Below are 72,089 nucleotides of genomic sequence, written 5' to 3' on the forward strand. Positions count from 1 at the left end.
GGCAGGTGATCAAAGTGCTGGAGAGCAGTAGAGACCACAGAGGGGGAGCAGCGAGAAAGGGCCTCGCAGAACTCCCGTCGAAGAGAGGAGGAAAACTCCTTCAGGGTAAGCATACCTCGAAGAAACTTCGCAGTGGAGCAGAACAACGGAGACACAAGAGATTCTGCAGAAGCTGGAATCCGGAGTAACACACACAAAATGCCGGAGGAATTTAGCTGCAGTTTTGGGAATGTTAATCTCTTCATTAACAAATTAAATCACACATAGTCTTCAATATTTGATCTTTTGTAGGGTCCCACTGAATGCCATTAGTTACTGGGTTTGCTCCAGACCCTTTGAAATGATCTGTAAGAGTACAAATCCTGTTCTGTTTCTCCAAACTAAATGTTGGTCTAACCATTAACACCCTTCTCTTTTCCCTGAAACCATCAATTTCTTGGTTTAAATGGTGTGGGAAGAGTGAAGAAACCCTCTAAATATGCTGTACCAAACTAAAGGATTAAATAGATCAATTTACGGAGCAAATAAAATTCCTAAATTAGAAAATCAACTGAGCGCAAATATTCCTTGAATCACAATGAATAAAGCTTTCCACTGTGGATTACTATCATTAGATTGCCTTGCTGGACACGACGAATCATTTTCTCTAAGAAACATTATTTCAACACATTGTCTGATACACGGAATTGCTTCAACAGTTGGTGTTATCAAAGCATTATGTTCTCGAACTCCCAACTTCAACATCTGGATTGTAATACTGGAATTCTTAAGAACACCTCCTGCGATCTTGCTTGAAAAATATTTTTATTGGTAAAAGAATAATGATAAACTGCAGCTGTCCAAGAAAGGGACATCTATATAGAATTTGTTCTCTTACTACGCTTAATTGCAATTGTTAGTCTCTCACATATGTACCGTTGTGAAGAAGAGAGTCTTTTCCCGATATAACACGTTGGATCAAATAAATACTATTCCCTCTTGAGTTCTGAGTGATTCGGCAGGGCGAGTTAATATTTTAGGCCAAAATGCACTCTAAACGTTGAAGTTATGACTTTCTAAATTAAGTATTGAAAATAAAATTTAACGGGTCACTTCATCAACAACCATGTTTTATGGATGTGCACCATTAAATATTTAGGATAAGAGTACAGCTTTAAGAATTGTAGCTGTAGTTGTCGAAAGGAACTGGTTGTGTCGCTGTCTACCAATAAGAGGCTCAAGTTCACAGAAGGATCCATTGCCCAGCCCACATCCCAGAATAAAATCACCGGAGTCGCAGAGAAAGGCAATCAGTGCGTGCGTTCAGATTATAGAGTCAAGCGAAGGAGGATCAATCTCCTGTCGGTTTAGCTTCGGTATTTCTAGATATATGCTTTCATATTTTGTGGTAAGAACAGTTTTACAGATTAATCGAGAAGAGGCCTAGTTTTGGAAATTAATTGAATGCGGAACAATGGCGTACCCACCGAGGTTATGCTTCACTGTAATTTCTTCCATCTTTCTCGTGTGTGGACCGGAACTAATTTCTGGTCAAATTCGATATTCTATTCCCGAGGAAATGGAGCAAGGCGCATTTGTTGGGAATATCGCTCAAGATTTGGGATTGAATGTACGAAAATTGTCAGCTCGCACATTTCGACTGAGTTCTGATGACGGAGGACGGTATATGGCGGTTAACGTGGATAATGGTCTGCTGTCTATTCGTGAAAGAATCGACAGGGAACGTATTTGTGGACAAGAAGGTATGTGTACTATACCTTTGGAAATAATACTGGAAAATCCTTTTGAGGTGCATCGCGGGGAAGTGGAGATTCTTGATGTAAATGACAACACGCCCACTTTCCGGGACAGTAGCATTGTCTTGCAGATATCCGAAGCGATTCCACCTGGTGTACGCTTTCGTCTCGAGAGCGCGGAAGATCCCGACATTGGAATAAATACTGTGGCCGCCTACGCTCTCAGTATGAGTGAGTACTTTAGTCTGAAAACACGGAGAACCGAGGAGGGCATTATAATTGCCGAGTTGTTGTTAGAGAAATCTTTGGATCGGGAGCTGCAGTCATCCTTTCAGCTGGTGCTAACGGCGACTGATGGTGGGATCCCTCAGAGATCCGGCACAGCTCAGATTCTTATAACTGTATTGGACTTCAATGATAATCCACCTGCATTCGAGCATGATGTTTACAGGGGCAGCATAAATGAAAACGCACCGAAAGGCACCTTAGTGATGAACGTTAAAGCAAATGATTTAGACGAAGGGCTGAATGCTGAGCTGACATATTCTTTCAGTGATCTTACTTCACAAAGAATCCGTGGTGTGCTCAGTTTGGTCCCGGATAGTGGAGAGATTCTAGTTGAAGGGCCGCTGGATTTTGAAGAAGCAAACAGCTACGCACTGGATGTCCAAGCTGTTGATCACGGTTCACCTGCAATTACAGGACACTGTAAAGTGCTGATCAAGGTCATTGATGTGAACGACAACGCACCCGAGATAAAAGTGACGTCAGTCGCGAACAAAATCCCAGAAAATGCTCCACCGGGAACTTACATAACTTTAATCAATGTCATCGATCGTGACTCTGGAGAGAACGGTCAAGTGCGCTGCGAGGTACCAAAGAACGTCCCTTTTCGGCTACAAACATCATCTAAACATATCAGATTAATTACCAGTGGAACTTTGGACCGTGAAGTGGTCTCGGAGTATAACATAACTATTTCAGCCTGGGATTTGGGGTCCCCTTCACTATCAACAAAGAAAACCATCCAGATTGCAATTACTGATGTAAACGATAACGCCCCTCGGTTTGCTGAACCCTTCTACAACATATATGTAACTGAAAATAACGCTCCTGGCGCTTCTGTTTTCACAGTAACCGCGTCCGATCCTGATCTGGACCAGAATTCCTATGTTTCTTACTCCTTTGTGGACAATCATATTCAAAACATGCCTGTGTACGCTTACTTCAGCATTAACTCAATGAACGGGACCATTTACGCGCTGCGCTCTTTTGACTACGAGGAACTCAAAACCTTCCAGATCCATGTTCAAGCCTGTGACGCTGGAGTGCCCCCGCTGAGCAGCAGCGCTACAATAAAGGTGATCATCCTTGATCAAAATGACAACGCTCCGGTAATTGTTTCACCTTCAACACAGAGTGGATCAGCAGCAGTGGAAATTGTGCCCCAATCAGCTGGCCAAGGGTACTTAGTCACCAAGGTAATGGCAGCTGATGCAGATTCTGGTCAGAACGCACGGCTCTTTTATCAGATGGTGAAATCCACCAACCCCAGTTTGTTTACCATTGGACAACATTCTGGTGAAATCAGAACAGTGCGCAACATCGTGGAGTCGGATCTCACCACACAAACTTTGGTCATCTTGGTAAAGGACAATGGGCAGCCAAGCCTTTCCAGTACGGTTACAATTCTCGTTACAGTTTTGCAGAATAGCACAGAAAGAGTCACCGAAAGTAGTAGTTTAGTAGAAAATCCAGAATATTTCTCTGATCTAAATCTTTATTTAATCATCATTTTCAGTTGCACTTCTATTATCTTTCTCCTGATCATTGTTCTGTTGATTGGCATCAAGTGCAAACAGGGCAGAAATATTACACAAGAGTATGATTCCGCAAGTTACTGCTATAAACGTGGAGATTCGCACGACACGTTTAATCGAAGACCTGCAATGGAGGAAACGTTACGCTATCCTGGCACTGGCCGGGTGGTCCATGTGCCAGACATGCATCAATACTCGGTCTGTCTGTCTCCAGAATCAGCGAAAAGTGATTTTCTCTTCTTGAAGCCATGTGGTGCTCCCACCTCTCAGGCCCAGTGTTAAATTACAAGGATGTGTAATATCCAGCTTACTTACTTACTTATTTTTATATATACAGGAATGTGAAACGTTTCGAGTGATGAATTAAAGAAAACTTTCCCTTTGTGCAATTGTTTTGGCTCTTGGTTAAATAGGAGTACCTTTGTTGTAATCGTCAAAAATAAAATTTCCCGCAACTGGAATCTAGCCATCTGACCGTGGTGTCTGTTAACTCTGAGGAGAATCCCGCTGCTTGTCATCTATTGATACGCACAAATAGGTTGCTATTGGATCAATTACTTGAAGGATCTTGGCGCCTGGATGCAGTTATGTGCTTGAAATTAATATCTGAAAATTAATATCAAAAGAATTGTTGACACTTCAATGCATTATATATGAAGTGATGAGAATTCACAGAGCAAAGATAGAAAAAATAACAGATGCTGGATCTCAGATAACAGAATATACTGCAAACACTCAGCATGTCAGCCTGCACCTGTGGAAAAAAAACAGTTATGTTATTTTGAGATCCGGGACCGTTGATCAGAGCTGGTTAAAAGAGAAAGCAATTCAGTGTTTAAATGGCAGAGCAGGTGTGGGAGGGAGGGATGGATAGAAGAAAGGGAGTATCTCTGACATGGTCAGTCCAATTGAGTGAATGTGCGAGGAATGTTAACCGTTAGTTTGTGATAGAGTTTTGCTTTGCTTTTTGTTCTATTTAATGTGCAGCTAATAATAAGGATTTGGGATATTCCCAGCAGTCGGGAAGGGATCTGCCCTCAGTCTGCTCTCATCCCCTGTCCTCCTGGAAAGAACAAGAACCGAGTTCCCCTGCTTGACACCTGCCTCACCACCAGCTTTCTCATTCAATTCAATTTACGTCATTTGCAACATTTGGAAAGCATTTGGAAAGGGAAGTATTTAAAAGAAGTAGTTAACATGACTTTGTGCGTGGGAAATCATGTCTCAAAAATTGGATTGAGATTTTTGAAGAGGTGATGAAGAAGATTGATGATGGCAGGACGGCAGACGTTTTCTGCATGGACTTTAAGAAGGCCTTTTACAAGGTCCCGCATTTAAGCCAGGATGGAAGTTTAAATCAGTAGTCAGTTGGATACAAAATTTGATAGGTGGAAGGAGTCAGAGGGTGGTGGTGGAGGGTTGTTATTCAGATTGGAGTTCTATGACTAGTGGTGTACCACAGGGGTCAGTACTGTGTTCATTGTGATTTGTTATTTATATTAGCAGTTTGCATGAAAATGTGGTTAAGGCGGTTAGTTGGTTTGTGGAGAACATGAACAGTGGTCGTGTAGTGGAGAGTGAAGAAGATTATCTAAGATTACAACAGGATCTTGCTAAATGGTCAAGAAAATGCAGATGGAATTTAAGTTGGACAAGTGCAATGTGTTGTATTTTGGTCACTTAAAGCAGAGCAGAACTTGCACCGTAAATGCTAGGGCTGTGGACAACGTTGCAGAACAGTGACCGAGTGGTACCGGTACATAAATTTTCTGAAAGTGGCCACAGAAATAGACAGGATAGTGAAGAATAGAAGTTGATTTATTATTGTCACATGCAGCGCACTACATTGAACATTTTGTTTTGCATTGCCATCCATACAGATCATGCGATCACATCAGTACACCGAGAAAGTACCATTAATAGAATGTAGAAGGAAGTGTTACAGTTACAGGGAAAGTGCAGTGTTAGCAGAGAATAACGTACAAGGTAATAACGAGGTAGATTGTGAAGTCAAGTGCCAATTTATCGTGCAGTAGGTCCTTAACAGTGGGATAGAAGCTGGCCTTAAGTCTGGTGGTGCTTACGTTCATTAGTCAGGAGATTGAGTACAGGAGCTGGGATGTTATGTTATAGATGCACAGTTCCTTGGTGAGACCACACATAGAGTACTGTGTTCCGGTTGCACAGCTTTGATGGATGTCGTTAAGCTGAAGATGGTGCAGGAAAGATTCACAAGACTGTTACCAGGGCCGGAGCGCTTGTGTTATAACGACGTGTTGGATAGGCTGTGACTTCCTTCCCTGGAGCAGAGGAGGCAGAAGAATGACCGTATAGGCATTTATAAAATCATTAAGGGCAGAAATAAGTTGAATGGACAGTCTTTTTCCCAGAGTAAATTCAGGTGAAAGAGGAAAGTTTTAAAAGAGACCTGAGGGGTAACTTTTTCACACAGAGGGTGGTGGGTATGTGGAATGAGCTGACAGAGAAAACTGTCGAGGCATGTACAATTACAGGTTTACAAGACTTTTGGACAGGTACATGGATGGAAAAATTTGAGAGAGATATGGGCCAAATGCAGGCAAAAACGATCAGCTCTGAGAGACATCTTGGCCGGCATAGAAAGATAAGCCTTACCGCTGATTTTGGAGGTGATCACTCTATGAGTCTAATGCAATGTCTTCACAATGTAATGGGTTTATACTGGGGAACCCAAAAGAAGATTGGATGATTGCTTTACAGAGCACATGCGTTCCGTCGATAGGAATGAAAACAAGCTTCCGGTTTCTTACTAAGTTTATTTGCCAGTACCACTCTGACCTTTTATACCCTGGCCTCTCCTACTTTTACGAAGAGTCCAATCAAGGAAGAAGGAATGATGAACAGCATTCCATCTTCCAGCTGGACATGTTTCAGCAATCCGGACTTAATACTGAATTCTCTTAAATTGATTTAAATCTTTACTGTCTGCCCCTATCATAATTTTCGCGGAACTTTTCTCTTTATATTTGTATTGATGCTTGGAGTTCTACAGCAAAGAACCATGCCCTTCGGCCCATTGCTTTAATGCAGTCCGTCATGCTTATCTATACTAATCCCACTTGCCTGCATTAATTCCATATCCCTCTATGCCCGGCTCATTCAAGGACTTGTGTAGATGCCTCTTCCATGTTTATGATTTTCCTGCCTTCGCCTCCTCCTCTGCCACCTCATTCCAGATACCAGCTAACCTTTGTGTGACAAATTACCCATCAGATCCCGTTTAACTTTTCTCCATTCACCCCTATTTACTCTAGTTTTAGATACCCCTACCATGGGAAATAGACACTTGCTATCTTCCCTATCTGTGCCCCTCATTATTTTACATGAGGGGCACTCTTTATCATGTCACCTCTCAGTTTCGTTCGCTCCAGAAAAGCAGACCTAGTCAATCCTTCTGATAACTGAATATATGCAATCCAGGCAACATCCTCGTGAATAATTTCTGCGCGTTTTCTGGGTTAATCGCGTCTCTTCTGCTGTCTGACGACCAATTCTGCACGCAATATTCCAAGTGCGGTCGAACCAATCTTTTTTTTTCAACTGTGACATGACATCCCACTCTTATACTCAGTGCCTCGTTGATGAAAGTACGCATGCCATACGCCTTCCTCACCACCCCCGTCCACTTATGTTTCTACTACCTGGGAACTATGTTCGTGTACCCCCAAGGTCTCTCCGTTCAATAATACTTACCAGAACTCCAGAATTCACTGTGTATATAATAGCCTGCTGGGAATGTCCCGCCGCGTTGCTGTTGTGAATTCACCCCAGAGAAAAAGGACCATATACTGATCCTAAATGCCACTCCAACAGTACATATCCTTATTCGGTCTTATCCTCTGAGAGACATTCCTGTTGACTATCCTCCACTCCCCATCTTCCCTGCTGAACTGATCCGTTTTCTTTCTCTCCCAGTTCTGGTGAAGGGTACCAGACCTGAAGCGGTAATCGTTTGTCTTTCCAAAGAGACTGCTGAGGGTTTCTAGCAATTCAGCTTTTTAAAACAGATAAGAATTTACAGTTGGCTCAGTTGGATTATGACTCTCTATGCAGCCGGAATGATTTAGCTACAAAAAAGCTAAATGTAGTAGTAAAACGAATACCTGTTTTAGATAAAATCATAAAACGTTCTATTAAGGTGGTTTTATAGGGATCATTCCAATACACGACATTAAAACTTGTCGGTGAAATTATGCATTGCATAGATTACATGAAATGATATACATATCAAACAAGCTATTCAGTGCATTACATCCACGTCTTTGAAAATGTTTTGCATGATGCGGGTTCTATCACTCTTTGCCTATTATTGGACAACACTGCTGATAACTTGATGCCAAAATGTTTGGTTTAGCCTTAAATGCAAACCGTTTGTAAATAAGTGTTTATAACTGAAACTCTGTCAAGGCAATCGGCTGATACTCTGAAAATATTTCATAAAACATCAAAGGTATTTTTGGAAGCCTGCGTTATATTGCCAGGTAGAAAGTGAGAATTCTAACCCGCTTTCAACAGGGAATTTTAAACTGCTTTCCATTCGAATTTTTATGCATATTGAATGATCTATACCAAACCTCTGTTGGCTGACACACGAAAGAAAGTTCTGAGCCCAATGCTCGTTACAACTCACTGGCCAGAATCCACGAAAGGGTCTCTTTATCTGAGTTCTGGCATTTTTCGCCGTTTCTGACACATTCATCTGGATACCGCATTTAGATGAAGTGGGTGTTGCTTCCGCTTGAGAAGTGATGGTTCTAATAATGTGAGCAGGTGTCAATACGTTGTGGGCCTTCTTTGAACAAGATTATTTTAACAGTGAAATGTGCAAAACTAGGAGCTCAAAACGAAATTAACACACGACATGGACACTTATTGTCCAGAATACAGACAGAGTGCAGGAAATTGACATTTAACAGACTTGAATTTGTCACATGTCAAATTGGAGGGTGGCTTAAATGAACCAAAGTAATGAGAAGATTTTGTTTGAATTTATGCACGGTAATCTTATTCTTCCTGTCGGAGGACTTATGGCTAACATACAGGCTGAAATGGGGACCTAGAATGATTCATTCAGTGGGGGACAATCTGAATACTTATTTGGTTTGCTTTCAGCATTTGCCCGCAATTATTGAATAACTGCATTCAATATTTTCAAAGCAGTGTTATTTTTTCATAACTGAACAATTCACAAACCCTCCAGTAAATGTTTTCATTTAACTTAAGCATTCTATACTGATGTCATTGTCTTTGCAAGTGAATTGGGTTTCTGCCAGTTTAACTCGGCTTCAGTTAACATTACACTCATGTTTCAACGGGTTGAATATAAGTGTTGAATTCCATCGCCAAACTGAGATTGAACGCACTTGACCTCCAGCCATTATTTGATCAGCTGAGACACCAAAGAGGTCGTTTGAGGTATCAGGAGCAACGTCGCAGCTTCGGGTCTGACTTGACGCATTTAAACCCTTAAATTTCGTGCACATAATTTTGCTGTTGTCGGACTTTTACCTGAGGTCTGAGGGAAGTTATTAATGTGTGAAAGCCTTTGTTGTGAAGTTTTCCTTTGTTGTGTCGTTGCAAACGTGAACAATACCAGCTCTGAAATTGCGAGTGGCGTTAATCGTAAACGGCTATTTTACGCGGGGTACGGAAATACGCGGGCAAATCCATGCAGCAGCGGAAATGATGCTCCCGTCAGTGGACCTTGCGAGCTCCCTCAACAGGGTTTGTGTCGATGAAGAAAAATAATATCTAGGGTACAAATAATAACTGACAGAAGTTGCTGAATCTGTGTATCTGAAGACATCAGGTCACCCCTAAATCACCCGCAGCATAATTCCATTTCTCAATCTTTCATTAATCTTTCATTAATGACTGCAACCAGCCCTTGAAAAAATGCAAAATTCCGTATTTCTCAGGATGAACTGATGATTTCGCTCGGAGACGGGATCAAATGAGCCAGAGTAGTTTGAAGAATATTTGCGCACATTTTGCTCAAATTTCTATTCGAGGACAACTGGCGTTACTTCACTATTTACACTCAATGGCAACGAAGAAATCCACGGTTTCAGATAAAAGAAATGCATGTGAGATTTAAATAAGTATTTGGATAGGCGGAAATTAATCTGGACATGTCAATCCATACCACATGACAAGTAACGAAATGAAAGAGCAGATGCGAAGTTTGTACTTTCTCGTTTTGCTGTTCCAGCTGCATGTGAAGTATCAGAGAATGCTTGTGTATTGCTCCGTTATAGTTTAGTCAAAGTTTATCTCTCCAGGAACGAAATTACACATACTGTTCAATATTTGGTCTGAGGTTCGTGAGATTGTCGTTCTGGACACAACGATTCTTTTTCTCTCAGGATACTTATTTCAACACCTCTAGTAAAACACGAAATTGCTTGAACTCTTGGTGTGTTCTCGAAGCCCCAACTTGAATATCTGAAAAGTAATAATGACATTCTCAAGAATACCTCCTTCGATTCTGAAAGAGGTTACCATTGCTTGAAAAACTGTTTATTGGGAAGAGAATAACAATCTGCAACTGCAAAAGTAGGGAACATTTATGTAGAATTTATTTTTTCCCACGCTTAACTGCGATTATCAGGCTCAACATACGTACGATTGTAAGCAGGGAAACTTTTCCCCGCATAATACAATGGACTACTGCAATAATGTTGCAACCACTTTATTCCTCGTTACGTTCTGAGTGAACTGGTTGGCCGTGTTAAAATTTGAAGGCAAAACGCCTCTAAACGTGGATGTTATGACTTTCGAAGTTAAATATTGCAAACAAAAGTGAAACCATCATTTTAATCAATAACAACGTTTTATGGTTGCACACCATTAAATATTTAGGATAACAATACAGCTTTAAGAATTGCAGCTGTAGTTGGTGAAAAGAACTGGTTGTGTCGCTGTCTACCAATGAGAAGCTGAAGTGTCCAGATGGATCCATTGCCCCTCCCACATCTCAGAATAAAAATACCAGAGACGACGAGAAGGCGAGCAGTGCCTGCGTTTACCTCGCAGAGTCAAGCGAAGAAGGATCAATTCCCTGTCTTTTTAGATTCGGCTTTTAAATATATGCCTTCATATATTGTGGGAAGAAGAGTTTAACCGATTAATCGAGCAGAGGCCTAGTTTTGGTAATTAATTGAATACGGAACAATGGCGTACCCGCCGAGGATTGTTTTCATTGTGATGGCTTTCATGTTTCTCGTATGTGCACCGGATCTAATCTCCGGGCAAATTCGTTATTCTATTCCCGAGGAAATGGAGCAAGGGGCATTCGTTGGGAATATCGCTCAAGATTTGGGATTGAATGCACGGAGATTGTCAGCTCGCAAATTTCGACTGAACTCTGATGACGGAGGACGGTATATGGCGGTTAACGCGGATACTGGTCTGTTGTCTATTCGTGAAAGAATCGACAGGGAACGCATTTGTGGACAAGCCGGTATGTGTACTATACCTTTCGAAATAATAGTGGAAAATCCGTTGGAGGTGCATGGTGGGGAAGTGGAGATTCTTGATGTAAATGACAATTCCCCTACTTTCCGGAACAGTAACATTACCTTGCAGATGTCCGAAGCGATTCCACCTGGAGTGCGCTTCCGTCTTAAGAGTGCGGACGATCCCGACATTGGAATAAATACTGTCGCCGGCTACGCACTCAGTTCCAGTGAGTACTTTAGTCTGAAAACACGGAAAACCGAGGACGGTATTATGATTGCCGAGTTGCTGTTAGAGAAACCTTTGGACCGAGAGCTACAGTCATCCTTTCAGCTGGTGCTGACAGCATCGGATGGTGGGAACCCTCAGACATCCGGCACAACTCAGATTCTTATTACTGTATTGGACATCAATGATAATCCACCTGTCTTCGAGCAGGAAGTCTACAGGGGCAGCTTACCTGAAAATGTACCAAAGGGCACCTTAGTAATGAAAGTTAAAGCAAATGATTTGGACGAAGGGCTGAATGCTGAGCTGACATATTCTTTCAGTGATCCTATTTCCTTGGGAAGAGTGCAGGATTTGTTCAGTTTATGTCCTGATACTGGAGAGATTGTCGTTGAAGGGCCGCTGGATTTTGAGGAAGCAAACAGCTACTCACTGGATATTCAAGCTGTCGATCGCGGTTCACCTGCAATTACGGGACACACCAAAGTGGTGCTCAAGGTAACGGACGTGAACGACAACGCACCCGAGATAAAAGTGACGTCAGTCGCGAACAAAATCCCAGAAAATGCTCCACCGGGAACTTTCATCACCTTGATTAATATTGTTGATCGTGATTCTGGAGAGAACGGTCAAATGCGCTGCGAGGTACCAAAGAACGTCCCTTTTCGGCTACAAACATCATCTAAACATATAAGATTAATTACCAGTGGAATTTTGGACCGTGAAGTGGTCTCGGAGTATAACATATCTATTTCAGCCTGGGATTTGGGGTCCCCTTCACTATCAACAAAGAAAACCATCCAGATTGCAATTACTGATGTAAACGATAACGCCCCTCGGTTTGCTGAACCCTCCTACAACATATATGTAACTGAAAATAACGCTCCTGGCGCTTCTGTTTTCACAGTAACCGCGTCCGATCTTGATCTGGACCAGAATTCCTATGTTTCTTACTCCTTTGTGGACAATCATATTCAAAACATGCCTGTGTACGCTTACTTCAGCATTAACTCAATGAACGGGACCATTTACGCGCTGCGCTCTTTTGACTACGAGGAACTCAAAACCTTCCAGATCCATGTTGAAGCCCGTGACGCTGGAGTGCCCCCGCTGAGCAGCAGCGCTACAATGAATGTGATCATCCTTGACCAAAATGACAACGCTCCGGTAATTGTTTCACCTTCAACACGGAGTGGATCAGCAGCAGTGGAAATTGTGCCCCAATCAGCTGGCCAAGGGTACTTAGTCACGAAGATACTGGCAACTGATGCAGATTCTGGTCAGAACGCGCGGCTGTTTTATCGGATGTTGAAATCCACCAACCCCAGTTTGTTTATCATTGGACAACATTCTGGTGAAATCAGAACAGCGCGCAACATCTTGGAGTCGGATCTCACCACACAAACTTTGGTCATCTTGGTAAAGGACAATGGGCAACCAAGCCACTCCAGTACGGTTACAATTCTCGTTACAGTTTTGCAGAATAGCACAGAAAGAGTCACCGAAAGTAGTAGTTTAGTAGAAAATCCGGAATATTTCTCTGATCTAAATCTTTATTTAATCATCATTTTCAGTTGCACTTCTATTATCTTTCTCCTGATCATTGTTCTGTTGATTGGCATTAAGTGCAAACAGGGCAGAAATATTACACAAGAGTATGACCCCGCCAGTTATTGCTACAAACAAGGAGATTCGCTCGACACGTTTAATCGAAGACCTGCAATGGAGGAAACGTTACGCTATCCTGGTACTGGCCGGGTGGTCCGTGTGCCAGATATGCATCAATACTCGCTCTGTCTGTCTCCGGAATCAGCGAAATGTGATTTTCTCTTCTTGAAGCCATGCGGTGCTCCCACTTCTCAGGTCCAGTGTTAAATTACAAGGATGTGTAGTGTCCAGCTTACTTACTTATTTTTTATATATCCAGGAATGTGAATTGTTGCGAGTGATGAATTAAAGAAAACATTCCCTTTGTGCAATTGTTTTGGCCTTTGGTTAAATAGGAGTACCTTTGTTGTAATCGTCAAAAATAAAATTTCCCGCAACTAGAATCTAGCCATCTGACCGTGGTGTCTGTTAACTCTGAGGAGAATCCCGCTGCTTGTCATCTATTGATACGCACAAATAGGTTGCTATTGGATCAATTACTTGAAGGATCTTGGCGCCTGGATGCAGTTATGTGCTTGAAATTAATATCTGAAAATTAATATCAAAAGAATCCTTGACACATTTAAATGTATTCCATATGAGGTGATGAGAATTCACAGAGCAAAGATAGAAAAAATAACAGATGCTGGATCTCAGATAACAGAATATACTGCAAACACTCAGCATGTCAGCCTGCACCTGTGGAAAAAGAAACAGTTATTTTACTTTGAGATCCGGGACCGTTGATCAGAGCTGCTTAAAGGGAAAGAAATTCAGTGTTTAAATGGCAGAGCAGCTGTGGGAGGGAGGGATGGATAGAAGAAAGGGAATATCTCTGACATGGTCAGTCCAATTGAGTGAATGTGCGAGGAATGTTAACAGTTTGTTTGTGATAGAGTTTTGTTTTGCTTTTCGTTCTATTTAATGTGCAGCTAATAATAAGGATTTGGGATATGCCCAGCAGTCGTGAAGGGATCTGTCGTCAGTCTGCTCTCATCCCCTATCGTCCGGTAAAGAACAAGAACAGAGTTTCCCTGCTTGACACCTGCCTCACCACCAGCTTTCTCATTCAATTCAATTTACGTCATTTGGAAAGCATTTGGAAAGGGAAGTATTTAAAAGAAGTAGTTAACATGACTTTGTGCATGGGAAATCATGTCTCAAAAATTGGATTGAGATTTTTGAAGAGGTGATGAAGAAGATTGATGATGGCGGGACGGCAGACGTTTTCTGCATGGACTTTAAGAAGGCCTTTTACAAGGTCCCGCATTTAAGCCAGGATGGAAGTTTAAATCAGTAGTCAGTTGGATACAAAATTTGATAGGTGGAAGGAGTCAGAGGGTGGTGGTGGAGGGTTGTTATTCAGATTGGAGTTCTATGACTAGTGGTGTACCACAGGGGTCAGTACAGTGTTCATTGTGATTTGTTATTTATATTAGCAGTTTGCATGAAAATGTGGTTAAGGCGGTTAGTTGGTTTGTGGAGAACATGAACAGTGGTCGTGTAGTGGAGAGTGAAGAAGATTATCTAAGATTACAACAGGATCTTGCTAAATGGTCAAGAAAATGCAGATGGAATTTAAGTTGTAATGTGTTGTATTTTGGTCACTTAAAATAGGGCAGAACTTGCACCGTAAATGCTAGGGCTGTGGACAACCTTGCAGAACAGTGACCGAGTGGTACCGGTACATAAATTTTCTGAAAGTGGCCACAGAAATAGACAGGATAGTGAAGAATAGAAGTTGATTTATTATTGTCACATGTAGCGCACTACATTGAACATTTTGTTTTGCATTGCCATCCATACAGATCATGCGATCACATCAGTACACCGAGAAAGTACCATTAATAGAATGTAGAAGGAAGTGTTACAGTTACAGGGAAAGTGCAGTGTTAGCAGAGAATAACGTACAAGGTAATAACGAGGTAGATTGTGAAGTCAAGTGCCAATTTATCGTGCAGTAGGTCCTTAACAGTGGGATAGAAGCTGGCCTTAAGTCTGGTGGTGCTTACGTTCATTAGTCAGGAGATTGAGTACAGGAGCTGGGATGTTATGTTATAGATGCACAGTTCCTTGGTGAGACCACACATAGGGTACTGTTCCAGTTGGGCAGCTTCGATGGATGTCGCTCAGCTGAAGATGGTGCAGGAAAGATTCACAAGACTGTTACCAGGACCGGAGCGCTTGTGTTATAACGACGTGCTGGATCGGCTGGGACTTCCTTCCCTGGAGCAGAGGAGGCCGAGGGATGACCGTATAGGCGTTTATAAAATCATTAAGGCAGAGATAAGTTGAATGGACAGTCTTTTTCCCAGAGTAAATTCAGGTGAAAGTGGAAAGTTTTAAGAGACCTGAGGGGTAACTTTTTCACACAGAGGGTGGTGGGTATGTGGAATGAGCTGACAGAGGAAACTGTCGAGGCAGGTCCAATTATAAGTTTACAAGACTTTTGGACTGGTACATGGATGGAAATGTTTGAGGGAAATAGGGGCCAAATGCAGGCAAATACGATCAGCTCTGAGAGACATCTTGGTTGGCATAGAAAGTTAAGCCGTACCACTGATTTTCGAGGTGATCACTCTATGAGTCTAATGGAATGTCTTCACAATGTAATGGGTCTAAACTGGGGAACCCAAAAGAAGATTGGGTGACTGCTTTGCAGAGCAAGTGCGTTCAGTCGATAGCAATGAAAACGAGCTTCCGGTTGCTTACTAAGTTTATTTGCCAGTACCACTCTGACCTTTTATACCCTGGCTTCTCCTACTTTTACAAAGAGTCCAAGCAAGGAAGCAGGAATGATGAACAACATTCCATCTTCTAGCTGGACATGTTTCAGCAATCCGGACTTAATACTGAATTCTCTTAAATTGAATCTTTACTGTCTGCCCCTATCATAATTTTGGCGGAAATTTTCTCTTTATACTTGTATTGATGCATGGAGTTCTACAGCAAAGAAACATGCCCTTCGGCCCATTGTTTTTATGCAGTCCGTCATGCTTATCTATACTAATCCCACTTGCCTGCAATAATTCCATATCCCTCTATGCCCGGCTCGTTCAGGGACTTGTGTAGATGCCTCTTCCATGTTTATGATGTTCCTGCCTTCGCCTCCTCCTCTGCCACCACATTCCAGATACCAGCTAACCTTTGTGTGACAAATTACCCATCAGATCCCGTTTAACTTTCCTCCATTCACCCCTATTTACTCTAGTTTTAGATACCCCTACCATGGGAAATAGACGCTCGCTATCTTCCCTATCTGTGCCCCTCATTATTTTACACACTCTTTATCATGTCACCTCTTAGTTTCGTTCGCTCCAGAAAAGCAGACCTAGTCAATCCTTCTGATAACTGAATCTCTGCAATCCAGGCAACATCCTCGTGAATAATTTCTGCGCGTTTTCTGGGTTAATCGCGTCGGTCCTGTTGTCTGGCGACCAAAACTGCACGCAATATTCCAAGTGCGGTCGAACCAATCTTTTTTTTCCAACTGTGACATGACATCCCTCTCTTATACTCAGTGCCTCGTTGATGAAAGTACGCATGCCATACGCCTTCCTCACCACCCCCGTCCACTTATGTTTCTGTTACCTGGGACTATGTTCGTGTGCCCCCAAGGTCTCTCTGTTTAACAATACTTCCCAGAAGTCCAGAATTCACTGTGTATATAATAGCCTACTGGGAATGTCCCGCCGCTTTTCCGCTGTGAATTCACCCCAGACAAAAAGAAGCATATACTGATCCTAAATGCCACTCCAACAGTACATATCCTTATTCGGTCTTATCCTCTGAGAGACATTCCTGTTGACTATCCTCCACTCCCCATCTTCCCTGCTGAACTGATCCGTTTTCTTTCTCTCCCAGTTCTGGTGAAGGGTACCAGACCTGAAGCGGTAATCTTTTGTGTTTCCACAGATGAGACTGCTGAGGGTTTCTAGCAATTCGGCTTTTTAAAACAGATTAGAGTTTTCAGTTGGCTCAATTGGATTATGACCCTCTATGCAACCGGAATGATTTAGCTACAAAAAAGCTAAATGTAGTAGTAAAACGAATACCTGTTTTAGATAAAATCATAAAACGTTCTATTAAGGTAGTTTTATAGGGATCATTCCAATACATGACATTAAAACTTGTTGGTGAAATTATGCATTGCATAGATTACATGAAATGATATACATATCAAACAAGCCATTCAGTGCAGTACATCCACGTCTTTGAAAATGTTTTGCATGATGCGGGTTCTATCACTGTTTGTCTATTATTGTACAACACTGCTGATAACTTGATGCCAAAATGTTTGGTTTAGCCTTAAATGCAAACCGTTTGTAAATAAACGTTTACGACTGAAACTCTGTCAAGGCAATCGGCTGATACTCTGGAAATATTTCGTAAAACATCAATGGGATTTTTGGAAGCCTGCGTTATATTGCCAGGTAGAAATTGGGAATTCTAACCTGCTTCCAACAGGGAATTTTGAACTGCTTTCCATTCGAATTTTTATGCATATTAAATGATCTATACCAAACTTCTGTTGGCTGGCACACGAACGGAAGTTCTGAGCCCAATGCTCGTAACAACTCACTGGCCAGAATCTATGAAAGGGTCTCTTTATCTGAGTTCTGGCATTTTTCGCCGTTTCTGACACATTCATCTGGATTCCGCATTTAGATGAAGTGGGTGTTGTTTCCGCTTGAGGAGTGATGGTTTTAATAGTGTGAGCAGGTGTCAATGCATTGCGGGCCATGTTTGAACAAAATTATTTTAACAGTGAAATGTGCAAAACTAGAAGCTCAAAACGAAGTTAACACACGACATGGACACTTATTGTCCAGAATACAGACAGAATGCAGGAAATTGACATTTAACAGACTTGAATTTGTCACATGTCAAATTGGAGGGTGGCTTAAATGAACCAAAATAATGAGAAGATTTTGTTTGAATTTATGCACGGTGATCTTAATCTTGCTGTCAGAGGACTTATGGCTAACATACAGGCTGAGATGGGGATCTAGAATGATTCATTCAGTGGGCTACAATCTGAATTCTCCATTTGGTCAGCCTTCAGCGTTTGCCCGCAATTGTTGAATAACTGCATTCAACATTTTCAAAGCAGTTTTTTTTTCATAACTGAATAATGCACAAACCGTCCAATAAATGTTTTCATTTAACTTAAGCATTCTATACTGATGTCATTGTCGTTACAGGTAAATTGGGTTTCTGTCAGTTTAACTCGGCTTCAGTTATCATTACGCTCATATTTCAAAGGGTTGAATATGTGTTGAATTCCATCGCCAAACTGAGAATGAACGCTCTTGACCTCCAGCCATTATTCGATCAGCTGAGACACCAAGGAAGTTGTTTGAGGTATCAGAGCAACGTCGCAGTTTCGGGTCTGACTTGACGCATTTAAACCCTTAAATTTCGTGCACATAATTTTGCTGTTGTCGGCCTTTTACCTGACATCTGAGGGAAGTTACTAATGTGTGAAATCCTTTGTTGTGAAGTTTTCCTTTGTTGTTTCATTGCAAACGTGAACAATACCAGCTCTGAAATTGCGAGTGGCGTTAATTGTAAACGGCCATTTTACGCGGGGGAAGGAAATACGCGGGCAAATTCAAGCAGCAGCGGAAATGATGGTCACGTCAGTGGACCTTGCGAGCTCCCTCAGCAGGGTATGTGTCGATGAAGGAAAATAATATCTAGGGTAAAAATATTAACTGACAGAAGTTGCTGAATCCGTGGATCTGAAGACATCAGGTCACCCCTAAATCACCCGCAGCATAATTCCATTTCTCAATCTTTCATTAATCTTTCATTAATGACTGCAACCAGCCCTTGAAAAAATACAAACCCCCGTATTTCTCATGACGAATTGATGATTTCGCTCGGAGACGGGATCAAATGAGCCAGAGTAGTTTGAAGAATATTTGCGCGCATTTTGCTCAAATTTCTATTCGAGGACAACTGGCGTTACTTCACTATTTACACTCAAAAGCAACGAAGAAATCCATGGTTTCAGATAAAAGAAATGCATGTGAGATTTAAATAAGTATTTGGATAGGCGGAAATTAACCTGGACTTGTCAATCCATACCACATGACAAGTAACGAAATGAAAGATCACATGCCAGGTTTGTACTTCCTCGTTTTTCTGTTCCAGTTGCATGTGAAGTATCAGAGAATGCTAGTGTAGTGCTCCATTATAGTTTGGTCAATGTTTATCTCTCCAATAACGAAATTACACATACTCTTCAATATTTGTTCTGAGATTCATGAGATTGCCGTGCTGGACACAACGGTTCTTTTTCTCTCAGGATACTTATTTGATCACCTCATGTAAAACACGAAGTTGTTTGAACAGTTGGTGTGTTCTCGAAGTCACAATTTGAATATCTGAAAAGTAATAATGACATTCTCAAGAACACCTCCTTCGATTGTCAAAGAGGTTACCATTGCTTGAGAAATTGTTTATTGGAAAGACAATAATAAACTGCAACTGGAAAAGTAGGGAACATCTCTGTAGAATTTATTTTTTTTACCAACGTTATCTGCGGTTATGAGGCTCCAACATACGTACCATTGGAAGCAGGGAAACTTTTTCCCATATAATACAAAGGACTACTGCAATACTGTTGCAAGCTATTTGTTTCTCATTACGTTCTAAGCGAATTGGTTGGCCTTGTTAAAATTTCAAGACAAAATGCCTTTAAACGTGGGTGTTATGAATTTGGAAGTTAAACACGGAAAACAAAATTGAAACGATAATTTTAATCAATAGCTACGTTTTATGGTTGCACACCATTAAATATTTAGGATAACAGTACAGCTTTAAGAATTGCAGCTGTAGTTGGTGAAAAGAACTGGTTGTGTCGCTGTCTACCAATGAGAAGCTGAAGTGCACAGATGGATCCATTGCCCCTCCCACATCCCAGAATAAAAATACCAGAGTCGGCGAGAAAGGCGAGCAGTGCCTGCGATAAGCTCGCAGAGTCAAGCTAAGGCGGATCAATCTTCTGTCTTTTTAGATTCGGCGGTTAAATATATGCGATTATATTTTGTGGTAAGAAGAGTTTTACGGATTAATCAGACAGAGGCCTAGTTTTGCAAATTAACTGAATGCGGAACAATGGCGTACCCGCCGAGCATTGCTTTCATTGTGGTTGCTTGCATGTTTCTCGCATGTGCACCGGATCTAATCTCCGGCCAAATTCGTTATTCTATTTCCGAGGAAATGGAGCAAGGGGCATTTGTTGGGAATATCGCTCAAGATTTGCGATTGAATGTACAGAAATTGTCAGGTCGTAAATTTCGACTGAGCTCAGATGACGGAGGACGGTACATGCAGGTTAATGTGGATAATGGTCTGTTGTCTGTTTGTGAAAGGATAGACAGGGAACGTATTTGTGGACAAGCAGGTATGTGCACTTTACCTTTCGAAATAACACTGGAAAATCCGTTGGAGTTGCATCGCGGGGAAGTGGAGATTCTTGATATAAATGACAATTCGCCCACTTTCCGGGAGAGCAACATTGCCTTGCAGATGTCCGAAGCGATTCCACCTGGGGTACGCTTCCGTCTTAAGAGTGCGATCGATCCCGACATTGGAATAAATACTGTCTCCGCCTACGCACTCAGTTCCAGTGAGTACTTCAGTCTGAGAACACGGAAAACCGAGGACGGCATTATAATTGCCGAGTTGCTGTTAGAGAAATCTTTGGACCGAGAGCTACAGTCATCCTTTCAGCTGGTGCTGACAGCCACGGATGGTGGGACCCCTCAGAGATCCGGCACAGCTCTTATTCTTATTACTGTATTGGACTTCAATGATAATCCACCTGTCTTCGAACACGACGTTTACAGGGGCAGCTTACCTGAAAATGCACCAAAAGGCACCTTAGTGATGAAAGTTAAAGCAAATGATTTTGATGAAGGGCTGAATGCTGAGCTGACATATTCTTTCAGTGATCTTATTTACCTGGGAAGAGTGCAGGATCTGTTCAGTTTAGGTCATGATACTGGAGAGATTCGCGTTGAAGAGCCGCTAGATTTTGAGGAAGCAAACAGCTATTCACTAGATATTCAAGCTGTTGATCACGGTTCACCTGCAATTACAGGACACTCCAAAGTGGTGATCAAGGTAACGGACGTGAACGACAACGCACCCGAGATAAAAGTGACGTCAGTCGCGTACAAAATCCCAGAAAATGCTCCACCGGGAACTTTCATCACCTTGATTAATATTGTTGATCGTGACTCTGGAGAGAACGGTCAAGTGCACTGCGAGGTACCAAAGAACGTCCCCTTTAGGTTGCAAACATCATCGAGCTATTATAAATTAATTACCAGTGAAACGTTGGACCGTGAAGCGGTCTCGGAGTATAAAATATATGTTTCAGCCTGGGATATGGGTTACCCTTCACTGTCAACAAATAAAACCATCCAGATTGCAATTACTGATGTGAATGATAACGCCCCTCGGTTTGCCGAACCCTCCTACAACATATATGTGACTGAAAATAACGCTCCTGGCGCTTCTATTTTCGCAGTAACCGCGTCCGATCCTGATCTGGACCAGAATTCCTATGTTTCTTACTCCTTTATGGACAATCATCTTCAAAACGTGACTGTGTCCACTTACCTCAGCATTAACTCAATGAACGGGACCATTTACGCGCTGCGCTCTTTTGACTATGAGGAACTCAAAAACTTCCAGTTCCACGTTAAAGCCCGTGACGCTGGAGTGCCCCCGCTGAGCAGCAGCACTACAGTGAATGTGATCATCCTGGATCAAAATGACAACGCTCCAGTAATTGTTTCACCTTCAGCACAGAGTGGATCAGCAGCAGTGGAAATTGTGCTCCAGTCTGTGGGACAAGGGTACTTGGTCACCAAGATAATGGCAACTGATGGAGATTCTGGTCAGAACGCGCGACTCTTCTATCAGATGATGAAAGCTACCGACCCCAGTTTGTTTACCGTTGGGCAATATTCTGGTGAAATCAGAACAGCGCGCAATTTCTTGGAGTCGGATCCCACCGCACAAACTTTGGTCATCTTGGTGAAGGACAATGGGCAGCCAAGCCTCTCCAGCACGGTTACAATTCACATTACAGTTTTGCAAAACAGCACCGAAAGAGTCGCTGAAAGTAGTAATTTAGTGAAAAATCCGGAATATTTCTCTGATCTCAATCTTTATTTAATTATCATTTTCAGTTGCACTTCCATTGTCTTTCTTGTGATCATCGTTCTGTTGATTGGAATCAAGTGTAAACATGACAGAAATATATCCCAAGAGTATGATTCCGCCAGTTATTGCTACAAACGTGGACATTCACACGGCATGTTTAATCGAAGACCTGCAATGGAGGAAACCTTGAGCTATCCCGGGACTGGCCGGCTGGTCCGTGTGCCAGACATGCATCAATACTCGGTCTGTCTGTCTCCAGAATCAGCGAAAAGTGATTTTCTCTTCTTGAAGCCATGCGGTGCCCCAGCCTCTCAGGCCCAATGCTAAATTACAAGGCTGCATAGCAACAAGGGATGTCCAGCTTATTTGTCGCCATTTTTATATATCCAGTAAGGCGAATCATTACGAGTGAAGTATTTAAGAAAACATTCCCTTTGTGAAATTGTTTTGGCTCTTGTTTAAATAAGAGTGTAGTTGTTGTAATGGTCACAGTATTCCAAATGAGACCTCACCAGTGCCCCATAGAGCCTCAACAACACTTCCTTACTTTTATACCTTACACCTCTCGAAATGAATGCGAACATAGCATTCGTTGTCTTTACTGCTGTTCCAACCTGGTGGGTAACCTTTAGGTTATCCTGCACGAGTATCTCCAAGTCCCTTTGTACTTCTATACTTTGAATTTTCTCCCCATTTGGCTAATCTGCCCGTTTATTTGTTTTTACAAAGTGTACAACGGCACATTTCTCAACATTGAATTTCATCTGCTATTTCTTTGCCCATTCTCCTAAACTATCGAAGTCTTTCTGCAACCTTCCTATTTCTTTAGTACTCAGTACTTCTCCACCTATCTTGGTGTCGTCTGCAAACTTAGCCACAAAACCATTTACTCCATCATCCAAATCATTAATATACAAAGTAAGAAGAAGCGGCTCGAACACTGACCCCTGCGGAACACCACTAGTAACCAGTAGCTAACCAGATCAGGATCCCTTTGTTCGCACCCTTTGCTTTCTGCCTACCAGCCAATGCTCCACGCATTCCAGTCTACTGTCTGTAATTCCATAAGCTCTCATCTTATTAATCAGCCTCTTGTGCGGCACCTTGTCGAAGTCCTTTTGAAAGGCTAAATACACAACATCAACAGTCTTTCCCTTATCCACCCTATAGGAGATTTCCTCAAAAAACTCCAATAGGTTGGTCAGGCAGGATCTTCCCTTCACGAAACCATGCTGGCTTGGGCCTATCTTGTCATGCACCTCTAGGTATTCCATAACCTCATCCTTGAGGATCGATTCCAATAACTTTCCCACCACTGATGTCAGTCTAATAGGTCTGTAATTTCCTTTATGCTGCCTTCCACCGTCTTATACAGCAGAACTACATTTGCAACCTTCCAGTCCTCTGGAAACATGCTGGAGCCTATTGAGTCCTGGAAAATTATCACCAATGCCTCCGCAGTTTCTGAAGCCACCTCCTTCAGAACCCGGGGGTACACCTCACCTTGTCCCGGAGGCTTATCTGTCTTTAGTCCATTTAGCTTCCCGAGCACCTTCTCGCTAGTAATCTTAACTGAATTCAGTTCTATCCCCTGGGACCCCTGACTATCCGGTATATTGCTGATGTCCTCCACAGTGAAGACCGATGCAAGATACTCATTTAGTTCCTCTGCCATCTCTCTGTTATCCATTATAATGTCTCCCACACCATTTTCAGTTGGTCCTATATCAACCTGTGTCTCTCTTTTACTTTTCATATATTTAAAAAAACTCTTGGTATCTTTTTGAATGTGGTCTGCCAACTTCCTTTCTTAATTCATCTTTTATTTCCCAATGAACTTCTTCGTTTCTTTCTTTAATTTTTAAAAAATTTCCCAGTCTTCTGTTTTCCCACTAATTTTTGCTTCCTTGTATGCCCTCCTTTTTGCTCTTATTTTAGCCTTAACCTCTCTCGTTTTCCACATTTGTGCCATTTTCCCATCCATAACCTTTTTTCTTGCAATATATCTATCCTTCATTTGCGCAGTTTTGGGCCCCGTGTCTTAAGGAGGATGTACTGATGTTGGAGAGGGTTCTGAAAAGATTTACGAGGATTATTCCCGGAATGAAAGGGCTTACTTATGATAAGCGTTTGTAGGCTCTTGGACTGTATTCATTGGAGTACAGAAGAATGAGAGGGGAAACATTTAGAAACATTTAGAATGTTGAAAGAGTAGATGTGGTTAAACTGTTTACCCTGGTGGGTGAGTCCATGACTATATGGCACAATCTTAGAATTAGAGGGTACTGGTTTCAAACAGATGAGGAGAAATTTCTTTAGCCAGAGGGTAGCGAAATTATGGAATTCTTTGCCATGTACAGCTGTGGAGGCCAAATCATTGGGGGTTGTTTAAGGAGGAGATCGATAGGTATCTAATTAGTCAAGGTATCAAGGGATATGGGGATAAGGGAAGAAACTGGGGCTAGATAGGAATTATATTAGTTTAGCTCATCGAGCAGACTCGATGGGCCGAATGGACTACTACTGCTCCTTTGTCTTGTGATCCTGTCTTGTGATCTTGTGAAAATTTCCTGCAACTGGAATCTAGCCATCTTACAGTGTTATCTGTTAACTCACAAGAGAATCCCACCACTTGTCATTTATTGATTTGCACAAGTGGGTTGATATTGGATCAATTACCTGAAGGATATTGGTGCCTGGATGCAGTTCTGTGCTTGAAATTAATATTTGAAAAAAAAACAGATGCTGTATCTCAGATAAATGTAATATATTGCAGCACTTTGCATGTCCGCCTGCACCGGTGGAAAAAGCAACAGTCATGTTCTTTGGAGATCTGGGACCGTTGGTCAGAACTGGTAAGAAGAGAAAGCAATTTAGTGTTGAATTGGCAGAGCAGGTGAGGTAGGGAGGGATGGAGAGAAGAAAGGGACTGTCTTTGATATGGTCAGTCCAATTGAGTGAATGTGCGAGGAATGGTCACAGTAAGGTTGAAAGAGAGTTTTGATTTTGCTTTTTGTTCTATGTAATGCGCTACTAATAATAAGGATTTGGGATATGCCCCGCAGATGCGAAGGGATCTGTCCTCAGTTTGCTCTCATCCCCTATCCTCCAGGATCGAACAAGAACACAGTCTCCCTGCTTGTTACCTGCCACACCACCAGCTTTCACATTCAATGCAACATTTGGAGAGGGAAATATTGAAGATAGATAGTTAACATGGCTTTGTGAGTGGGAAATCATGTCTCAAAAATTGGATTGAGCTTTTTGAAGAGGTAACGAGGAAGATTGACGATGGCAGGACGGCAGACATTTTCTGCATGGACTTTAAGAAGGCCTTTTACAAGTCCCGCATGGCAGGCCAGTCTGGAAGGTTAAATCAGTAGTCAGTTGGATACAAAATTTGATAGGTGGAAGGAGTCAGAGGGTGGTAGTGGAGGGTTGTTATTCAGATTGGAGTCCTGTGACCAGTGGTGTACCACAGCGGTCAGTTCATTGTTTGTTATTTATATTAAAATTTTGCATGAAAATATGGTTAAGGTGGTTAGTAAGTTTGTGGACAACATGAGAAATTGGAGGTGTAGTGGACAGTGAAGGAGGTTATCTGAGATTACAACAGGGTCTTGATAAGTAGGTCACTTAGACCGAGGAAGGGCATATGGAATTTAAGTTGGACAAGTGCGATGTGTTGTATTTTGGTCACTCAAGGCAGGGCAGGACTTGCATCGTAAATGCTAGGGCTCTTAACAGCTTTGCTGAACAGTGCCCGAGTAGTACCGGTCCATCGGTTTCCTGAAAGTGGCCACAGCGATAGACAGTGTGGTGAAGAACAAAAGTTGATTTGTTATTGTCACATTGGTCATTTTGTTTTGCATGCCATCCATACAGATCATTTCCTCGCGTCAATACATCGAGGTAATACAATGGAACACATTAATAGAATGCAGAATAAAGCGTTACAGTGACAGGAAAAGTGCAGCGTTGGCAGACAATAACGTGCAAGGCAATGACGAGGTTGATTGTGAGGTCGAGTTTCCATCTTATCGTACAAGAACTCCATAAATGTGTGATAGAAACTGTCCTTAAGTCTGGTGGTGCTTCCCTCATTAGTCAGGGGATGGAGTACAGGATTTGGGATGTCATGTTGTAGCTGTACAGCTCGTTGGTGAGACCACACTTGTGTTCCGGTTGCCCAGCTTTGATGGATGTCATTAAGCTGAAAACGGTGCAGAAAAGATTCACAAGACTGCTGCCAGGACTGGAGTGCTTCGGTTATGGGGATGAGCTGGATAGGCTGGGAATTGTTCTTCCCTGGAGCACAGGATGCTGAGGGATGACCGTATAGACGTTCATAAAATCATGAAAGGCGTAGATCAGTTGCATGGACAGTCTTTTTTTCAGAGTAGGGAATGTAAAAATCCATGGCATAGGTTTAAGGTGAAAGGGGAACGATTTAAAAGAGACTTGAGGGGCAAATGTTGCACGCAGAGTGTGCTGGGTATGTGGAATGAGCTGGCAGAGGAAGCTGTAGAGGCAGGTATAATTACAATGTTTACCAGACTTTCAGACAGGTACATGGATGGCAAATAGTTTCGAGGGATATGGCGAAACGCAGGCAAACAGGACTAGCTCGGAGAGACATCTTGGTTGGCATAGAAAAGTTGAGCGGTACTGCTGATTTTCGAGCAAATCACTCTATGGCTAATGAAATGTCTTCACAATGTGGTGGATCTAAATTGAGGAACCCAAAAGAAGGTTGTGTGATTGCTTTGCGGAACACTTAGCGGTGCTCTTACACTATTCTTAGCAGTGTGGAGGAAAGAGGCATCTTGGGGTCCACGTCTATAGATCCCTCAAGGTTGCCGCGCAGTTTGATAGGGTTGTAAAGAAGGCGTATGGTGTGTTGGCCTTCGTTAGTCGGGGTACTGAGTTCAAGAGCCGCGAGGTAATGTTGCAGCTCGATAGAACTCCGGTAAGATCACATTTGGAGTATTGTGTTCAGTTCTGGTCGTCTCATTATAGGAAGGATGTGGACGCTTTAGCGAGGGTGCAAAGGAGATTTAGCAGGATGCTGCCTGGATTGGAGAGCATGCCTTACGAGCATAGGCTGAGTGAGCTAGTGCTTTTATCTTTGGAGAGATGGAGGATGAGAGGTGGCTTGATAGAGGTGTACAAGATGATAAAAAGCATAGATGGAGTGGACAGTCAGAGACTTTTTCCCAGGGCGACAATGGCTAACAGGAGGGGATACAAGTTTAAGGTGATTGGAGGAAGATATAAGGGGGATGTCAGGGGTAAGTTTTTTACACAGAGAGGTGGGTGTGTGAAACGCACTAGCGGCAGAGGTTGTGGGGGCAGATACATTAGGGACATTTAAGAGACGCTTAGACACATGAATGATAGAGACATGGGGCGCGATGTGGGAGGGAAGTGTTAGCTGGATCTTAGAGCAGTATAAAATGTCGACACAACATCGTGGGACGAAGGGTCTGTACTGTGCTATAATGTTCTATGTTCCATGTTCACAGGCGTTTAGTCGGCAGGAATGAAAGCGAGCTTCCGGTTGCTTGCCAGGTTTATTTGCCATCCCACGACCACTCTGACCTTTCAGACCCTGCCGCCCCCCCTACTTTCACATCAAGTCCAAGCAAGGAAGCAAGAATAAGGAACAACATTTCATCTCCCATCTGGACATGTTTCAGCATTCTGGACTTAATATTGAATTCTCTAAATTTAGTTAACTCTTTACTGTCTGCCCCATTATAATTTTTGCTGAATTTTTCTCTTTATATTTGTATTGATTCATAGAATTCTACAACATCAAAACCTGCCCTTTGACCCATTGTTTTTTTGCAGTCCGTCATGCTTACTTATACTAATCCCACTTACCTGCATTAATTCCATATGCCCGGCTCATTCAGGTACTTGTGGAGATGCCTCTTGCATGTTATTACTGTTCCCGCCTTCGACGCCTCTACTGTCACCTCATTCCAAATATCAGCTACCCTTTGTGACTAATTACCCCTCAGATCCCGTTTATTTTTTCTCCACTCACCTTAAACCTGTTTCCTCCAATTTTAGATACCCCTACCATGGGAAATAAACACTGGCTATCTTCCCTATCTGTGCCCCTCATTGTTTTACACACCCTTTATCATGTCACCTCTCAGCATCGTTCGCTCAGGAAATCAAACCTAGCCTATCTCTTTGTTAACTCAATCTCTGCAATCCAGGCAACATCCTCGTGAATAATTCCTGCACGTTCTCCGGGTTAATAGCATCTCTCCTGTTGTGTGGCGACCAGACCTGCACGCTATATTCCAAGAAGAGTCGAACCAATATTTATCTCATCTGTAACATGACGTCCCAACTCATACTCAGTGCCTCTTTGATGAAGGCACGCATGCCATACCCCTTCCTCACCAACCTGTCCACTTATGTTTCCAATTCCTGGAAACAGTGTGCTTGTTCTCCAAAGGCCTCTGCGTTCAACAACACTTCCCAGAACTCCAGAATTCAGTGTGTCTCTATTAGCCTGCTGGGAATGTCCCACCGCTTTGCTGTTGTGAATGCACCAGAGAGAAAAAAAGGAGCATATACTGATTCTAACTGCGGCTCCACCGTCAACATATCCTTATTCGGTCTTACCCTCTGAGAGACGTTCCTGTTGACTATCCTCCAATTCCCATCTTCACTGCTACTGAAAACTAATTCGTTTTCTTTCTTTCCCAGTTGTGGTGAAGGGTACCAGACCTGAAGCATTAATTGTTTAGCTTTCCACAGATGAGACTGCTGAGAGTTTCCAGTAATTTGGGTTTTTAAAACAGATGAAAACTGACAGTTGGCTCAATTCGGTTCTGTCTCGACATGCAGCCGAAATTATTTAGCAACAAAAAGCTAAGTGCGGTGGTACACCGAATACCTGTTTTAAATCTAATTATAAAACCTTCTATCACGTAGTTTTATAGCGATCATTCCGATACATTACATTAAAGCTTTTTGGTGAAATTATGCATTGCATAGCTTGCAGTAAATACAATACATAGAAAACAAGCCATTCAGTGCAGTACATCCACGTCTTTGAAAATTCTACACACGATGCCTGTTCTATCACTCTTTGCCTATTATTGTACAACAGTGCTGATCACTTGATGCCAAAATGTTTGGTTTAGCTTTCAATGCAAACCGTTTGTAAATATACGTTTACAACTGAAACTCTGTAGAGGCAAACGGCTGATACACTGACAAATATTTTGTAAAACGTCAAATGTATTTTTTGAAGCCTGCGTTATATTGCCAAGTAGAAATTGGGAATTCTAACCAGCTTTCAACAGGGAATTTTAAATGCATATTTAATGTGCTATATCAAACTCCTGCTGGCTGGTACACAAAAGAATGGTATGAACCCAAGGCTCGTTGCAATTCACAGGCCAGGATGAACGAAATGGTCTCTGTGTGAGTTCTGTCTTTTTGGCCTTTTCTGACACATTCATCTGTTTACTGCATTTGGATGAAGTGGGAGTTGTTTCCGTTTGAGGGATGACAGGTGACTAGTGTGAGAAGGTGTCAATACATTGTGGGCCTGCTTTGAACAAGATCATTTTAACAGTGAAATGTGTAAACTAGGAACTCAAAGCGAAATTAATACATGACATGGACACTTATTGCCCAGAATGCAGAAAGAATGTAGGATATTGACATTAAACAGACTTGAATTTGTAACGTCAAATTAGAGAGTGGCTTAAATGAACCAAAATAATTGGGGGGGGGGGTGGATTATAAATTTGAAGTTATGCACAGTGATCTTAATATTCCTGTCAGAGAGGACTTATGGCTAACATACAGGCCGAAATGGGGATCCAGTGTGATTCATCCAGTGTGTGGGGGCAATCTCAATTGTCCATTTGATTTGCTTTCAGCTTTTGTCCGCAAATGTTGAATAACTACATTCAGCATTTTCAAAGCAGTGTTGTTTTCATAATTGAATAATTCACAAACCCTCCAGTAAATGTTTTCACTTAACCTAAACAATCTATGCTGAAGTCACTGTCTTTGCAAGTGGATTGGGGTTCTGACAGTTTGACACGGCTTCAGTTATCTTTACGCTCATGTTTAAAAGCGTTGAATAAAAGTGTTGAATTCCATCGCCAACGTGAGAATGAATGCGATTGGCCTCTCGCCGTTATTCGATCAGTTGAGACATCAAGTAGATCGAATGGGGTGTCAGGAGCAACGTCGCAGCTTCGGGTCTGACTTGACGCATTTAAACCCTTAAATGTCATGCACATAGTTTTGCTGTTGTCGGCATTGTAACTGACATCTGAGGACATTGATTGATCTCTTTCTAGGAAATCCATTCTAAAGTTTTCGTTTGGTGTGTCGTTGAAAACACGAACAATATCAGCTCTGAAACTGCGAATGGCGTTCATTGCAAACTGTCATTTTATGCGGGCGACTTGGTTAAAAGAGATTTGTCTTTGGTAAGACAGTATTTCAAAGAGAAACCTTTGTAGATCAATGCGTAATTGAGTCTTTCTTTGCAAATTGAAATAAAGGAAGCCTTGGAAGGAAACATAGATTTTCGAAGTAAATGACAATTCAATAATTCACCAAATTTCCCGCAACCACCATCTTATTGATAAATAATCCGTTACCTTACATAACATCCGTTGGAATCTGGTGGATAAAAAAGCGCGCTCAACTGCAGTCACAATCATTCCTAGTTTAATCTTCATTCTAAAATTTCTGACTTGGACCTTCGGTAGAAAATTCACCGAGATTTGTTTTGAGGTGAAACCGATTTCATTTGCCCAAGGCGCTCTTTGCACTTCGTGCCGCCTCCAAACGTTCAGATTCAGGAGAAATTTAGATAAGCAGCAGCAGAATTCATGTTCCCGTCAGCGGACCTTCCGGGCTCCTTCAACAGAGATTTATCAATAAAGAAGATAAAAAAAAATCTCTGGACTACAGACTGACGTAAGTTGCTGAATCTGAATCTGTGGATATGAAGACATCAGGTCAACGCTAAATAACCGGCAGCAAAATTCCATTTCTCAATCCTTCATCACCTTGGTGAATTATTAATTAATGAGCCCCTGGAAAAATACTAATTTTCATATTTCTCACGACGAACTAATGATACCACTCGGAGATGGGGACATATGAGCCAGGGTAGTTTGAAGAATATTGGCGCATATTTTGCTCAATTTTCTATTCGAGGACAACTGGCGTTTCTTCATTATTTTCACTCAGTAGCAACGAAGAAATCCATGGTTTCAGACAAAATAAAAGGATGTGAGTTGTTAAATAAGTACTTATATAGGGGGAAATTAACATGGACCCGTCAATCTATAACCCATGAGAAAGTACGAAATAAAAGAGCAGATGAGAGGTTATGTAATTTCTCCTTTTGCTATTTCAGTTGCATTTGAAGTATCAGAGAATACGAGTGAAGTGTTCCATTATAATTTGGTCAATTTTATCTCTCCAATAAAGAAATCACATATCCCCTTCAATATTTGGTCTGAGATTCATGAGATTGTCTTGCTGGACACGACGATTCTTTTCCTCTGAGAAATTTTATTTCAACACCTCAAGTAAAGCACGAAATTTTTTCAACTCTTGGTGTGTTCTCGAACTCCCACCTTGAATGTCTGAAAAGTAATAATGGAATTCTCAAGAATATCTCCTTCGATTGTGAAAGTGGTTACACTTGAAAAACAGTTTATTGGAAAGAGAATAATAAAGTGGAACTGTGAAAGAAGGGAACACTTATATAGAATTGATTTTGTTACTCCCCTTAACTTCGATTCTCAGGCTCAACATACGTACGACTGTAAGCAGGGAAACTTTTCCCCGCATAATACATGTACCATTGTAAACAGAGAAACGCTTTCCCATATAACACAATGGACTACTGCAATACCGTTGCAAACTATTTTTTCCCCTATTGCGTTCTGACTGAATTTGTTGGCCGTGTTAAAATTTGTAGGCAAAACGCCTCTAAACGTGGGTATTATGACTTTCGAAGTTCAATACTGTAAACAAAATTGAAACGATCATTTTAATCAATAACTACGTTTTATGGTTGAATACCATTAAATATTTAGGATAAGAGGACGGCTTTAAGAATTGCAGCTGTAATTGTTGAAAAGAACTGTTTGCGTCGCTGTCTACCAATGAGAAGCTGAAGTGTACCCCTCCCACACCTCAGAACAAAAATACCAGATTCGACGAGAAAGGCGAGCAGTGCCTGCGTTCAGATGGTAGAGTGAACCGAAAAGGGATAAATCTCCTGTTTGGTTACATTCGGCATTTAAATATATGCCTTTATATTTTGTGGTCAGAAGATTTTAACCGATTAATCGAGCAGAGGCCAAGTTTTGGAAATTAATTGAATGCGGAACAATGGCGTACCCGCCGAGGATTGTTTTCATTGTGATTGCTTGCATGTTTCTCGCATGTGCACCGGATCTAATCTCCGGGAAAATTCGTTATTCTCTTCCCGAGGAAATGGAGCAAGGAGCATTTGTTGGGAATATCGCTCAAGATTTGGGATTGAATGTACGGAATTTGTTAGCTCGCGAATTTCGACTGAGCTCTGATGACAGAGGACGGTACATGCAGGTTAATATGGATAATGGGCTGTTGACCATTGGTGAAAGATTCGACAGGGAACGTATTTGTGGACAAGCAGGCATGTGTACTATACCTTTCGAAATAATACTGGAAAATCCGTTGGAGGTGCATCGTGGGGAAGTGGAGATTCTTGACATAAATGACAATCCCCCCAATTTCCGGGTCAGTAACATTGCGTTGCAGATATCCGAAGCGATAACAGCGGGAGTACGCTTCCGTCTCAAGAATGCAGAAGATCCCGAAGTTGGAATAAATACTGTCGCTGGCTACTCAGTCAGTTCGAGTGGGTACTTTAGACTGATAACACAGAGAACCGAGGACAGTATTATAAACGCCGAGTTGCTGTTAGAGAAATCTTTGGATCGAGAGCTACAATCATCTTTGCAGCTGGTGCTGACAGCTACGGATGGTGGGAAGCCTCAGAGATCCGGCACAGTTCAGATTCTCATTACTGTATTGGACGTCAATGATAATCCACCTGTATTCGAGCGTGACGCTTACAGGGGCAGCCTACCTGAAAATGCACCAAAAGGCATGTTAGTGTTGAAAGTTAAAGCAAATGATTTTGACGAAGGGCTGAATGCTGAGCTGAAATAGTCTTTCAGTGATCTTATTACCTTGGGAAGAGTGCAGGATTTGTTCAGTTTAGGTCCTGATACTGGAGAGATTCACGGTGAAGGGCCGCTGGATTTTGAGGAAGCAAACAGCTACGCACTGCATGTTCAAGATGTTGATCACGGTTCACCTGAAATTACAGGACACTGTAAAGTGCTGATCAAGGTCATTGATGTGAACGACAACGCACCCGAGATAAAGGTGATGTCCGTCACGAACAAAATCACAGAAGATGCTCCACCAGGAACCATCATCGCCCTGATTGATATTATTGATCGTGATTCAGGAGAGAACGGTCAAGTGCGCTGTAACGTTCCAGAGAATGTCGCCTTTAGGGTACAAACATCATCAAACCATTATATATTAATTACCAGTGAAACATTGGAACGTGCAGCGGTTTCGGAGTATAACATAACTACTTCAGCCTGGGATTTGGGGTCCCCTTCACTGTCAACAAAGAAAACCATCCAGATTGCAATTACGGATGTAAACGATAACGTCCCACGGTTTCCTGAACCCTCCTACAACATTTATGTGACTGAAAATAACGCTCCTGGCGCGTCCATTTTTGCAGCAACTGCGTCACAAGGTCACAAGGTCACAAGATAAGGGAGCAGAAGCAGGCCATTCGGCCCATCGAGTCTGCTCCAAGGAAAAGGGAAAAAGAAATGGGGTGGGAAAAAAAGAGAGAAAAAAACTATTCTAATCCCATTTGCCAGCCTTATCCCCATATCCCTTGATACCCTGACTATTTAGATATCTGTCTATCTCCTCCTTGAATACCCCCACTGATCTGGCCTCCACTGCTGTGCGTGGCAAGGAGTTCCACAATTTCACCACCCTCTGGGTAAAGAAACTTCTCCTCATCTCTGTCTTGAAACTGTACCCTCTAATTCTAAGATTTTGCCCTCTGGTGCTGGACACGCCCACCAAGGGAAACAGACTAGCCACATCTACTCTATCCTTACCTGTCAACATTTTAAATGTCGCTACGAGGTCCCCTCTCATCCTTCTGTACTCCAGCGAGTACAGTCCAAGAGCCGACAAACGCTCATCATACTCAAGCCCTTTCATTCCTGGAATCATTCTCGTAAAGCTCCTCTGAACCCTCTCCAACGTCAGCACATCCTTCCTAAGATGCGGGGCCCAAAACTGCGCACAGTATTCCAAATGAGGCCTCACTAGCGCCCCGTAGAGCCTCATCAACACTTCCTTACTTTTATACACTATACCTCTCGAGATGAATGCCAACATAGCATTCGCTTTCTTAACCACCGATCCAACCTGGTGGTTAACTTTTAAGGTATCTTGTATGAGTACCCCCAAGTCCTTTTGTACTACCGCACTATCAATCTTCTCTCCTTCTAGATAATAATATACCCGCTTATTTCTACTTCCAAAGTGTACAACTGCACATTTCTCAACATTGAATCTCATCTGCCATTTCCTTGCCCATTCTCCTAAACTGTCTAGGTCCCTCTGCATTCTTTCTATTTCCTCTATGCTCCCTACTCCTCCACTTATCTTGGTGTCATCCGCAAACTTAGCCACACAACCATTTATTCCATCATCCAAATCATTGATGTACAAGGTAAAAAGGAGAGGCCCCAACACCGACCCTTGCGGCACACCACTAGTAACCGGTAACCAACCAGAACGAGATCCTTTTATTTCCACCCTTTGCTTCCTGCCAACCAGCCAATTCTCCACCCATTTTGCTACCCTGCCCATAATTCCATGACCTCTCATCTTATTAATCAGTCTCTTGTGAGGCACCTTATCGAAGGCCTTTTGAAAGTCTAAATACACAACATCTACCGCCTCTCCCTTATCCACCCTACCTGTGATTTCTTCAAAAAACTCCAATAGGTTGGTCAGACAGGACCTCCCCTTCACAAAACCATGTTGACTAGGTCCTATCTTGCCTTGCGCCTCTAGGTATTCGGTAACCTCCTCCTTGAGTATAGCCTCCAATAATTTTCCCACCACTGACGTCAGACTAATAGGTCTGTAATTGCCTTTGTGCTGCCTCCCACCTTTCTTATACAACGGAACTACATTCGCTACCCTCCAGTCCTCCGGAACCATGCTAGAATCTATCGATTCCTGAAAAATAATCACCAATGCCTCCGCTATCTCCACAGCCACCTCCTTCAGAACCCGGGGATGCACCTCATCCGGTCCGGGAGACTTATCAGCCTTAAGCCCCTTTAGTTTTCCAAGCACCTTCTCCCTATTAATCTCAATTGAACTCAGCTCCAATTCGTGAGACTCCTGACTAATGGGCACATTGCTCATGTCCTCCACGGTGAAGACCGATGCAAAATATTCATTCAATTCCCTTGCCATCTCACTATCATCCATTATAATACCTCCTGCACCGTTATCAATTGGTCCTATGTCAACCCGTGTCTCTCTTTTATTCCTTATGTATTTAAAAAAACTCTTAGAATCCTTCCGAATGTTGTCCGCCAGCTTCCTTTCGTAACTCATCTTTGCTTTCCTAATGACCTTCTTAGTTTCTCTCTGCAGATTTTTAAAATCGTTCCAATCTTCTGTTTTCCCACTAATTTTTGCTACTTTGTACGCCGCCCCTTTTGCTTTTATTTTATCCTTCACCTCCCTCGTTATCCACATCTGTGCCTTTTTTCCATTCAAAACCTTCTTTTTTCTTGGAATATATCTGTCCTGCATTGTCCTTATTTCCTGTAGAAATTTCTTCCATTTTTCCTCTGCCGTCCCTCCAGCTAACTTACTCCTCCAATCAATTTGGGCCAACTCATCTCTCATACCTTTGTAGTTTCCCTTATTCCACTGAAATATCGATACACCAGTTATCAGCTTCTCCTTCTCAAACTTGAAACTAAACTCAATCATATTGTGATCACTTGTTCCCAGTGGTTCCGTTACCTTTAGTTCCCTAATCACCTCGGGTTCACTACACAGCACCCAATCCAAAACAGCCGATCCCCTGGTGGGCTCCTCAATAAGTTGCTCCAGAAAAACATCCCTTAGACATTCCACAAACTCACTCTCCTGAGTACTACCGCCTTGCTGCATTTCCCAGTCCACCTTCATGTTAAAATCCCCCATAATTATCTTCACATTGTCACTCTGACACGCTTTTTCTATCTCAATCTGCAACTTATGGTCCACTTCCTGACTGCTGTTCGGGGGCCTATATATGACTGCTATTATTGTTCTTTTACCCTTGCTATTTCTCAGCTCCACCCATAAGGATTCCACCTCCTCTGACCCAATGTCCTTCCTTTCTATTGATTTTATATCGCTACTAACCATCATGGCCACACCTCCCCCTCTGCCTACCCTCCTATCCTTCCTATATACTGTATACCCCTTGACATTCAGTTCCCAATCACATCCATCATGAAGCCACGACTCAGTGATTGCAACGATGTCATATTTATTAACCTGTAGTTGTGCCACTAGGTCATCTACTTTATTCCTGATGCTACGTGCATTTAAATATAGTATGTTTAGACTGGTATCTGCTATTGATTTTATTGTACCTCTATTGATCAGCAGATTATCCTGACTTTCTACCTGTCCATCCTTCTTACTATCTTACTATCCGATCTTGATCTTCACCAGAATTCCTATGTTTCTTACTCCTTTATGGACAATCATAGCCAAAACTTGCCTGTGTCCACTTACCTCAGCATTAATTCAATGAACGGGACCATCAACGCGCTGCGCTCCTTTGACTACGAGGAGCTCAAAACCTTCCAGATCCATGTTCAAGCCCGTGACGCTGGAGTGCCCCCGCTGAGCAGCAGCGGTACAGTGAATGTGATCATCCTGGATCAAAATGACAACGCTCCGGTAATTGTTTCACCTTCAGCACAGAGTGGATCAGCAGCAGTGGAAATTGTGCCCCAGTCCGCCGGCCAAGGGTACCTGGTCACCAAGATAATTGCAACTGATGCAGATTCTGGTTAGAACGCGCGACTATTTTATCAGATAGTGAAAGCTACCGACCCCAGTTTGTTCATTGTTGGGCAACATTCTGGTGAAATCAGAACAGCCCGCAATATCTTGGAGTCGGATCCCACCACACAAACTTTGGTCATATTGGTGAAGGACAATGGGCAGCCAAGCCTCTCCGTCACGGTTACAATTCACATTACAGTTTTGAAGAATAGCACAGGAAGAGTCACGAAAAGTAGTAATTTAGTGAAGAATCCGCAATATTTCTCAATCTTTATCGAATAGTCATTTTCAGTTGCACTTCCATTGTCTTTCTTCTGGTGGTCGTTCTGTTGATTGGAATCAAGTGTAAACATGACAGAAATATTACACAAGAGTATAATTTCCCCAGTTATTGTTACAAACTTAGAGATATGCACGACACGGTGAATCGAAGACCTGCAATGGAGGATACTTTACGCTATCCTGGTACTTGCCCGGTGGTCCATGTGCCAGAACCGCGTTTGTACTCGGTCTGTGTGTCTCCAGAATCAGCGAAAAGCGATTTTCTCTTTTTGAAGCCATCTGGCGCTCCCACCTCCTAGGCCCAATGCTAAATTCCAAGGATGCTTAACATCAAGGAATGCCCAGCTTATTTGCGGTCACTTTTATACAACCAGGAATGTGATTTATCGCGAATGAATTATTTGAGAACATATTCCCTTTATGCAATTTTTTTGGCTTTCCGTTAAAGAGGAATGTAGTTTTAATGGCCAAAAATTAAATATCCAGCAACTAACCGTTTGAGAGTAGTATCAGTTAACTCCGAATAGAATTCTACTACTTCACGTATTGATGTATACAAATGGGTTGCTACTGGACTAATTACCTGAAGGATCTTGTTGCCTGGATCCAGTTATGTGGTTGAAATATCAGTATTTTAAAATTGAGTTCAAATTATTCGTCGGCGCATTGAAATGTATTCCAGATGAATTGCTGATAGAATGAGAATGAAACAAAACGCAGATGCCGTATCTCGAATAAAAATAATGTTCTGCAAACACTCAGCATGTTAGTCTACACCTGTGGAATAGGCATCAGTTATTTTCAATTCAGATCCGGGACCGTTAATCAGAACTGGTAAAAGGAGCCAACAATTTCGTGTTGAAATGGCAACGCAGGTATGGATAGAACAAAGGAAATATCTCTGATATGGTCAGTCCAATTGAAATAATGTGCCAGGAATGGTAACAGGTTTTTAAATAAAGAGCCTCTTTTTTGTTCTGTGTAATACTGTATACTACGAATATCAAGGATTTGTGACATGCCCAGCAGTCACGGAGGGATCTGTTCTCAGTATGCTCTCATCCCCTCTCCTCTAATATAGAACAAGAACAATCTTCTTGATTATTACCTCTCACTCTACCAGCTTTCACATTCAATGCAATTTATGCCAGTGGCAACAAGATTTCGTCACCGGGCACAAATTCTTCTCCCTCCGTTTTTAGTCTTTCATAGCCATCATTCCTTCACGACTTCCTGTTCTGTGCTTCTGTTCCGACAAACTACTCCCCATCTTTGACACAGTCCAATGAACCGCAGGAGATGCAACACAAGTCATTTTACCTCCTCGCTTGCAAACGTCCAACTACCCGTCTTTCCAGGTGAAGCAGTGATTTTCTTGCAGCTCTACCAATCTAATATTAAGGCATATTAATCCCTCGGGCCCGATCCAGCGTGTCCTGGGACGTTGTGAGAAGCTAGAGAAGAAATTGCAGGGTAACTTTCAGACATATTTACATCATCTTTAGCCACGGCTGAGGTACCGGAAAACTGGAGAATAGCTAATATTGTGCCTTTATTTAAAAAGGGTTGCAAGGACAAGCCAGGGATCTGCAGGCCGGTGACTGAACATAAATGGTGGGAATGTTACTGGAGTGGATTCTGAGGGACAGGATCTACTGGCATTTGAAAATTTTAAGGGATAGTTAGCATGACTTTGTGCTTGGAAAATCGTGTCACACAATTTGGACTGAATTTTTTGAAGAGGTGATGAGGAAGATTGACGAAGGTATGGCAGAAAACTTTGTCAGAAGTCTGCTGGTCGATAATGGAGTAACACCTATTTGCCGTTGCTCCTAATATATCTAACTCCTTCAACCCGGTTTGAAATCCTTCTTTCTCATCCTCAGTAATAATTTTAAACGTGATTTTATTTCAATATGACGACAAGGGCTGCCAAAGCTATGAAAACTACTAAGCAAGATGACCTTCTTCTAACCCTGGAATCTATTTTCCAATTGCTTCAGAATCACATAGATGACTCTTCCGAGCAGCTTTGACAGCTTACTTCCAAGTTTGATTCTATTCAAAAAACCTTAGATGATCATGATGAACGAATTAAGGTGAATGAAGCGTCTCTCTCGGTTTTGGATGGGAAAATTGATGACTTACAGAACCCTTGTAAAAAGCAAGCAAAATCTAATGAAAAGTTAAAGCAGAAGATTACTGACTTAGAAAACAGAAGCAGAAGAAACAATCTTCGTATTTTGGGTCTTACAGAAGCAGTTGAAGGTAACCAGCCTACGGAATTCTATGCAAATATTTTGCTCAGTTATTCCCTACTATTTTAAATCTTTGACCAAGATTGATCCAGCACACAGATCGTCGTCGTACAAACTTCTTACGCAAGACAGACCCAGCTGTTATTATCTCCCTACATGATTTTCAAACTAAGGAGCTTCTAATTCGTGATTCACGTCGAGGAAGAATGATTAATTACCAAGATTGCAAGATCGGAATTGTTGAAGATAACTCACCCGAGGTTAATGAACGCGTTAAATTTAAAAAGGTCATGTCCGAACTTTATCAAAAGGCTGCAAGCCTTCTCCCCATTACCCTGCAAGACTTGGAAGTATTCTGAAAATGGCTCGCAGAAATGGCTTCATTCGCCTGAAGAAGCTCAACATTTTTTTGGAAGCTGAGGATTGAATGATTTCATACTTTTTTCCATGAACATTTACTGTTTTTACTCTTGGTAACCCTTTACTAATACTTTGAATGTCTATGCATTTTGATTTTTTGATTTTTTTTGACATGTTCCTTTATATATATATATGTTCTTTTGAGGTTTTTTACTAACAAGATTTATAAGGATACTTTTTTTTATAATTTTGTAACCGTGTTTTTTTCAATTCATTGTTTTGACTGGGTTGGAAATAACTAATCTTGAAATTTAGGGAGCAGAATTGCTTGGGTTAATCTGTCTGTAGCTAGCTGTCTGCCACCTATTGGCTGGATTTCTGTCTTTGGGTAGTGGCATGGGGGTGGGTTCTCTCTTTGGAAGCTATTTTGGGCTCTCAGCCAAGTTTGTTGCTTAGTTAGCTTATCTGAAAGTCCACAGTTTGGTTTGAATGTACATTCCAGTATGGTTTGTTCATTATCCTTTTTTTGAAACTTACATTTAAACCATATTATAATGGATTGAGTTATTAATTTACTTAGTTTCAACGTGAAAGGGTTAAATCACCCTGTGAAATGTGATAAGATTTTTGCCTATATTAAAAAAAATAAGGCCCCTATTATCTTTTTACAAGAAACTCATATATGCAACTGTGATAACTCACGCTTTTTTGGTCGATGGAATAAGTTGCAATTTCATTCCTCTTTCCGAGCTAAATCTAGGGGGCCTCAATTTTTATAGATAATACAGTTTCATTTGATAAAAATAAGGTAATAACTGATACTAATAGTAGCTTTGTTATAGTTTCAGGATAAGTAGATAATAGACTAATGGTATTAGCCAATATTTATACTCCAAACACGGATGACCCAGGATTTTTTGAACGATATTTTTCACTTTTTCCAGATTTGAATCTTTATTCTCTGGTGTTAGGAGGAGACTTTAATTGTTGGTTAGATTCAAAATTAGATTGGTCATCTACTAAACCAGCTGCTCTCAATAAATCAGCTTTATTTCTTCAATCGTTTTTAATGAAATCCAGTGTCATTGATGCTTGGCGTTTTTCACATCCAGAAGATAGGGAATATTCATTTTTTCTCTCATGTTCACCATACGTATTCCAGTATTGACTATTTTTTTTATTGATAATCAAATGACTATCAGTTCGATCCAGTGAATATAAAGAGATTGCTCTTTCAGATCATGCTCTTGTATTTTTATCTTTAAATCTTCCCGGATTCCCACAGACAAACAAATTTTGGCGTTTTAATCTAACTTTGTTCTCTGATAAAGACTTTTTAAAATGTTCAGAGAAACAACTTATTCTCTTCTTTAAAGAGAATACGCCAGAAGAGACTTCTAGTCTTATTATGTGGGACGCTTTTAAAGCCCTTATTAGAGGACAAATTATTTCTGATATGGCAAGCGTCAGGAAAAAGCGAATAGAGAGAGAGAGTTGATTTAACTAATTAGTTGAAACTATTAGACCAAAAATATGCCTTGGATCCAGATCCTGCCCGACATCGGAGGCGAATTGAAATTAAAATTAAATATGATCTTCTTTTAACATATCCAATTAAAAGTCAACTTTTAAAAGGTAAAAGTCAATTTTATATTCATGGAGACAAAACAGGTAAATTACTGGCTTACCAATTGAAAACCTCTATTGCTAGATGGCAAATTAAAGAAATTTACAAAGCCAATGGTGAGAGGACAACTGATCATTTAGAAATAAATGATACTTTTAGATAATTTTATTCTAAACTTTATAGTTTTGATTTTCGTAAAGATGATGCCATAATGAATTTTTTGACCAATTAAACGTTCCAACACTCTCTGCCGATAAGTGAAAACAGTTGGATCAATCTATTGCTTATGAGGAAATCGCCGAGATTGTACATTCTTTGCACTCTGGAAAGACTGGTCCTGATGGATTTCCTGGAGAATTTTATAAGGCCTTTTCCTCTTTGCTTATACCTTATTTATGTTCTTCTTTTTCGAATTCTTTTAAATTGGGTAGGTTACCACAGTCTTTTTATGAAGGCAGTGGAATGTTCTTCATATAGACCAATTTCGTTACTTAATGTAGATGTTAAAATTTTATCTAAAGATCTTGCTCACAGATTGGAAAACATTTTACCATCAATTATATCCGAAGAGCAAACTAGTTTTATTATAAATCATTCTTCTCACATTAATATTCGTCATTTATTGAATATTATCTATTCTCCCTCTAAGGAAATGTATAATATCTCTGGATTCTGAGAGGGCTTTGATCAGGTTGAACGGAATTACTTATTTAAAACTTTAAAGAAATTTAACTTTGGGCCCGATTTCATTCAATGGATTAAATACTTTACTTTCCCCCATGCGCCAGTTCTTATTAACTTTCAAATTTCCAAACATAGAAACATAGAAAAAAACTACAGCATAATTCAGGCCCTTCGGTCCACAAAGCTGTGCCGAACATGGCCCTACCCGAGAAATTACTAGGCTTACCCATAGCCCTCTATTTTATTCAGCTCCATGTACCTATCTAACAGTCTCTTGAAAGACCCTATCGTATCCGCCTCCACCACCGTTTCCTGCAGCCCATTCCACGCACTCATCACTCTCTGAGTACCTTTTAAACTTCAACGTGGAACCAGACAGGGATGTCCTTTGAACCCTTTGCTCTTTGATTTGGCTTTAGAACCTATGGATATTGCTTATCGAGTATCTGGAGATATCGCTGGTATCTTTAGAAAGAGGTATTACCCAAAACGTTTCGCTATATGCTGATGATTTATTACTCTTTATTTCTAATGTTGAGACCTTGTTACCTCCTATGCTTTCTCTACTTTTCTGTTTTAGCCAGTTTTCAGGATATAACTTGAATTTACACAAGAGCGAACTTTTCCCTTTGAATAATCTGTTATCACTTCATATTAACCTTACTTTTAAAATTGTAAGAAATCATTTTACCTATTTGGGAGTAACAATTACTAAAAACTATAAACATTTATTTGAAGAAAATTTTCTTACCTTACTGAATTATGTGAAAAGGGTTTTATCAAATTGGTCACCCCTCCCTATATCGTTGATTGGCCAAATTAATTCTATTAAATTGATTATTCAACATAAATTTATGTACCAATTTCAGGCTTTACCTGTTTCTATTCCTTAGCCCTTTTTTGATTCTCTTGACTCAATTATATCTCTTATATATGGAAAAGCAAACATCGAAGATTAAATTAAGCTCATCTTCAGAAGGTTAAAAAAGAATGGAGGTTTAGCCTTACCTAATTTTAGGTTCTATTGCTGGGCAATCAATATGCGAAATCTTACATTTTTTTTCTTTTTCAATCTTTTTTTAATTAGTTTTCAAATTAATATCGATTAATATATAACACCCATGTTTGTACATGTAATACAAAGAGATCAGGAGACCAATCATGGAATCATGGCATAGATAATCATAAGGAACAATAAAATATAAAGAAGTCTGTAGATCCAACAATCTCTTAGTAAACGAATATAATATAAAAGAAAGGAAAGAAAAAGATTTATTATATAAATTAAAGAAAGAGAAAAAACAAATCAATAGTAAAACTTATAAACAATACATCAAACCAAACTAAGCTAAACAGAAAAAAATCAATAAAAACAAACAAAAAAGACTGAACTAAAATTTCTCAGTAGAAACAGAGCAATATTATGTCGTCAACTCCATTCCTCCAAATTGCAAAGTTATTGAAAGGGGATCTATATCATGTGAAAATGTTGAATAAATGGACTCCAAATATCTTCAAATTTAAGCGAAGGATCAACAGTACAACTCCTAATTTTTTCCAAGTTTAAACATGATATCGTTTGAGACAACCATTGAAAAGTAGTAGGGGGTATTAAGCAAGATGGATCGTTTGGCGATTAATGTAACAAAGGCAGTCCTATGGTTAGCGGAAGCAGATAAATGGCCAGACTCTGTACTTGGTAATCCAAAAATTGCAGTGATAGGGTGCGGTTGTAAAACAATCTTCAATACATTTGAAATAATGTTAAAAATATCTTTCCGGTATTTTTCCAAAAGAGGACAGGACCAAAACATATGTGTCAAAGAAGCCACATTCGACTTACATCTCTCACAGATAGGATTTATATGGTGATAAAAACGAGCTAGTTTATCTTTTGACATATGGGTCCTGTGAACTACCTTAAACTGTATCAAAGAGTGTCTGGCACATATTGAAGATGTGTCAACTAAATGAATAATTTTCTTCTAAGTATCTGTAGGTAAAGATGTCTGGAGTTCGCTTTCCCATTCATACTTAATTTTGTCCAGTGTTGCTGGACGTATTTTCATGATTTCATCATAGATTATTGCTATCAAGCCCTTCTGATAAGGATTAAGACCTAATTTTTTCCCCCATAATTTCAGTTTTGTAAGGTGTCGGAAAAGAGGGTATAGTAGCTTTTAAAAAGTTTCTAATCTGCAAATATCGATAAATGTGTGACCTAAGCAAATTGTATTTGTTAGACAATTTTTCAAAGGATGAGGAACAGTTATCAATGAATAAATCACGAAAACATACTATTATCTTCCTCTTCCATATGGAAAAAGCTGAGTCAACTCTGGATGGATGAAAGAAAAATTAGATTGAATGGGACTTGACAGGTTAAATTTATCCAATCCAAAAGGATTACGAAATTGAAAACATATTCCTATTCTACGTTTAACAATTGGGTTAATCATATGTTTACTTAATTTGGTAAGTGCAAAAGGGAGTGAAGCTCCTAAAATTGAAACTAATGAAAATTCAAATACTGATTGGTACTCAAGGCGTACCCAACTGGGGCATTGAATTACATTTGAATCTTGTATCCAAAAAATTAAATATCTGATATTACCCAATAATAAAATCTAAAGTTAGGCAGGGTCATACCACCATCCTTTTTTAGTTTTTGTAAATAATCCTAATTTAACCTTTGGTTTTTATTCCGCCAAATATATGAAAGAATTTTAGAATCAATAATGTCAAAAAAAGATTTCGGTACGAAAGTTGGAATCACTTGAAATAAATATAGAAATTTTGGTAAAATATTCATCTTAACTGCATTAATTCGGCTTACCAAAGATAAAGTCAGAGGGGACCATTGAGTAAATAATTGTTTAACATGGTCAATTGAAGGTAATAGATTAGCTTTAAAAAAGTCCTCATGCGTCTTGGTAATTTTAACACCTAAATACATAAAATAGTCAGTTACCATATTTAATGGAAAAAGTTCGTTCTTATTCAGATTTAATCTATAGCCAGAAAAAAACATTAAACTGATCTAGTAGTGATAGTACTGCGGGGATAGATTCCTCCAGATTAGAAATATAAAATAACAGGTCAGCTACCTAAAGAGATATCTTATGAATCTTCTGTCCACGAGTAATGCCACATATATTTGAAGAGTCCCGGAATGCAACAGCCAAGGGTTCTAAAGCCATATCAAATAATAAAGGGCTTAACGGGCAAACTTGTCCAGTATCTAGAAAAAGCCGAAACAAAGGAGATTTTTGATTATTAGTAAGTATTGAAGCCATAGGTGTATAGTAAATCATTTTAATCACAGATATAAATTTTTGAAGTGTAATGAATAGACAGTCCCATTCGACTCTGTCAAACGCCTTTTCAAAATCCAGTGAAACAACACATTCTGGAATTTGGGATGAAGGGATGTATATAATATTCATTAATCTCATAATATTAAAATGTAAATAACAACTCTGAATAAATCCTGTCTGGTCTTCAGAGATAATTTGTGGAAGAACCTTTTCCAATCTAAAGGCCAATTTTTTTGAAAATATTTTTGAATCTACATTTAATAAAGAAATAGGTCTATAAGATGCATAATCAGTGGGATCTTTATACTTTTAAGAATTAAAGAAATAGTTGCTTCATAGAAAGATTGTGGTAGTTTACCTACTGATAGAGCATCTTTAAAAATTTTGGCTAATCAAGGAACAAGAATATCAGAAAAGGATTTAAAAAGTTCAGCTGTATATCCATCAAGGCTGGGTGCTTTTCCCGAGTTCATTGAAAATATTACTTTCTTTATTTCTTCCTGTGAAATGGGAGCATCTAATGTAGAGCGTTCATTTAAAGATAATTAGGGAATCTTCAAATCTCTTAAAAGCTTATGCATTAATGTAGGATCCTCGGGGGATTCTGATTGGTATAAAGAAGAATAAAATTCTTGAAAGGATTTGTTATTTTGAACCTGATCTATCGTGTAGGTACCATCTGGTTTGCAAATTTTATTAATCTGATGTTTAGATAAAGTAGGTTTCAGTTTGAAGCTTTACCTGTTTTTATTCCTAAGCCCCTTTTGATTCTCTTGACTCAATTATATCTTCTTACATATGGAAAAGCAAACATCCTAGATTAAATAAAGCTCATCTTCGGAAGGTTAAAAAAGAATGGAGGTTTAGCCTTACCTAATTTTAGGTTCTATTACTGAGCAGTCAATATACGAAATCTTACGTTTTGACTACATTACATTAATCATGAGCCTTGTCCAGTATGGGTTTCTTTGGAAGCTAACTCTGTTAAAATGTTTTTCTATTATTTCTTTGCTTGGCTCCTCACTTCCTTTATCATTAAATAAACTAACTGGTAATCTAGTAGTTAAAAATGCTTTGAGGATTTGGTTACAATTTAGAAAATATTTTGGCTTATCGAGATTTTCTTTGTCTCGTCTCATTTTTTCTAACTTTTTTTAAACCTTCTATGACTGATGTAGTTTTTAAAGAGTGGGACAAATTGGGTATTACTTGCTTTCAGGATCTGTTTGTTGGAGGAAATCTTTCTTCGTTTGAACAATTGTCAACTAAATACAGTTTACCAAAATCTCATTTTTTTCCATATTTACAAATTAGATACTTTCTCCGATCTCAATTACACTAATTTACTACGAGTCCTGATAAGAACTTACTAGATGTAATTTTTAAATTGAAGCCTTTTTATGATGGCTCAATATCTAATATTTATGACAGGTCATTAGGAATGAGTAAGCTTTCTTTAGATAAAATTAAAAACGCTTGGGAAAGAGACTTGCATATTCCAATTTCTGAGGAATCTTAGAATGAAATTTATAAATTGTTCAATACTTTATCATTATGTGCCCGTCAGTCTCTCCTTCAATTTAATGTGGTCCATAGAGCTCACTTGTCTAAAGACAAGCTATCACGTGTTTTAGACATGCCTGAGTCTTAAAAAATACTGGATAGAAGTGTTTCAAACTTTTTTTGTGCTTTTCTAAAAAAAAATAAACTTAATTCTGTGACTGCGTTATTTGAGATTGTTGGAGAAAAAGATATAACTTTGGAGACTTCTGATCGACACATTTTGGCTTTTATTTCTCTTACAGCCAGAGGGCTGTGTTGCTTAAATGGGAGGAAGTTACTACGCCTACTCCTGGTCAATGGTTACGGGATGTTATGTCATACCTAAATTTAGAGAAGATCCGTTGTTCAATTTCTGAATCTAACAGATTTTCAAACACTGTGGGGACATTTTTTGAATGATTTTCAAAACCTTTGATCTTGTGGCTAAAGTACAGATTTTGGCTGATATCGTTATGTGTCAAGGTTTTCTCCTTGTCCTTTGTTTTATTAAACAGCTTCGGTCTTGTTGGTGGGTTTAGAGTTTTTTTATAATAAAATTATTCCAATTTATTCGTTATTAATTATGATTTTTGATTATTAATATAGAGTATTGTGATTTCAAATATAAATTAACACAATGTATTTAGTAGTATTTTTATCTTGTTTTTGTTTCATGTACGCTGTACCTTCTTTGCAGAATTAATAAAAATATTGTAAAAGAAAGAAAACGTTGTCTACATGAAGTTTAACAAGGCCTTTGACAAGGTACAACATGGTTGGCTAGTCAAATCGCATGTCAGATAGGTTTAATCGCATGGGACCCAGGGTGAGCTGGACCATTGTATCCAAATTGACCGTGGAAGGAGTCAAAGGGTGGTGGTGGAGGGTTGTTTTTCAGATTGCAGGCCTGTGCCCAGTGGTGTGCCACAGGAGTCGGTGCTGGGTTCATTGTTGTTTGTTATTTGTGTTAACGGTTTGCATGTAGAAGTTGTTAACACGTTTAGTCAATTTGTGGAGAACATCAGAATTGGTAGTGCCGTGGACTGCGAAGAATGTTATCTAAGTTAAGTTTAACAGGATCTTGAGAAACTGCGCAAGTGAGCCAAGGAAGAGCAGATGGAAATTGTTGGACAAATGCAAAGTGTTGAATTTTGGTCGGTTAAACCAGGGCAGGACGTACACAGTTAATTCTGGGGCTTAGGAGAGCATTATGAAACAGAGGCCTAAGGGTACAGTTACATGGTTCCCTGAAAATGGTGGCAGAGGTCGACAGGGTGATGAAGATGGTGTTCAGTGTGCTTGCCTTCATTGGTTAGTGTACTGAGTACAGACGTTGGGACATCATATTGCAACTATACAGTTCGTTGTTGAGACCACAATTAGTTCTTGTTGCCTAGCTATAGGAAAAAAAATATTATTCAGATGGAAAAGATACAGAAATGTTTCACAGGTGTGCTACGAGAACTGGAGGGCTGAAGTTTAAGGAGAGGCTGGATAAGCTGATATTTTTTTCCGCAGAGCATAGTGTCACGAACCAGCAACAAAAAAAAACACACTGAGCATGATTTAGTGTTAACAACTATTTTATTAATCACTACTTATGATAATACGTAAAATAAAAGTAAAAATGTTAGTATGTTAGAATTCAAAAATGTTAAACCTCGAACGTTAACCCCAAAACTAAACTCTTCGTGTGTGTGTGTGGGTGTGGCAAAGTCCAAAACTCCCAGTTCCGGAATGGTTCTTAAAGTTCAGTTCCGCAAGCCATAAGGTGAAACATGAGCAAGGGCTTCTTCAACAACCACCGTTGTCTGAAGATAAGACGTAGATGTAGAGAAACATAGAGAGAGTACATATGAAATCCAAATGTTCCACGATGGAACCCAAACAACACTCCAGTGTTTACTCGGTAGTGACTTCCTCACCCCGAAAGCATCCGAACCGTGGTCGTCCACACAAATACCTGTTTCCTTCTACAGGTCAGCAACAAAGTGAACTCCACCGGATTACTTCCAACTTCCATACATGGATTTCAGTGGCAAACACAGTTATTGTTTCTCATCCATCGATAGAGAAAACAAGCAGGCTGATGTCTCTCTCCCTTCTCTCTCTCTCTCCTTCTTCTTCTTCTAACCTCTTCAACAACGTCATTACGTCCTTTATCTTCTATTGACGTAAGCACGCCCCACACACACATACACACACACTCTCTATCTTAAAGGGACTTTCACTGAGTCCGTAACAATAGGGGACTGAGGGGTGACCATATAGAGGTTTATAAAGTCATTAGGGAAATGGTCAGTCTTTTTCCCAGGGTAGGGGAGGACATAGATTTTGAAAGAGGAAAGATTTAAAAGAGACCTGAAGGGCAACTTCTTCACATAGCTGGTGGTGGGTATATGGAAAGAGCTGTCAGAGGAAGCTGTAGAGATAGATACAATTGCAATGTTAAGAAGGCATTTGGACTGGTACATGGATGGAAAAGGTTCAGAATGATATGGGCCAAACACAGGCAAGAAGGATTGGCCTGGATATAGATTTTGGTCGGCATGGACGTGTTGGGCCAAGGAGTGATTTTAGAGCTGTATCACTCCATGCAACGAATTTAGTCTTCACAATGCGGCAGTTCTACATTGGAGAAACCAAAAGAAGGTTTGGTGATTGCTTTGCAGAGCACGCGCGTTTAATTGGCAGGAATGGAAACTAGCTTTTGCCATCCCACTACCACTCTGACCATTCTGACTCTGGCATCCCGCACTGTTACAAGGAGGCCGAGGCAATGAAGCAGATTGAGGAACAACATCTCATCTTCCAGCTGATCATGTTTCAGCCTTCCGGGCTCAATATTGAATTTTCGAAATTTTGTTATCGTTTTCTTTCTGTGTGAATCAGAGCTGACCATTCTTGCTGATCTTCATTTTTGCTTACTTTTTCTCTTTATATTTGTATGGATTCATAGAGTTGTACAGCTTCGAAAGTTTCCCTTCGGTCCACCGCGTCTATTCAGACCATCATGCTTATCTATACCAATCCCACTTGCCTACATTAATTCCATATCCCTCTCTGCCCTGTTCATTCAAGTACTTGTAGAGATGACACTTCAATGTTCCTATTCCTGCCTCCGCTTCCTCCTCTGGCAGCTCATTACAGATACCAGCTACTCTTGAGTGCAAAATTACCCCTAGGATTCCTTTCAATCACGTCAGTTTAAACCGATTTCCACTAGTTATGGACACCCTTACTATGGGAGATTGACACTGACTATCTTCCCTATCTATGCATCTCATATTATACTTATTATCAAAATTCAGCCTCCGACGCTCCAGGAAAACAGACCTCGCCTTTCAAATCCTCTTGATAACTCAAACCCTCCAATCCAGGAAACATACTCTTGAATAATTTCTGCAGCTTCTAGAGAATAATCACATCTCTCCTCTTACGTGGTGATCAGAACCAGACCCAATATTCCAAATGCGGACTAATCAATATTTTGTACAACTGTAACATGACGTTCCAACTCTTAACGCCTCGGTTGATGAAGGCAAGTATACCAAACACCTTCCTCACCACCCTGTATACTTGTGTTTCTATTTCCTGGTAACTATGTGCTTGTTCCACAAGGTCTCTCCGTTCAACAACACTTCCCAGGGCCCACCGTTCACTGTGTATATTTTAGCCTGCTGGGGATGTCCCACCGCCTTGCTATTGGGAATACACCAAAGAGACCAAGAAACATAATGTGATCCTACCTGCTGCTCGTGTCACCACATATCCTTATTTGGTCTTACCCTCTGAGAACCAGTCCTGTTTTCTATCCTCCACTCACCATCTTCATTGCCAGTGAAAAATAATTCATTGTCTGTCTTTCCCAGTTCTCATGAAGGTTTCGAGACCCGGAGGGTTAATTGGTTCTCTTTCCGCAGATGAAGGAACAACCTGCTGAGGGTTTCCAGCATTTTGAGTTTTTAATACAGATGAGAATTCACAGTTGATTCAATTGAATTCTGCCTCTGTTTTGCAACCGAAATGATTTAGCAAAAAAAAAGCTGAATGTGGTGGTATCACCGATACCGGTTATAAATATAATTCTAAAACCTTCTATCAAAGTAGTTCCATGGGGATCATTGTAATACATTACATTAAAACTTGTTTTTGAAATTATGCATTACATGGTCTACAGAAGTAGAATAAAACCATTCAGTGCAGAACATCCATGTCTTTGATAATTATTCACGTACCCCCGGTTCTTTTACTATTTGCGCATTCCTGTGCAATAGTACGCTGATAACTTGATGCAAAGACTTTTGGTTTAGCATTATGTGCACACCTCTTGCAAATATGTGTTTATAACTGAAGCTCTGTAAGGCAGCTGGCATATACAGTGAAAAGTACATTGTATAAAGTCTAAGGTATTTTTGGAAGCCTGGGGTTTATTGCCAGGTAGAAATTAAGAATTCCAACGCGCTTTCACCGGGGAATTTTGAACTGCTTTACATTCGAAATTTTGTGCTTTTTAAATGAGCTGTATCCTGCTGGTGGGCACAAAAGCTAAAAGTCTGAGCCCTAAGCTCTTTATAAGCCAGTGTCCAGAATCCAGAAGAGGGTCTCTGTGTCTGAGTTCTGTCATTTTTGGCCGATTCTGACATATTTATCTAGTCACCGCATTTAGATGAAATGGTTGTTGTTTCCATTTGATTGGTGACGGGGTGAATAATATGCGAAGGTGTTAATACATTGTGGGCCTGTTTTGAACAATATTATTTTAACGGTGAAATGTGTAAACTGGGAAGTCGAAACGAAATTACCAGACGACATGGAAATTTATTACCCAGAATACAGAACGAATGCAGGGAGTTAACATTTAACAGGCTTGAATTTGGCACATGTTAAACTAGAGGGTGGTTTAAATGAAGCAAAGAAGTGGAAGGATTATGTGTTTGAGTTTACATACAGTGGTCTCAAGTTCCTTATCAGAGAAGACATTTGGTTAACATCTTAGGAGAGATGGGGATCAATTATGTTTTATTCAGTAGGTCGGGACAATCTAAATTCTCTATTTGGTTTACTTTCAAATTTTGTTCGCAATTATTAAATGACGAAGTTAGTGACATTCAACATTTTCAAAGCAGTTTTTTTTTCGTTTTTTTTAAAATACACGAATAATTCGCAATCCCTCCTTAAAAGGCGTTCATGTCAGTCAAACTCTACTGGTGTCATTGCTTTTGCAAGTGGATTGTGTATCTGCCAGTCTAAGACGGCTTCAGTTATCATTCCGTTCATGTTTCAAAATGTGCAATAAAAGAGTTGCATTCTAACGCCAAAGTGAGAATGAATGAACGTAACCTCCAGCAAATATTTAATCAGTCAGATAGGTCGTCAGTTTACATGAACGCTGCGCGTCTTCTGTGTGTGTGCGAGCACGAGCGCACGTTGGGTCTGTGCGTGAACAAATAACCCTGAATAGAATATCAGAATTAGCATTATAGCATTACGCCGCTGCTGGGTCGACACCACTCCCGTAGGAAGACGGGTAAACAGGCGCCCACGTCAGCTTGCTGATCAGCGCATGAAAGAAGAATTGCTATTGCTAATTCTTGGTCTTAAATAGTGTCCTCATATGTCAACCGCGCACCTGCAGAGACATGGGAACTTGCATCATCAAATATAATTTCGAGAAAAAATGCTCCGGCATGTGGGAAATTCTGAAGAGGTTTGCGAGAGGAAAAGTTTGCAATTTCATACAGTCAAAGGTGTACAACGCAGAAACGAGCCTTCGGCCCATCACGTCCATGCTGACCTTATTGCCCGTCCACACTTATCCCATTTGTCTACATTAAGACAGGATGCTTCTCTGCCGTTCCCATTTAATTTTCAGTCTAAATGCCTCGGAAACGTAGTAATTCCGCTCCCTCCGCTGGCATCGGGCACCAGATATCAACGAAATTTCATGTAAAAAGCTTCCAGTTGCAGCCTATGATTTTGTGCATTATAAACGAATTACATCAAAATGAAGTATGCTGGCGTAGTGACAGGAAACTCGAACCTTTCTGGTTATGCCATCATTTTCCAGCAGGGGTAGGAGCTTTAATTCGTGTGAATTTTGGTCGAACACTTCAGAAACAACATAAAACAGTTCTAATTCACGCCGCGCTTGACGTCGCCTACCAATACTCACTGGGACTCATTTCCAGTTTTACCAGTCAATTACGAAGTAATATTAACAGCATAAAAACTTTCAAAGCCATGCTTCTTTGATTCGACGGAGAACTTATTCCTAACCTCATTTTCCGGTTGTTCATGTTCATTTGTAATGTTGTTTTGCAGGTTTTGTTGCTACTTTACGTGGATTTGATTTTTGTTTGGTACTCTTGGCTCGACCATTATGAAACCAATGGTACATATATGGGAATAAAAGAGCTGAACTTCAGAGCTGAAGTGACAATGAATGTTTTTGGCATTAAAGCAGCAGTTGACTAATTATGGCAGCACAAATATTCAGTAAAATTTCAGCCAATCAAGATCGTAACGAATACGATGTTTTTAATAAATGTGCTATATTCCACGGTGTAAAACACTTGCCGGCTTGAAATCTTTGACTTTAACATGAGATTATCGTGCTGGATACGACGATTCGTTTTCTTCAAAACACGTTATTTGAGTACCTTTTGTAAATCACGAATTGCTTAAACAATTGTTGACGTCAAAGATGGTATGTTATCGAACTCGCATATCTGGAAAATAACACTGAAATTCTCAGGAATATCTTCTTGCATCATTCAGGAGATTACCCTTACTTGAAAAGTATTTACTGGCTTGAGAATAATGAAGTACTGCTGTCAGAGAAGGTGATATATATATATAAATTTTCTTTTGTTCCAACCTTTCACTGCCATTGTCAGGCTCCAACATATTTATCAGTGTAAGCAGAAAAAACTTTTCCTATATAATACAATGGACCACTGGAATACTGATGCCAGTTATTTATTTCCCACTGCGTTCTGGATGAATTGGTTGGCCGTGTTAATATTTTTAGGGCAAAATACCCGCTAAACGTGGGTGTTATGTCTTTCAATGTTAAATGCTGAAAACAAAAGTGCACCGTCCATTTTATCAATAACTACATTTTATGGTTGCACACCATTAAATAGTTAGGAAAACGGTACAGCTTTAAGAATTGTAGCTGTAATTTTTGAAAAGAACTGGTTGTGTCGCTGTCTACCAATGAGAAGCTGAAGGTCGCCGATGGATCCATTGCCCCTCCCACATCCCAGACTAAAAATACCAGCGTCGACCAGAAAGGCGAGCAGTGCATCCCTTTACATTGTGGAGTCAAGCTGAGAAAAATACATATCCTGGCTGTTTAGATTCAGTATTTTTTTCAAATCAATGCATTTATATATTGTGGTAAGAAGAGTTTAACCGATTAATCGAGCAGAGGCCTAGTTTTCGAAATTAATTGAATGCGGAATAATGGCGTACCCACCGAGGGTTGCTTTCATTGTGATTGCTTGCATATTTCTCGTGTATGTACCCGATCTAATCTCCGGTCAAATTCGTTATTCTATTCCCGAGGAAATGGAGCAAGGGGCATTTGTTGGGAATATCGCTCAAGATTTGGGACTGAATGTACAGCAGTTGACTGCTCGCAAATTTCGACTGAGCTCTGATGACGGGGGACGTTACATGAAGGTCGGTTTGGATAATGGGCTTTTGTCTATTCGTGAAAGAATCGACAGGGAACGTATTTGCGGACAAGAAGGTATGTGTACTATACCTTTCGAAATAACCCTGGAAAATCCTTTGGAGGTGCATCGCGGGAAACTGGAGGTTCTCGATATAAATGACAATTCCCCTACTTTCCGGGACAGCACCATTGCCTTGCAAATGTCCGAAGCGATTACACCGGGGGTGCGCTACCGTCTCGAGAGCGCGGAAGATCCCGATATTGGAATAAATACTGTTGCCGCCTACGCACTCAGTTCCAGTGAGTACTTTAGTCTGATAACACAAAGAACTGAGGACGGTCTTATAATTGCCCAGTTGCGGTTAGACAAATCTATGGATCGAGAGCTACAGTCATCCTTCCAGCTGGTGCTGACGGCTACGGATGGTGGGAACCCTGAGAGATCCGGTACAGCTCAGATTCTCGTTACTGTATTGGACTTCAATGATAATTCACCTGTATTCGAGCATGAAGTTTACAGGAGCAGCTTACCTGAAAATGTACCTAAGGGCACCTTCGTGATGAAAGTTAAAGCAAATGATTTGGACGAAGGGCCGAATGCTGAGCTGACATATTCTTTCAGTGACCTTACCTTGCGAAGAGTGCAGGACTTGTTCAGTTTAGTTCCTGATACTGGAGAAATTCGGGTTGAAGGGTCGCTGGATTTTGAAGAAGCAAGCAGCTACTCACTCGATATTCAAGCTGTTGATCATGGGTCACCTGCATTTACAGGACATTCCAAAGTGCTAATAAAGGTAACTGATATGAACGACAACGCACCCGAGATAAAAGTGAAATCAACCACGAACAAAATCCCAGAAAATGCTCCACCGGGAACTATCATCGCCTTGATTAATATTATGGATCGTGATTCTGGAGAGAACGGTCAAGTGCGCTGCGAGGTACCACAGAACTATCCCTTTAGGCTGCATCCTTCATCGAACCATTTTAAGTTAGTTACCAGTGAAACGTTGGACCGGGAAGCAATCTCTGAGTATAAAATACCTGTTTCAGCCTGGGATTTGGGTTACCCTTCACTGTCAACAAATAAAACCATCCAGATTGCAATTACTGATATAAACGATAACGCCCCACGGTTTCCTGAACGCTCCTACAACATATATGTGACTGAAAATAACGCTCCTGGCGTTTCCATTTTCGCAGTAACTGCGTCCGATCCTGATCTGGACCAGAATTCCTCTGTTTCTTACTCCTTTCAAAATAGTTATATCCAGAACATGCCAGTGTCCACTTACCTCAGCATTAATTCAATGAACGGGACCATCTATGCGCTGCGATCCTTTGACTACGAGGAACTCAAAACCTTCCAGATCCATGTTCATGCCCGTGACGCTGGAGTGCCCCCGATGAGCAGCAGCACTACAGTGAATGTGATCATCCTGGATCAAAATGACAACGCTCCGGTAATTGTTTCACCTTCAGCACAGAGTGGATCAGCAGCAGTGGAAATTGTGCCCCAATCAGTGGGCCAAGGATACCTGGTCACCAAGATAATGGCAACTGATGCAGATTCTGGTCAGAACGCGCGGCTCTTTTATCAGATGATGAAAGCTACCGACCGAAGTTTGTTTACCGTTGGGCAACATTCTGGTGAAATCAGAACAGCGCGCAATATCTTGGAGTCGGATCCCACCACACAAACGTTGGTCATCTTGGTGAAGGACAATGGGCAGCCAAGCCTCTCCAGCACGGTTACAGTTGACATTACATTTTTGCAGAATAGCACAGAAAGAGTCGCGGAAAGTAGTAATTTAGTGAAGAATCCGGAATATTTCTCTGATGTCAATCTTTATTTAATTATCATTTTCAGTTGCACTTCCATTGTCTTTCTTGTGATCATCGTTCTATTGATTGGAATCAAGTGTAAACAGGACAGAAATATTACCCAAGATTATATTTCCCCCAGTTATTGTTACAAACGTGGAGATGTGCAGGACACGTTCATTCGAAGACCTGCAATGGAGGAAACGTTACGCTATCCTGGTACTGGCCGTGTGGTCCGTGCGCCAGAACTGCAGCAGTACTCAGTCTGCTTGTCTCCAGAATCAGCGAAAAGCGATTTTCTATTTTTGAAGCCATGCGGTGCTCCTGCCTCTCAGGCCCAATGCTAATTCACATGGATTCGTAACACCAAGGAATGCCCAGCTTACTTCCGGCAATTTTTGTATATCCAGGAATATGAATCATTGCGAGTAAAGTATTTAAGAAAACATCCCCTTTGCACGATTTTGTTGGCTTTCGGTTAAAGAGGAGTACAGCTGTTGTAATGGTCAAAAATAAAATTTCCTGCCTCTAGAATCTAACCGTGACCCTTGTATCTGTTAACTCTGAAGAGAATCCTTCTTCTTGTCACTGAATGACATACACAAATGGTTTGCTATTGGCTCGGTTCGGCAACGGAACTTGGCGCCTCAATGCAGTTATGGGCTTGAGGTATCAATATTTAATAAATGAGAATAGAAGATTCGTCGTCGCATTAAGAGCTATTCCGGAAGACTGGAGGATGGTTGATGTTATGGTACCGGAATACTGGAGGATGGTTGATGTTGTGCCTTTATTTAAGAAGGGCTGCAAGGACGAGCCAGGGATCTGCAGGTCGGTGAGCCTGACATCAGTGGTGGGAAAGTTACTGGAGGGGAGCCTGAGGTACAGGAACTACCAGCATTTCGAAAGGAAGGGGGTTAGAAGGGATAGTTAGCATCATCGTGTGCGTGGGACTTCGTGTCACAAATGGATTGTATTTTTTTGAAGTGGTGATGATCAAGATTGACGATGGCAGGTCAGTAGACGCAGTCTACATGGTTTAACAAGGGCTTTGACAAGGTCTTGCACGGTAGGCTGGTCTGGACGGTTAAATCACATGGGAGCCATGGGAGCTCCTCAGTTGGGTATAAAATTGGCTAGGTGGAAGGAGTCAGACGGTGGTAGTGGACGGTTGTTACTCAGCTTGGAGGCCTGTGACCAGTGGTTGTCACAGGTGTCAGTAGTGGGTCCTCTGTTTGTTATTTATATTAACGGGTTGCATGAAAATGTTGCGGATCAGTCGGTGGAGAACATCAGAATTTGTAGTGTGGTGGACAGTGAAGAAGGATACTTGAGATAAATTTAACAGGGTCTTGATATATTGGGCAGTGGGCCAAGTAAAGGCAAATGAAATTTCAGTTGGACAAGTGCGAGATTCACCCAGGGTAGGACATACGCAGTAAATTCTAGGGCTCTGGAGAGCGCTGTTGAACAGAGACCAGGGAGTACCGGGACATAGTTCCCTGACAGTGGTGTCACAGGGTGGTGAAGAAGGCGTTGAGCGTGCTTGCCCTCATTAATCAGTGGACTGAGTACAGGAATTGGGACATTAGGTTGCAACTTCACAGTTCGTTGGTGAGACCACACTTGGAGTACTGTGCGCAGTTCTTGTTGCCCAGCTGTAGGAAGGACATCATTGAGCTGAAAAGGGTGTAGAAAAGATTCGCAAGGGTGTTACCAGGACTGGAGGGCTTAAGTTATAAGGAGAGGCTGGATAGTCTGGGCCTTTTTTTTCCCTGGAGGTAGGAGGCTGAGGGGTGACCATATAGAGGATTATAAAGTCATTAGGGGAATAGAGAAGGTGAAAATAGTTTTCCTAGGTAGGGGTGTATAAAACTGGAGGGCATGGATTTAAGGGGAAAGATTTAAACGAGACCTGAGGGTTGTGGGTACTGGAACGAGCTGTCAGAGGCGGGCATAATTGCAATGCTTACAAGACATTTGGACAGGTACATGAATGGAAAAGGTTTTGGGGGGTATGGGCCAAACGCAAGCAAATAGGAGTAGCTCCGATGGACATACTGGTTGGCATTGACCAGTTGGGTCAAAGGGTTTATTTTCGAGCTGTGTCACTCTGACTCTACTGCAATTAATTTAGTTTCACAACGTGATGGTTTTGCATTGGCGAAACCAAAAGAAGATTGAGTAATTGCTTTGCAGAGCACACGCGTTCAGTCAGCCGGAATATAAACGAGCTTACCACATTTATTTGACATCCCACTACCACTCGGACCTGTCTGACTCTGATATCCCCCACTGTTCCAACGAGTCCAAGGCAACAAAGCAAAACTGAGGAACAGCACTTCATTGTCCAGCTGGATATATTTCAAAATTCTGGACTCAATAGTGAATTCCTTAAGTTTATTCAACTCCTGTCTGTCTGTATCAGAGTTGGCCATTTTTGCCTGTCATCTTAAATGTTGTGAATTTTTCTGTCTCCACCACCTGCTCTGGCAGCTCATTCCAGTTACCAGATACTCTTGTGTGAAAAGTTACCCTTCAGGTCCCGTTTAACGTTTCTCCCTTCACCTTAAAGCTATTTCCTTTAGTTTTAGATACATCTACCATGGGAAATAGACACTGGACATCTTCCCTATCTATTTTTCTCATAATTGTAAATAACTCTATCATGACACTTCTCAGCCTCCCTCGCACAAGGATAACAGAACTAACTATCTGATCCTTTTCATAACTCGATCTCTCCATTCCAGGCAATATCCTCGGGAATAACTTCTGCACCTTCCCTCGCTTAATCACACCCCTACTGTTGTGTGGCGACCAGAACTGCACACGATATTCCAAATGCGGCCGATCCAATCATTTGTTCAACTGTGACATGACGTCCCTACTCTTATACTCAATGCCTCGGTTGATGAAGGCAAGTATGTCATACGCCTTCCTTACCACCCTGTCTACTTGTGTTTACAGTTCCTGGAAACTATGTGCTTGTTCCACAAGGTCTCTCCCTTCAACAACGCTTCCCATAAACCCACCATTCACTGTGTGTAGTTTAGCCTGCTGGGCATGTCCGTCTGTCTTGCTATTGGGAATACACCACAGAGACAAAGAAGCATACTCTGATCCGAACTACTATTCCTCCGGCTGCATATCTTTATTTGATCTTACCCCCTGTTTTTTATTCCCCATTTTCACTGCTTGTGAAAACTAATTTGTTTTCTTTCTTTCCCCGTTCTGATAAAGGCTCCCAGACCGGAAGCATTAATTGTTTCTCTTGCCACAGATGAGGCCCGACCTGCTGGAGGTTTCCAGAAATTTGGGTTTTTAATGCAGATGAGAATTCATAGTTGCCTCAATTGGATTGTGCCTCTGTATTGCACCCGAAATGATTCAGCAAAAACAAAAGGCTGAATGTGGTGGCATAACTGACAGGTTTTATAATTATACTTAAAACTGCAATCAAAGTAGTTATGCAGAGATCATTCTAATACATTACATTAAAACTTGTTAAAATATGCATTACATATTTCACAGAAAATACTGGGCATAGAAAAAAGCCATTCAGTGCAGTACATCCACGTCTTGATCATGCTCCACATGGTCCTGTTTCTAACACTCTTTTCCCATTCCTGTGCAATAGTGCGCCGATAAATTGCTGCAAAAAATGGTTTATCATTAAAGGCAAACGGTTTGTGTACAACTGAGGCTCTGTAGCGGCATAGGGCATATACAGTGAAAACTATACTGTAAAAAATCGAAGTTCTTTTTGGAAGCATGAGGTTTATTGCCAGGTAGAAATTAGGAATCCTAACCCGCTTTCAGCGGGGAATTTTAAACTGCTTTACATTCGAAATATTGTGCTTTTAATTGAGCTATACCAAACTTCTGATGGCCGGCACAAAAACTAAAAGTCTGTTGGCCAGGCTCTTTACAATCCAGAAAGGAGTCCCTCTGTCTTAGTTCTGACATTTTGGCCGTTTCTGGCATATTCATCTGGTTACCGCATTTAGATGACGTGAGTGTTGTTTCCGTTTGACAAGTGCCGGGGTGAATAATGCGAGGAGGTGTCAATACATTGTGGGCCTGTTTTGAACAAGATTATTTTAACAGTGAAATTTGTAAACTGGGAATTCTAAACGAAATTAATATGGGACATGGAGATTTATGACTCAGAATACAGAAAAAATACAGGGAGTTAACATTTAACAGACTTGAATTTGACACCTGTCGAACGAGAGAGTGCTTGAAATGAACCAAAGGAATGGGAGGATTATGAGTTTGAGATTATGCACAATGGTCTTAAATTTCTAATCAGAGAAGACATTTGGCTAACATCTTAACAGAGATATGATCAAGTACGATTCATTCAGTAAGTGGGGACAATCTGAATTCTCTAATTGTTCTACGTCCAGCTTTTGTCCGCAACTATTGAATAACCAAGTTAGTCATATTCAACATTCAACATTCCATGGCCGAAGTGAGAATGAACGAACGTGACCTCCAGCAGTTACTTGACCATTTGAGACGCCAAGCGGATCGTCAGCTTGCATGAACGCTGCGTGAATTCTCTTTCAATTCACGTTGAAGCTGTGCATGAACGAATAATTCTGGATAGCATATCAGAATTACCATAATGACAATCGCGATTATGTGCAACAAAAAAAAAACGCATGGATTTGGTTCTTTTTGTAAGTAAGACATTTAGACTTTAATATGTCCTGTTTTAGGGGCAATATTATAACGGCAGATTCTGTCTCAGCAGCAATTTATAGAGTGTCTTAGAGGAAGTAGAGATAACAAATTTGTTTTCAGTCCTTCGGAATTCGGAAATAATTACCTCGCTTTTAAGTTTTTATATCAAACGATTTTTGGGGCTTTCTGTTTTCCTGATTCGGTCCCCGCTCTCCTCTTCGAATATTGAACCTAAGTGCTCTATGCTGTTACTCTTGACACAACACCACGGAGGAGTCGATTTTCAGAAAGTACTTTTTTGTGTGCGTTTAGTTGCTATTTATCTTATGTATTGTCTCAGACTAAGCCAGATACCCCATGCATTTTGGGGTCTCACTCTCGCCCAGCAGATGTCCATCATCCTAGATCGAGGAAACACATAAAAGCCCTGCCACAAAGGCAGGAGGATCCGTTCGGACATGTGTGGAGAGCTCAGTGCTGCTACTGGTTCGGAGAGCTCAGCGACGCTGCTGGTGAATAAAAGAGCTGAACTTCAGAGCTGAAGTGAGAATAAATGTTTTTGGCATCGAAGCAGTAGGTGACTAATTGTGGCATCAGAAATCTTCAGTTTAATTCATGTCTTGTCTTCCACGATAGGACATGAACATTTGCCGGCTTCAACTCTTTGACTAGAACATGTACGATGTGCAGCATCCGCTGCAAACCCCCGTGGGACAAATGAATCGGCAATTCTTTGGACATTATAAATATTCTGGGCCGATTTGTCAACAGGAAATGACGGAGCAAAGTAGAAACAAGAAAGATCTATAAACAACTGCGAAATCCATATCAAGGAAGGTTTGGGACTTCAGCGGACAGAGCGCATAAAATCAGCTAAATGCACGTCACAATACAGGAGTATTATTGCAGTATTAAGGTGGCAGGGCCAACGTCGCAGCTTCGGGTCTTACTTCACGCATTGAACACCTTAAATTTCATGCTTGAGGATATAATTTTGTTGCTGTCGGCGTTGTACCTGACTTCTGAGGAAATTGACTTATCTCTTTCTGGGAAAACCATTCTAAAAATTTCGTTTGGCGTGTCGTGGAAGACATGGACAATACCAGCTCTGAAATTTCGAATGGCGTTCATTGCGAACGGCCATTTTGTGCGGAGGACTTGGTTAAAAGAGATTAATTTTTGGTAAGCCAACTTTTCAACGAGCAAAGCTGCGTGGATCAATGCGTAATCGAGTTGTTTCTTTGTGAGTTGCCATAAAGGAACCTTTGGAGGAAAACGGAGATTCTCAAAGCAAACTGCAAGGCCATAATTCAACAAATTTCCCGCAAACACCCTCATATTGACAGTTAATCTCATATCGATAACACGATCTGTTGGAGTCAGGTGGATAAAAAAGCGCGCGCAAATGCAGATACACGTGACACAATCATTCCTCGTTTATACTTCATTCTGAAATTTCTGACTGGTGCCGACAGTAGATAAAACGCCGAGGGATTTTTTTTTTCCCAGATGAAACCGATTTCATTTGCCTGTTGCGCTCTTTTGACTTCGTGAATCCTCCACACGTTCAGGTTCATGCCGAAAGTTAGAAAAGCAACAGCGGAAATCATGCGCCAGTCAGTGGATCATGCGGGCTCCTTCAACAGTATATTTCTCATTGAAGCAGATTTTTGTCAGAACACGAGAAGAGGAGGCTCGGATACAACAGACAGCTGACCTAAGTTGCTGAATCTGTGGATATGAAGACATCAGAGCATCATTAATAATCTGCAGCAAAATTCCCCTTCGGAATCTTTCAGAACCTTGGTGAAGCATTAATGACTGCAATGACTCCTTGGAAAAATATTAAATTTCATGTTTAGCATGACGAACTAATGATACCAATCGGAGATGGAGACATATTAGCCAGAGTCATGTGAAGAATTTTTGTGCGAATCAGTCTATTTTCTATACTGCGACAAATGGGGTTCCTTCACGATTCGCACTCAATGGCAGCCAAGAAATCCATGGTTTCAGAGAAAAGAAAATGATGCTCGTAGTACAATAAGTATTTGGTGCTCCTGTTGCATCTGAAGTATCCTGGAACAACAACGTAGTGCTCCATTGTAGTTTGGACAATGTTTATCACTCCATTAACGAATTAAATCACACACATTCTTCAATGTTTTGTCGTTTTTAGGGTCCTGCTGTATGCAATTGGTTATGCTTTTGCCCCGGACCTTTAAAAAGTTCCATAGAAATACAAATCTTGTTTCGTTTCTCTGAAGTAAATTTTTATTTAACCATTAACACCCTTTTCCTTTCCCCGCGTCCATTCATTGGAATACAGAGGAATGAGAGGGAACCTCATAGAAATATTTCGAATGTTGAAAGAACTGGACAGAGTAGATGTGGCTAAATTGTTTCCCTTGGTGGGTGAGTCCAGGGCAAGAGGGCACAGTCTTAGAATTAGAGGGTACCCATTTAAGACAGAGGTGAAGAGAAATTTCTTTAGCCAGAGGGTCGTGGATTTATGGAATTCGTTGCCACATACAGGGATGGAGACCTGATCATTGGGGGCGTTTAAGGAGGAGATTGATAGGTATCTAATTCGTCAGGGTATCAAGGGATATGGGGAAAAGGCCGGGAATTGGGGCGATATGGGAGAATAGGTTAGCTCATGGTGTAGTGGCGGAGCAGACTCGATGGGCCGAATGGCCCACTTCTGCTCCTTTGTCTTATGATCTTGTGAATCTCTTGGTTGACACCGAGCGCAAACAGTGAAGAAACACCCTAAATACGCCATACTAAGATGGGCAAATTTACCAAGAAAAAAAATATCCGAAACAAGAAAATGAAGTTTTCATTCTTTAAATATTCTTTGAATCACAGTGACTAAAGCTTTCCGTTGTCGATTGGTAACATTATATTTTACACTGCTGGACACGGCGATTCTATTTCTCCAAGAAACCTTATTTTAACTACTCATGTAAAACACGAAATTGCTTTATCAGTTGGTGACATCAAAAGTGTATGTTCTCGAATTCCAACATCTGGGAAGTAACACTGAAATTCTCAGGAATATCTCCTTCGATCGTTAAAGAGATTACTCTTGCTTGAGAACTTTTTTTGTCAGTGAATAATAAACTGCAGCTCTCAAAGAAAGGAACTTTTATATAGAAGTTAGTTTGTTACTACCCTTAACTGCGATTGTAGGCTCCAACTTGCGTAACATTGTAAGCAGACATTTTCCCCCCATATTATACAATGGATACGATTCATTCCACCTGTTTATCCCTAATTGCTCTCTGAGGGAATTGGTGGGCCGTTAGGTCAAAACGCCCTCCAAGCGTGGGTGTCATGACTTTCAATGTTAAGTGCTGTAAACAAGATTGAATCGTCCATTTAATCAATAACTACATTTTATGGTTGCACACCATTAAATATTTAGGAGAACGGCTCAGCTTTAAGTACTGTAGCTGTAATTGTTGAAAAAAACTGGTTGTGTCGCTATCTACCAATGAGAAGCTGAAGTGCACAGATGGATCCATTGCCCCTCCCACATCCATAAAAATAGCAGAGTCGACGAGAGAGACAAGCAGTGCCTGCGTTTATATCGTGGAGTCAAGCTGAAGAAAATAAATCGTCTGTGTTTAGAAGCCGTATTTTTAAAACAAATCTGTGAATTTATATTTTGTGCAAAGAACAACCTTACGGATTAATCGAGCAGAGGCCTGGTTTTCGAAATTAATCGAATGCGGAATAATGGCGTACCCACCGAGGGTTGCTTTCAATGTAATTGCTTGCATGTTTCTCGTGTGTGCACCCGATCTAATCACCGGACACATTCGTTATTCTATTCCCGAGGAAATGGAGCAAGGAGCATTTGTTGGGAATATCGCTGAAGATTTGGGACTGAATGTACCGCAGTTGTCAGCTCGTAAATTTCGACTGAGCTCTGATGACGGAGGACGTTACATGAAGGTCGGTTTGGATAATGGGCTTTTGTCTATTCGTGGAAGAATCGACAGGGAACATATTTGTGGACAGGCAGATATGTGTACTATACCTTTGGAAATAATAGTGGAAAATCCGTTGGAAGTGTATCGCGGGGAAATGGAGATTCTTGATGTAAATGACAATTCACCTACCTTCCGGGAGACCAGCATTGTCTTGCAGATGCCCGAAGCGATTACACCGGGGGTACGCTTCCGTCTCGAGAGCGCGGAAGATCCCGACATTGGAATAAATACTGTCGCCGCCTACGCACTCAGTTCCAGTGAATACTTTAGTCTAATAACACGGAGAACCGAGGATGGTATTATAATTGCCGAGTTGTTGTTGGAGAAATCTTTGGACCGAGAGCTACAGTCATCCTTTCAGCTGTTGCTGACGGCCACTGATGGTGGGATCCCTCAGAGATCCGGAACAGCTCATATTCTCATTACGGTACTGGACACCAATGATAATCCCCCGGTATTCGAGCATGATGTTTACAGGGGCAGTATAAGTGAAAACGCACCAGAAGGTACCTTAGTGATGAAAGTTAAAGCAAATGATTTGGACGAAGGGCTGAACGCTGAGCTAACGTACTCGTTTAGTGATATTACCTTGCGTAGAGTGCATGACTTGTTCAGTTTAGTCCCAGATACTGGCGAGATTCGCGTTGAAGGGCCGCTGGATTTTGAGGAAGCAAACAGCTACTCACTCGATATTCAAGCTGTTGATCACGGTTTACCTGCATTTACAGGACACTCTAAAGTGCTGATCAAGGTAATTGATGTGAACGACAACGCACCAGCGATAAGAGTGTCAACAGGTACGAACAAAATAGCAGAAAATGCTCTACCGGGAACATTCATCACCTTGATTAATATTATCGATCGTGATTTTGGAGAGAACGGTCAACTGCGCTGCCAGATACCAAAGAACGTCCCCTTTAGGCTACAGACATCATCGAACTATTATAAATTAATTACCAGTGAAACACTGGACCGTGAAGCGGTTTCGGAGTATAACATAACTGTTTCAGCCTGGGATTTGGGGTCGCCTTCGCTGTCAACAAATAAAACCATCCAGATTGCAATTACTGATGTAAACGACAACGCCCCACGGTTTTCTGAACCCTCCTACAACATATATGTGACTGAAAATAACGCTCCTGGCGCTTCTATTTTCACAGTAACTGCGTCTGATCCTGATCTGGACCAGAATTCCTATGTTTCGTACTCCTTTATGAACAATCACTTGCCTGTGTCCACTTACCTCAGTATCAACTCAGTGAACGGGACCATTTACGCGCTGCGATCTTTTGACTATGAGGAACTCAAAACCTTCCAGATCCATATTCAAGCCCGTGACGCTGGAGTGCCCCCGCTGAGCAGCAGCGCTACAGTGAATGTGATCATATTGGATCAAAATGACAACGTTCCGGTAATTGTTTCACCTGCATCACAGAGTGGATCAGCAGCAGTGGAAATTGTGCCCCAATCGGCGGGCCAAGTGTACTTAGTCACCAAGATAATTGCAACTGACGCAGATTCTGGTCAGAACGCGCGGCTCTCTTATCAGATGGTGAAAGCTACCGACCCCAGACTGTTTAACGTTGGGCAACATTCTGGTGAAATCAGAACAGCGCGCAATATCTTGGAGTCGGATCCCACCACACAAACTTTGGTCATCTTGGTGAAGGACAATGGGCAGCCAAGCCTCTCCAGCACAGTTACAATTGACATTATATTTTTGCAGAATAGCACAGAAAGAGTCACGGAAAGTAGTAACTTAGTGAAGAATCCGGAATATTTTTCTGATCTCAATCTTTATCTAATAGTCATTTTCAGTTGCACTTCCATTGTCTTTCTTGTGTTCATCGTTCTATTGATCGCAATCAAGTGTAAACAGGACAGAAATATTACCCAAGAGTATAGTTCTCCCAGTTATTGTTTCAAACGTGGAGATGTGCACGAAACGTTTAATCTTAGACCTGCAATGGAGGAAACTTTACGTTATCCTGGTACTGGCCGTGTGGTCCCTGTGCCAGAACTGCATCATTACTCGCTATGTCTGTCTCCAGAATCAGCGAATAGTGATTTTCTTTTCTTGAAGCCACATGGCGCTCCCGCTTCTCCAGCCCAATGCTAAAATTTAAGGATGGGTAACAGCAAGGAATGCCCAGTTTTTTTTTGCGGTCAGATAACTGAATCGTTGTGAGTGAATTATTTAATAAAGTATTCCCTTCGTACAATTCGTTAGGCTTTCGGATAATGAGGAATGCAGCTGTTGTAATGGTCAAAACTTCCAGCAACTGGAATGTAACCATCTGAGAGTGGTGTTTATTAACTCTGATGAGAATCCTCCTGCTCGAACTGAATGACGTACACAAATGGTTGCTGCGCAAAGGTTCTTGGCGCTTGGACGCTGTTGTGTGCTTGAAGAATTAATATTTGAAAATTGAAATCAAACGAATCGTTGACGCAATATGGTATTGCACATGAGTTGCTGAGAATTCATAGAAGAAAAATAGGAAAAAAACGCAGATGCTGGATCCCAAATAAAAGCAATATATGCTGCAAACACTCAGCATGTCAGGCTGCACCCGTGGAAATAAAACAACAGTTATTTTCTTTTCAGATTCCGGAACGTTGGTCAGAACTGATAAAAAGAGAAAAAAAATTACAGTTGAAAAAGCAGAGGAAGGAAAGGAGGGATGGACAGAACAAAGGGAATACCACTGAAGTTGTCACTGCAATTGGGGGAATGGAGGATGAATTGTTACAACTGGGGTGACATGGAGCTTTTATTTTACTTTGTTACGGACTCAGTGAAAGTCCCTTTAAGATAGAGTGTGTGTGTGTATTTGTGTGTGTGGAGTGCTTACGTCAATAGAAGATAAAGGACGTAATGACGTTGTAGAAGTCAGAAGAAGAGAGAGAGAGAAGGGAGAGAGACACCAGCCTGCTGGATTTCTCTATCAACGGATGAGAAGCAATAACTGTGTCTACCACTGAAATCCATGTATGGAAGTTGGAAGTAATCCGGTGGAGTTCACTTTGTTGCTGACCTGCAGAAGGAAACAGGTATTTGTGTGTGGACGACCACGATTCGGATGCTTTTCGGGGTGAGGAAATCACTACGGAGTAAACACTTAAGTGTCGTTTGGGTTCCATCGTGGAACATTTGGATTTTGTATTTACTGTCTCTATGTTTCTCTACATCTACGTCTTATCTTCAGACAAAGGTGGTTGTTGAAGAAGCCCTTGCTCGTGTTTCACCTTATGGCTTGCGGAACTGAACTTTAAGAACCATTCCGGAACTTGGAGTTTGGGACTTTGCCACACACACACACACATGAAGAGTTTAGTTTTGGGGTTAACGTTCAAGGTTTAACATTTTTGAATTCTAACGTACTAACATTTTTACTTTTATTTTACGTATTATCGTAAGTAGTGATTAATAAAATAGTTTTTAACACTGTATCATGCTCAGTGTGTTTCTTTTGTTGCTGGTTCATGACAAAATTGGGGGCTCATCCGGGATCCAATCCAAAGATTAACGAGTGTCGTCTGGGATCGTTCCCCAGACTGACGAGATTTGTTCGGGATTCTATCCAAAGATTTTTGAGGGAGGTCTGATAAATTCTTTTTAATTGGCTTGTGTGTGTGGAAACCAGCAGCAATGGATATTAAGGCATTTTTGGAGTCACCAACCCAAAAGGGATTGGAGGTGGCGAAAAAGGATGATCTGATAAAGATTGCTACAAAGCAGTCTATGAGAAAGGCAGATATTCAGAGACTGATAGCTGGCCATTATGTGGAAAAGAAGGTGTTTGAGAAGGAAGTGTTAAAACAGTTTCCTGGCAGTGAAATAGCAATTTCTGAGGCACAGGTGCAGCTGGCAAAGATAGAGGCTGAACGAGAGCAAACCCAGTTAAAGATAGAGGCTGAACAAGAAAAAAAGTAATTAGAGGCTGAACGAGATCAAAAGAGATTAGAGGCCGAACAAAAGAAATTAGAGACTGAACGAGAGATAACTCGGATGAAGATAGAGGCTGATCTAGCAATGAAGCAGTTGGAATTGTCACAAACCAGCAACAAAAGAAACACACTGAGCATGATTCAGTGTTAAAAACTATTTTATTAATCACTACTATTGATAATACGTAAAATAAAAGTAAAAATGTTAGTATGTTAGAATTCAAGAATGTTAAACCTCGAACGTTAACCCCAAAACTAAACTCTTCGTGTGTGTGTGTGACAAAGTCCAAAACTCCCAGTTCCTGAATGGTTCTTAAAGTTCAGTTCCGCAAGCCATAAGGTGAAACATGAGCAAGGGCTTCTTCAACAACCACCGTTGTCTGAAGATAAGATGTAGATGTAGAAAAACATAGAGAGAGTACATACGAAATCCAAATGTTCCACGATGGAACCCAAACGACACTTCAGTGTTTACTCGGTAGTGACTTCCTCACCCCGAAAAGCATCCGAACCGTGGTCGTCCACACACAAATACCTGTTTCCTTCTACAGGTCAGCAACAAAGTGAACTCCACCGGATTACTTCCAACTTTCATACATGGATTTCAGTGGTAAACACAGTTATTGTTTCTCATCCATCGATAGAGAAAAACAAGCAGGCTGATGTCTCTCTCCCTTCTCTCTCTCTCTTTCTTCTTCTTCTGACTTCTTCAACAACGTCATTACGTCCTTTATCTTCTATTGACGTAAGCACGCCCCACACACACATACACACACACTCTCTATCTTAAAGGGACTTTCACTGAGTCCGTAACACCTCCCACCTAAAAAAAAAATTTTCCCAAGAAAATTTTAACCGCGCATAGAGTTAGTAATGTTAATAATTATCATGCTACACAACTACAGACTATCAGATTAGTACAGATACATGTTTCCCATTTAACATCGGGAAAGACAATCAGCAATCACATTATCTTTGCCTTTAATGTGAGTTATCATGAGATCAAACTCTTGCAAAATTAAACTCCAGTTTAACAGCCTTCTGTTCTTGTTTTTGACTCGGCTCAGAAACACCAATGGGTTATGATCTGTATACACAGTCAATGGTTGCTGAGCGGTGCAAACATATACACTGAAATGTTGCAAGGCTAAAACAAGCGACAGTAATTCTTTCTCTATGGTGGAATAATTCTTTTGATGCTCATTAAATTTCTTTGAAAAGTAAGCTACAGGATGGTCAATATCATCAAGGTCATCCTTCTGCAACAACACAGCTCCTGCAGCTTCATCACTGGCATCTACTGCTAATGAAAATGGCTTTTCAAAGTCAGGTGTTCTGAGCACAGGATGGTAGCATAAAATGGCTTTCAGCTTCTCAAATGCTTCTTGACAAGAATCTGTCCAAACAAACTTTACTCCCTTCTTCTGAAGATTAGTTAGGGGAAGAGCAATATCAGCAAAATTTTTACAAAATTTTCGATAATATCCAACCATTCCCAAAAATCTTCTAACAGTCCTCGTACCTGTGGGAATAGGGAACTCAGATATTGCTTGAACTTTTGCCTGAACAGGAGCTTGCTTGCCTTGACCTACAACATAACCAAGATACGTCACAGTGGCATGGCCAAATTCACTTTTAGCCAAGTTAACTGTAAGGTTAGCCTTGGAAAGTCTTTCAAACAACCTTTCTAACGCAGAGATGTGATCTTCCCAAGTATCATTCCCAGTCACTAAGTCGTCAATGTAGGCATCTGTATGAATCACTGAATTAATCATTCTTTGAAATGTTGCCGGAGCATTTTTCATTCCAAATGGCAAAACATTGTATTCATACAATCCAGAAGGGGTTACAAAGGCTGAAATCTCCCTTCCTCTATCTGTTAATGGAACACACCAGTACCCTTTTAATAGGTCAATCTTTGTAAGAAATTTTGCCTTTCCCACTCTGTCTATGCAATCATCCACCCTAGGAATAGGGTAAGCATCTGACTTTGTTACAGCATTCACTTTCCTGTAATCTGTGCAAAATCTAACAGTTCCATCAGGTTTAGGTACAATAACACAGGGCGAACTCCAATTTGAAGTAGAATGTCTAATAATATCATTTTCCAACATGTATTTTATTTCCTGATCAACAAGTTTACTTTTTTCCACATTCATTCGATATGGGTGTTGTTTGATTGGTTTTGCATCCCCAACATCAACATCATGGGTAATTATTGATGTTCTGTTTGGAACATCTGGGAACAGATTTTTAAATTTTAAAATTAATTCTCTCATCTGTTGTTTTTGTGAAACTTGTAAATGGTCCAACTTCGTTTCAAGGTTCTCCAGGATATTTTGGTTTTTCAGTTTCGATGGAACAATATTTGGTCTAAATTGGCCTTCCTCAACATCAACATCAGGCATTCTAGAAACAACCTTTTCACCATCCACCAAGGCCACAACTGAATCCCTCTCATAATAAGGTTTTAGCATGTTTACATGACAGAGTTGTGTTTTCTTGCGTCTATCTGGTGTTTTGATTATATATGTTAGATCAGTCACTCGAGATTC

The 72,089-nt window shown here is 40.9% G+C and overlaps 3 protein-coding genes across 3 annotated transcripts; all 3 read left to right on the forward strand.

The window, feature by feature from the left end:
- The first annotated feature begins 1,453 nt into the window (after nt 1-1,453).
- On the forward strand, nt 1,454-37,324 carry LOC127569139 (uncharacterized). Its single transcript, XM_052013515.1, has 7 exons — nt 1,454-3,833; nt 7,511-7,539; nt 10,754-13,144; nt 20,027-22,412; nt 32,484-33,281; nt 33,507-33,664; nt 36,977-37,324. Exons 1-7 carry the CDS (start codon nt 1,454-1,456, stop codon nt 37,322-37,324), a joined length of 8,490 nt encoding a protein of 2,829 aa, XP_051869475.1.
- Nucleotides 37,325-54,719: 17,395 nt separating this feature from the next.
- LOC127569088 (protocadherin gamma-C5-like) lies at nt 54,720-57,332 on the forward strand. The gene has a single exon (XM_052013423.1). The coding sequence runs from the start codon at nt 54,856-54,858 to the stop codon at nt 57,238-57,240; it is 2,385 nt and encodes a 794-aa protein (XP_051869383.1). The 5' UTR covers nt 54,720-54,855; the 3' UTR covers nt 57,241-57,332.
- A 7,934-nt stretch (nt 57,333-65,266) lies between these two features.
- Nucleotides 65,267-68,369, forward strand: LOC127569091 (protocadherin gamma-C5-like). Its single transcript, XM_052013426.1, has one exon. The coding sequence runs from the start codon at nt 65,327-65,329 to the stop codon at nt 67,700-67,702; it is 2,376 nt and encodes a 791-aa protein (XP_051869386.1). The 5' UTR covers nt 65,267-65,326; the 3' UTR covers nt 67,703-68,369.
- The last annotated feature ends 3,720 nt before the right edge of the window (nt 68,370-72,089 follow it).

Source organism: Pristis pectinata, chromosome 4, assembly GCF_009764475.1.
Source record: "Pristis pectinata isolate sPriPec2 chromosome 4, sPriPec2.1.pri, whole genome shotgun sequence".
Classification (NCBI taxonomy): domain Eukaryota; kingdom Metazoa; phylum Chordata; class Chondrichthyes; order Rhinopristiformes; family Pristidae; genus Pristis; species Pristis pectinata.

Coding starts and splice junctions, on each gene's coding strand:
- LOC127569091 (XM_052013426.1), top strand. CDS start 65,327: ATGGCGTACCCACCGAGGGTTGCTTTCAATGTAATTGCTTGCATGTTT.
- LOC127569139 (XM_052013515.1), top strand. CDS start 1,454: ATGGCGTACCCACCGAGGTTATGCTTCACTGTAATTTCTTCCATCTTT. Junction 33,282..33,506: donor ACCTGAAAATGCACCAAAAG/GCATGTTAGTGT, acceptor CTGAAATTACAG/GACACTGTAAAGTGCTGATC. Junction 33,665..36,976: donor ATTCAGGAGAGAACGGTCAA/GTGCGCTGTAAC, acceptor GATCTTCACCAG/AATTCCTATGTTTCTTACTC.
- LOC127569088 (XM_052013423.1), top strand. CDS start 54,856: ATGGCGTACCCACCGAGGGTTGCTTTCATTGTGATTGCTTGCATATTT.